This window comes from Lynx rufus, unplaced genomic scaffold (assembly GCF_022079265.1).
Source record: "Lynx rufus isolate CCGP_SWC_20201006 ecotype Redwood Valley unplaced genomic scaffold, mLynRuf1.p SCAF_9, whole genome shotgun sequence".
Lineage (NCBI taxonomy): Eukaryota > Metazoa > Chordata > Mammalia > Carnivora > Felidae > Lynx > Lynx rufus.
Window position 1 is genome coordinate 3011005 of NW_025814897.1, and position 72089 is coordinate 3083093.

Here is a 72089-nt window from a genome sequence, read left to right on the forward strand (position 1 = left end):
AAAGCCAGGTCCTAAAGTATCTAGCATTAAAGCCCAGAGCATATTTAAAATAATAAAATACACATCAAATGGAGTTTCTTCCAAAGAGTCAAAGATGGTTCAAGATTAGAACCCTTTCAGTATCACACAGTGGGAGTTATTGAATGTAAATAGATGAAAATATATACAAAGCCTCATTTCTTAGATAGGAAGACACACTGTGATATGTATTCTGCCCTCAGCTAATTACATCAGCCCCAACAAATTGTCAACCAGTTTTATTTAACTAGATAAAGTAGATGTAAAATTAATGCTACAATGATATCCAAGTAAAAAAGAAGTGTGGACATCTCTGAAAAAGGCCGATGTTGGAGGAGCGACAGGAGAGGAATAGTTCCAGAAAATGTTAAGATGTGCTTACTGTGCAGCTCGAGACGTAACAGGCCACTGCCGCAGATTTACCCAAGCTGGTAGATCAGAACCAAAAGCGTAGAAGTACAAACACATTTCTGCAGAAAACAGAGAAACTAACTTTCTTATGTGTTCCAGATGACATTTCTCATCTGCTGAAGACAGACCTTTCAGCAAATGATGTGTGAAAACAATTTGCTGTCTGGAAAAGATAATGAAGTTTGGTTTATTCCTCATAGTATATACTAGGAAATAGTCAAAACTGGTGAAATATTTACATGAAAACATGAAATCGTAAAAGCTATAGAAAAAAAGGGGAAGCGTATTTAATCTCTGAATTATGCAGGCCTTTCTAGATGTAACAGAAGAAACATAAAGACACAAGTAAACCTGGACAATTTAACAACATAAAAACCAAAACAACAACTCATATACCAACACAATCAAGGCAGCTGAGACGATCGACATGTACATTTACCAGGACAAATGGTGATCTTTTAAGTATATGATTGTAGTAGTTCTGGTACACACCCGGCAGAAAGATGGGCAACGTCCATGAACAGTTTGATCCCAACCCAGGAGTGCTGAGTGCAAAAGCGATCAGCTCTAGTCATGATAAGAAACATGCAAATTAAACTAGTAAGATGCAACTTATCACCTATCAGATGGAAACACGCTGTGCAGCTTAATATTAGATTGTCACTGAGATATGGGAAGGTAGGCACTCACATTGTCATATTACAGTGAGAAAGTAAGTAGATATCATTGCTGCGTAGGGAATTTGGGCTTTATCTTTTCAAATCACAAGGGCACATACTCTTTGCACCAGCAATTCCACGTCTAGGAATTCCCAAAAGTGTACTACCATATTTGGGACGAGGTTGTTGAGTGCGGTTACTGGAACAGGTGCCCAATACCTTATCAAAAACCTTTGGAATAAGTGCGTATGGAATGCAGGTTTAATTTTTTAATGTTTATTTAATTTTGAGAGAGAGAGTGCAAGCTGAGTATGGGCGGACAGGGAAACAGAAAATCTGAAGAAGGCTCGGAACTGTCCGTGCAAAGCCCCACATGGGTCTTGAAACCAGGAACCGTGAGATCATGACCTGAAGTCGGACCCTCAACCCGCTGAGCCCCATAGGGGTCCCCTTTATGGTGGTTTTTTTGAAAGTAGTCTTTTTTTTATAGCTTTTGAATATTCTCAAATGAGAGCTTGCATAAGGATCAACCAAAGATTTATGGAAAGACAGATTGCTGGGTCCCCACTTTAGCTTACATGATTCAGTACATCTGGGGGTAGGACCCTATACTTTACATTTTTATCCAGGTATCAGGGGATACTGATGCCACTGATGGTAGGATTCACCTTTTGAAAACATGGATACAGGCTCTAAACGAGGTGTGCTGAATCTTTCCATGAACATCATCTAACAGATCTTCATTCTGCCTGCGCTTGTACGCATACTGAGTATTTATTTTTTACATCAGCGTGTCTTGGAAAAGTGAACACAGCAACATGACCTTTGTAAGTAGATCCGAGTCAGATGTCTGAGGATGGGCCAGGAGCACAACCCCCCAGGGCTTATCAGACCTCATTATGGATGGCCTGGTGGAAAGCTTCTGATGTCTGCCATCTCATTATCATGGATTTCCATCTAAGAAGTTTTGTTTAATTATGTAAACTACAGTAATGACTTGCTCACTGGTAAGTGAAAATTGTGTAAGTACAGCAGTTAAGTGGTCAACCATTGTCTTTCCATCGTCTAATGAAAAATTTGAACATTTACACAATTTCCCCAACATTCAGGTAATACACAGCAAATGCTTTTTATCTAACTTTTCTTGTTTTAAAAATATAATTTATTGTCAAATTAGCTAACATACAGTGTATACAGTGTGCTCTTGGTTTTGGGGGTAGATTCCCATGATTCATTGCTTATGTACAACACCCAGTGCTCATCCCAACAAGTGCCCTCCCCAGTGCTCATCACCCATTTTCCCCTCTCTCCCACTCCCCGCAATAACCCTCGGTTTGTTCTCTGTATTTAAGAGTCTCTTATGGTTTGCCTCCCTCCCTCTCTGTTTGTAACTATTTTTCCCCCTTGCCTTCCCCCAATGTATGCTGGCATACATTCCCCCATGGTCTTCTGTTAAGTTTCTTTACTATACCAAATGATATAAGTCAGTCAGAGAAAGACAGATATCATATGTTTTCACTCATATGTGGAACTTTAACTTTTCTATACTCTTGGCTGAATTACTTGTATCTCATTGATGAGGTGGATATCATCTATCATTACGTAAAAGGATCATTTAAACTCTATACCAGCAGAGTTTTCCAAATGTCACTGCTAGCCTGTTGGCTGTGCCAAGCATTTGTTCATGTAGGTTTATCGACATAATTCCAAACATTAGCAACAGTACAAACCAAATGCTTTTGAGAAATCTTGGATTCTTCAACTTGTGGTCATTACAGCAGCCTTATACTTTCAAATACAGTTACATTTGCCCATCATAAAATAGAAGGGGCATATGACAGATGTCCTACTCGGGCAAAAATATACTCATCCATGAATAATAACATTGTAGGCTTTTTGTTTGTTTGTTTGTCTGTTTAAGACGGCATTTTTCTTAAGCATTATTTTAAGAAATTTGCCAAGAAGCTTTTTCATTATAGATTCTCAGATTAATTTCACCGTGGTACTTGTGCTTCTTCATACTTGAGAGTCCAACCTCATAATGGTCTGCACTCACTGTCGTCGTTCATGTCATCACAGTCACTTCTAGCTGGCTTCATGAGCAACAAACCAGTTGCTGGCATACATTCACCTGTCACTCTTGCATCCATATGATCAGCACAGGGTCATTTTTTACCCCGAGCAATTCCTTTTTCTGGTTCCTTAGTTCTTGCTCATCATTGTCCCGGAGTAAAAACAAATCATGCTGATTCATGTATCGCTTGTTATTTTCTGATTTTAACTGTCACCAAATGCGTTGTAGACTTAATTCTAAAAGCATTTTCACGGTTTAATTAAAACTAAGGCAAACGTAAGAAAATGTTAAAGAATAACAATTAAACAAATAATATGGCTCAATATGGAAGAGCTAATAATACGTTCTTCACAAATGTCAGCAGACAGAGGCCCATGTGACTCTTGGGAGCACAGAGACACAAATAGTGCCTCTTATTAGGAAAGGTTCAGTTTTGTGACCAAGTGAGTTTTGGCCCAAACATTATTGTAAAAAGTGGCTTTCAGAAATTGGCAGATTTAAAAATACTGAATATGAGACTATGAACCGATATAAACAAACTATGGGGAAAAAAGACTTCAATATCTGTCAGTAGGGGTTTGATTCAGTAAATCATGAAATATGCTGTACAGTGTAGTACATTATTGCTCTCAAGCTAGGGGAATTAAAAGCTAATTAAAGCTTGGAGCTAATGGATTGAGATGCTGTTTATATTTTTATGTAGAAAGAACCCCAGGATTTATTATTAGCAAGCAGAGTGCTGAATAATATTTATAGTCTCTTTCTATCGCTGTAGAAAAAGAGAAGATACCTGCAGAAGTGGGTGCCCTCTACAGGGAAGCAGAAGTTGGTGTATTAGAGGGAGAGGGAGGCTGGGACAGAGGGCCTTCACTGTGTTCGTTTTCCCCTCTTCAGTTATTTTCACTACTTAAATATGGAATTATGGTATGTATTTATATTTATTCTATTCAAAAAATCAAGTACTTGAGGAAGTAAAAGAATTCTGTGGTGAAACCGTGGAGAGGAGGCACGTGGGTCCTCAAATGCCGCTCTACGACACAAAGCCAAAGTGTTGCCACCACGGGCTCTCGCATCACACGATCGCTGTGCCTTCTTTCTGGGGCAGGTGAATTCTGATGCTATATCAAACATCCGTATTATCACTAGCAGTGGAAAGCTAACAGGATATCTGTATGCTCTCAGTGGGAAAACGGTGGAAAGGTGAATCTAGGCAGGGACGAGTCTTCAGGGTAAGTGGGATTTTGTGAGGACGGGCACTGTCACATTCAAGGTGCACAGACTTTAGGCTCTGTTTCCCAAAGGTACGTGCCAGCCCCACATCTGGTTCGGGCATGCTAACGGTCAGCAGCTGAGTTGCAATAAAGACGAACGCCCGGAGATCTTCTCGTGTTAGTTATTAGACTGGTCAGTCAAGGGAACTTCATTGACAGAGAACAGCTGGTGTTTTCCAAAGGATTTGGTAATGTCTTCAGTGGTGTTCTGATGAATGTAATCGAAATACGTGAGCTCTGTAACCGTATATTTAGGAAGATACATAACTGTTTATTACTTTCAAAAAGGAACGGATGAATGGATCCTTGTTTGAAAGAAAAAGGCATCCTTGTGGGATAGACAGAGTTTTGTGGGCTGTGTTCTGTTGAAGTTCTCAAATTTTGATTTCCTTCATCTATTTATTCTATAAAGGATTGTTGAGAACCCACCAAATGTGAGATTCTGCTAGTCTACTAAACATACTTAGGGGCACTGTGTCAACACACAAAATCACAGCCTAGAAGGGTCACTACCTCCAAAGCTAGAATCCCTCTGTGTGTGTGTGTGTGTGTGTGTGTGTGTGTGTGTGTATTTTCCCTCACTGTATTCAAGCAAAGAACATGTCTTCCCTCCCCATTGAGGATCTTGGGTTCTGTTTTCCATTAAGGCCCATCTCTGGGACAAATGATGCACAAACCGTATTAACACATTTTATTAGGATGCCAAAGTTAAATACATACATATCCTGGTAACTTACAATTATAACAATTTAGAATTTGGACACATGTCACATTACTGGCCAAAGCAATTTGTGAAATAGTTGATGGAACGTATGGGATCCATCCATCCTTTCTTCTGTCAAATATGGTGATAATGGAGCTAATGGGATCTTGTTTGATTTCAGACTTTAAGTACACATTGCTCTGATATTTCTATTACGGTCTTATGTCTGCGATCTTGAAAAGGAATTCACTACATAAATCAAGACAGTATTATTATGAAGAAGATGTTCAAGGGACACTTGCATAATAAAAGTTTATTAAATATATCTCTAGATAGGTTTTCAGCATATTTTGAAGCTCTTCCTATTAAAAAACACACAGTATTTTCCAGTAGAAAACCTTAAAGCAGTTATTGCTACCTTCAGAATTATTATAGGTAAAGGTTATATTATTTTGTTTGGAATATTAAACATTTATATATAGCCTATGATTTTAAAGAGATCGTCATGTGCAGAGTATTAACCACCATAACTCCTAGTGACTTAAACATTTATATAGAGAGTGTGATTTTAAAGAAATCATCATGTGCAGAATATTAACCACCGTAACTCCTAGTGACTTAAACCATCTTCAGGAAGAATTCTGAACACTAGTCCAGAAATTCCGCAGCAGGGGTGTAACAGGTTATATATATATATGAAGCTATATATATAGCTTCCTCAAGGCAGGAAGGAGAATGTTCCATCTCACTCTGGGGAACTTGAGAAGAGTTATCATGTTTAATTCAAGTTTCCCTTGATGCTTACCCACTTGGCTCTGAGGAAGCCAAACCAGTTACCCAGAAATGTATACACAGAACTAAATTTCTGAAGCGGACAATACAAAGTTTCAGAATGATGCAATATGTAGAAGCAGGATGTATTTTTGGTACCCACCTCCGATTGATGGCCAACAGGCGATCCTTCCATTTTCACCCGTTCACAAGAAGCTTAGGGGCACACATAGACATACCCTCCCTCTAGGAATACTTTTGCTCTAGCATAAGCCAAAACGTGGGGGGAAAGGTAAGGACAATCTGCAGACACTGCAGCTATGGATGTCAAGTGACCTTGAACTGCAGGTGAATAATAACGGTGGTGTACTGGGCCAGCAGGATGAATCCAGGTAGAGTGGGACCTGAAATTCATAGAGCTCAACATTACACACGCAGAATTAGGGATGAGAGTGAATATTTACTGGGAACAAAAATAAATTACAAGTTATAAATTTTTAAAATTGTAATAAGCTTCTAAATGTAAACAAATCCGGGAAATAGTAATAATATTTTTCTTATTTAAGTGCCTAGGACACCTTTACAATACTTTTAATCCTACACTTTTGGCTACATACGCTTCGATGACTTTTTCCCAGTGTAACAGTTTTGTGATACCACTTTCTCTAGAGAAAATGGAAAGTGAATTCCTCTTCAGTTTTAGCATGGTTGATTGAAATGTGCTTTCATTACTAATTATAGAGATAAGAGGGGCAGAAGCCCTTGTAGAAACTTGGACGGGGTCCTAGCAATATGTTAACATGTTTCTTTTTTAATTCTGCACTATTAAGATATTTTAACCGTAATCCATTCAGACCACCGTCTCTACTCCGTCTTCTCCTGTCTCATTTGACCCCATGTCAGGTGGTATTCTTATGGCTATTGGGGGCTTTAGAATCTAGATGAGGGAAATCGGAGGGTGTGTTTAGTTTGGGGTTAGGAGGATGTATTGTGTGGTGTGCAGTCGCTTCTGCTTTTACTTGGATTACTTCATCACGGCGTGGGAACGGCTTCCAGCAATCACACCTCTGAGTGTGTGTGAGACGAGTTACTGCACAGAAACAACCCAGTGCCCCCATGCTGTACAGCTGATACAGGAAGAAACTATGTGGCAGTTTCCCTAAATTTGACAGTAGTTCTAAAATTTTTATGGTATTATTATTATTATTATTATTATTATTATTTTAAAGCTTATTTATTTTGAGAGGGAGACGGAGTGTGAGCAGGGGAGAGGAGAGAGAATCCCAAGCAGGCTCTGCAGTGTCAGCACAGAGAGCAGAGCTCGGCTCAATCCCGGGAACCATGAGATGATGACCCGAGGTTAGACCAAGAAAGAGTCCCACGCTCAACCACCGAGCCGCCCAGGCGCCCCTTACATGGTATTATTATTAATGAATTGTGAGGCTGTAGCTGAAAGTGTAATGAAGGGAAATCAGAGTTGAAAGAGACAGCGGTCTTGACCAACTTCAGTTAAATTATCTGATTTGTGAAAAGCCATTAGGGTCTATGATTCTGTTGCTCTGGTCCTTCCTGAAGCCCACAGGCTTACTGGCCTCGTGGTAGACCCACCTCTGTGTCCAACGACCGCTGGGCCCTTGGAGAGAGGTTCACAGCCTCAGTCTGTTACTTCGTTTGGGCCGGTGAGGACTACTTACTGGACCTTAGTGTCCTCACTCACTACATACTTGATTTGAAGAGCCTGAGGGATTCATTTATTCCCGTGCTGACTGTCTGTTTCTTCCCAGGAGCAGGTTGGGTCCACACCATGTGCCCGAGAGAAGGTCCACGTGGATGAATGAAGCAGAAAAGGTTAAGAAGGCAGATCTGTGAGAAGGAGCCTCACTCATGGTAAGGATGTTGATACTTGTTTAGATTTCAAGGAGCTGACTTTAGGATTTTAAGCTGGGGAATGATGTGCTATGATGATGTGCTTTGTCCATGTGGAGAACAGACATGTTTTAAATCCACTTGTTTTATGGACCGTGTCCTCTGTGCCAGGCAAGGTGGTGATGACCAGGAACCTGTGCTTTCTTCTGTAGTCCTCCCAGCAGCCTTCCGCAGTGGTGATCGTGGTCCCCAGGTTGCGGTTATGGAAACTAGGGACTTAGAAAAATTAACCCATGGAAGGCCAACCAGTTCCGTCCTAACAAAATGGAATTTACACCCGGGTCTGTTACTCAACAGCCCTTCTGCAAGTGCTGATTCCCAGTGTCCCCGCGTCGGGACTCGGGACTCAGACCCCTGCCCTGTCACTGGCATTAGAAAGGCGCTTCCACACCATTTGGAAGAATATTATTGGAAACTTCTTGTCTGTGCTCCAGATTCTTCTGTGGGGAGAAATAGGCTTGCCTTTTAAATTGAGAACATTTTCAAATGTTTTGGCAGTTGGCTCAGTAAAGAAAAGGTGTTCTTTTGCAGTTAAATTGGAGTGTGGCTTTTTGCAAATGTGATGGTATTTTAAAATGGCTCCTTCAAAAGGAGTATTTTCAGAAAATATCAAAATAGACTTAAACTCCTTGTGTCATGAAGCTGAAACACGGTCTTGATATACTTTCAAAATGTTTCCCTGCATAACAGATGCTTACGTATCACAGTAAGCTCATGATGGGGGAAGAGGAGGGGGAGGACAGAGCCCAGCCCACAGACTCTCCGGCCACAACTCCAGGTCGTGGTTAGCTTTTCCATACCAACAGTCTCCTACAAATCTCCGTGATTCCTTCCTTTTCTCTCCTCCAGCATTCAATCTGTATCAGAAATTCCTGGCATAAATATAAGTGCCAATCAGATAAAATGAATCAGAATATCTGCTAGGAGATTCTGACTCCTCAAAGGCTTTTTCTCTTTAAAGAAAAAATAGGGACTCTTTTACTTTATTGAAGATCATTTTAAACCCAATTCTTTGTTTTGTTTTTCTTTTTGACCACCTTCACCCATTTGCCTACTAGGGTCTGTCTCCTTGGGCTAAACCAACTGGGAACCTTCCTCAAGGTATGAAATATTTGCCTACTCTGCTGTACAGGCTTTACGGTTTCCACGTAGAAATCCTAAGCAAAGAACGAATGGTAGCCCTTGGCAGATCCCCGAAAACACCTTGGGTTGAATACAGGCAAATCGAATACTCCTAGATTCATACAGGAGCAATGTAATAATTTTAAAAGGCAGAGCACGGAGATGGGCCACGGAAAGAGAGCAGATGCAGGCAGGGCTGTTTGAGGTCCCCTCTGGTGGGGGGGAGGCTTGCATCCAGACTTTCCGGGGCACATCACCAGCATCGGAGCCACCTTGATCATGTAGTGACACGGGGAGTCTCTGCGGCTATTTCTACAGTCAGGCACTGCCTCCCTTTCTCCTTTTCCTTCAGTCAGGGAGACCTGGAGATTATTCCCATTTTCTGTGATTTTCAAAACAAAAAAAATGGTTTTCTGATTGATTTCATGGTCATTTCTCATCACTGGGACTTTACTCTCTGAAGATAGAACCCCCCTATTTCTTCACTAAGTGATTCCTTTCTTAACTTTGGCCGTTAAGATTTACCATCCAGTGTTTTCACTTGGCCAGCCAAGTACGAGCAGGTACACAGCAGCACTGAGGCCAGGGCACCATGTGGGAAGTACAACCTCTGCTACTGTTGTGAATTTTCCTATCCTCTGTCAGTCATCCCAGGCCGGTAGTACCACGGCCTGGCTTTTTATTCATTCTTCTTTTGATTAATCAACCTGTAAAATGGAACACTTACACAGAAGTCAATAATACTGAAGTAGGGGAAGGAATCTGTAATCAGTTGGAAAGATTTGAATTTCTGGAAGCACTGTAGATGTCGGGCCTGGTTGGGAACAAACGATTGTCACTTTAAAACATTTTTTTTTTTAAGTTTTTTATTTATTTTGAGACAGAGAGAGACAGAGCATGAACGGGGGAGGGGCAGAGAGAGAGGGAGACACAGAATGGGAAACAGGCTCCAGGCTCTGAGCCATCAGCCCAGAGCCCGACGCGGGGCTCGAACCCACGGACCGCGAGATCGTGACCCGAGCTGAAGTCGGACGCTCAACCGACTGAGCCACCCAGGCACCCCCCGATTGTCACTTTAAATTGCTCAGCATTTCAGACAGAAAACCATCCAGTTATTTTAACGGCCTCAGAAATGGGAATACATTCTGCATGCAAGTTAACTTACAGAAAAATGTAGGTTGCTATGTGACTCTTTTAAGGATAACCTGCCTGTTTTCGGCCCTACTTTAATAGAAGTTAATTTTAAAGAATATTTTAAGTAACGTTTTGACTAAAACCTCTCGCATCTGATGAAACCATATGACAAATGGGTCTGTGAGTTGACGTTACAAAAGGAAAACTATTTTTGAAGACTTGCAGAGGTGTTAATCCCGAAGCTGACAGTTTTATTTATTTTTATTTTTTTAAGTTTTTATTTATATTTGACAAAGAGAACAAGTGTGAGCTGGGGAGGGGCAGAGAGGGAGACACTGGATCGGAAGCCAGCTCCAGGCTCCGAGCTGTCAGCCCAGAGCCCGACACAGGGCTCGAACTCATGAACCCTGAGATCACGACCTGGGCCGAAGTCGGATGCTCAATTGGCTGAGCCACCCAGGCGCCCCAGAAGCTGACAGTTTTAATTGTTGACAGTCACTGCTGGGACACGGTTGAAATCTCATACCAAAGTAACAGCCAGTAAATGGACAATGGCTGTGATTTCTGTGACTGAGTACCAGTTATACTAAGCAATTATATTCTGGAAGGCTGTGCTGCCCAAATGGTATTTGCTAAGCGTGTGTGGCTATTGGGCATTTGAAATGTGAATGGTCTGAATGCAGACAAGTTGTAAATGTAGAATAAACACTGGCTTTAAGGATTTTCTGTGAGGGGCACCTCGGTGGCTCAGTTGGTGAAGTGTGCCTGACTTTTGGTTTCGGCTCAGGTCATGATCTTACGGTTTATGAGTTCGAGCCCTGCGTCGGACTCTGCATTGACAACGTGAAGCCTGCTTGAGATTGTCTCTCTCCCTCTGTCTCTGCCTCCCCGCTGCTTCCTTGCTCTCAAAATAAATAAATAAACTTATAAAACAAAGACTTTCTGTGAAGAAAATGTCAACATAATTTTTGTTAGAATATTGGAGGAAATAGTACTTTGGGTATATTGAGTTACATAAAATACGTATAAGTTTATTTCACTTATTACTGCCTTTTAAATGTCAGTAGTAGAATATTTAAAATTCCATGTGTGGCTTATAATCGTGGCTTTCTTTGCGATTCTGCTGGGCAGCACTGCTCCAAGGAGACTGATAGATGCAAATACATCGTTAAGAGTGAATTCATGGGGCGCCTGCATGGCCCAGTTGGTTAAGCGTCCGACTTCGGCTCAGGTCTTGATTTCACTGTTCGTGGGTTCGAGCCCCATGTTGGGCTCTGTGCTGACAGCTCACAGCCTGGAGCCTGCTTCACATTCTGTCACCTTCTCTCTCTGTCCCTCTCCTACTCACGCTCTGTCTGTTGTTGTCTCTCAAAAATGAATAAATGTTAAAAAAAATTTAAAAAGAGTGAATTCACATTCCTTTGAACAAATGTGGCGGTTTTATTAACCTTCGGGACACGTCTGAGAAACTGTTCTGTACTTTGCCTCGTAATGCTCTCCTTCTGGTAACTGATCCTTATTAACATACATACACATTTCCCCGCCCCACACACGGTATCCTCAAAAGAAGGGGGAAGAAACCAGGTGACTGACCTCCTGGAAGGAGAACTGGAATGAGATGCGGAAGATGTGGCTCGTAGTTAAAATTTCTACCAACAGCTCTCTGTACTGACAGTAGGCGCTTAGTTGACCAGTTCCGGGTTTTCCAGTCCGCAGTGACCCTCTCCTGCCCTAAAGCAAACACTACAGGTGCAGGAGTGACAGGAAAATTGATGAAGAAGCTGAACTTGGGTGGAAAAGTTGGAAAGAAGGCGCCACCGGTACCTAGAGCAAGGCCCCTCTTCAGGTGTATGGAGACAGGCATCCACAGGAAAAGATTTCCTGTTGGTTTCTGCCCTCTGCGCATACATTTTATCTGCACAGGAAGAAATACATCCCTCTCCTCCCAAGGCAGTCCCCTGTGAAAGGAGTTCCTTCTCTGCAAACTACCACAGATCATGGTTGTGGCCTTCCCACGAGCCATCCCTCCGCTTGCGTGGGGTCGTGCGCGCATCCAGCCCAGCGCTATCTGTTGTCCTGCTCACAGGCAGCAAATTCTCCTCCCGGTCATGTTGCGTCTGTCCCCTTCCTGACTGGCCTCCTGGATGTGCACCCCTGCCTTCAGGTCAAGATCCACGGCCATGTGTCTGGGCCTTCCAACCTCTCGTCTCCAAGGCTCTTGAGGCTACGCTGCCCTCGCTGCGAGTGCGCTCGTAGGTTCCGACTCCCTGGCAAGGCAGAGATGGGTCTGTGGGGGGATGCGGGATGAGGCGGTTGCAGGAGGAGAGGTTTGTCACTGGGGGCTGAGAAGGAACAGGGACAGGTGGCAAGGAGAATGATAAGAAGAGGGAAAACCTCCCTGACCCACAGCACGAGTGTCTCCTTTCCTCATTTACTGACTCAACTTATTTAATGGTCTTTACTGAATACCGGACAGACTATGGACCTATGAGTACATATGTGCAGACAGAACGTCTTCTCTGCCCTTAGAAATCTTTAATTTGCAAAATCATCTGAATCTTGTTTCTGGATCAAAATAGGAGGTCCCGTTTTGGTTCTTGATACATGTGATGATTAATACTGCGTTCCTATTGTTCTATACAACCTTGCTCTACTCTAGAACGCACCCCAACTCTATATTTTACTTTCGCAAATCAACTACACTTCAGTTTATCCATAAAATAAATAATGAAAAAAGAAAAAAGAAAAGGAGCTGAAAAACATCTAAAGTCTGAAATTATATTGATTGATCAGAGCCTGTCTTTTGTACTTAAACGTTAGATAGTCTCGGACTTCAGAAAGCATTGGATGTAATCAGGTATAATTTATTTCGTTGTTTTAAGTATGCTTTTTACTTATACATTTATGGTTTCCTCAAACTCACACACATACATACACATCTGAGTTGGTCACTGTTGATGTTCATTACTGTTTCTATTTTTTATTTAATTCTCTATTAAATTACACTCTCTTACGATATCAACTAACAGTTCTTTCTGGGATCCTCATGTGAGCCCACACATTGTGTCTGATTCCCTCTCATGATTCCTCGGGAAGCCTTCAATTGTCACTGCTCTGGGGACTCTCCTGGTGGCCGTATCCCCGTGCTGCCTTCACCGAGTCCCTGGCAATGAATTCATCCTCCCACATTCTCCACTGAGGCCACCTTAACTCCATCTCCCTCTGACAAGTATTTGTAATCAGAATATTCAGAGGAAAATGAAAGGCTTCAAGTAAATAAACCTGGGGTTTTCCCTGCCTTAGTCCAAGAATCAGAGGTTTTTATCTACTTTAATAAAGAAGAATTGTCAATGCTCTTCCAGACACTTTCATTTATAACTTCATAAGACCGTGTGAGTAGACTATATGTAAATACAACAAACATAAGAACCAACCCAGCCTGCCCCACACTTTCAAAGGGATCTTCAAATTGTAAATGCCTTCGAGCCCTCCAGAAAAGCTTCCCCACACTGTTGCACTTAGTAGGTATGAACACCAGTAAGAAGAAATTCCCTAGCGTGCAACCAGGGACAAGTGGCAGCCAGGCTCTGTTACAAAACCTGCAAGCTGGGTCCTCTTGTGGACCATCTTAGCTGAGAAGAAAGTATGAGGCCTGGTCCTGGTGTGGAGATTACAGGAGAGGTCTAGGGAAGGAGCCATTTGACTGCCAAGGAGCCATGGAGAAGGAGAATCAGGGGTACGGGAGACTCTGTGGTGTCTGCAACCAAGTGGCGAAGTTGGAAATGATTAAGGGGGGAGAGCCATCAGTTGTAGGAACTGAAGTTTTGTTGCAAGGAGACAAAACAGAAGTGCCCTTGATTCCCAAGGCGCGTGGCTGTGCTGTGAGTGCAAGGGCACATAAAGGGGGGAGGGGAGCACCTGGAGAAGCCCAGCCTGGGGTCCCTGGGTCATCATCCTACCCCAGGAAACGAAAAGCAAACCCACCTGCAAGCTCTGGGCAGCACAGATGATTTCCATGTGTAGTTTAGTAGCTGGTGTGTGGAGTTTACATAAGGACTGAGCATGACATTTATTGCCCAAAGAATTTCTGGCTGATATGTGCTACATGTATACGGATGCTTGACCTCAAAATAAACAGAAGGGAGGAGAGGAAAGGGTTTTGGTGATGATGTCTTTGGAAGTACTTCCAGAAGGAGAGTTGCTCAGCGTTAGTGGTTACGTCCCTCCCTCCCCCATAGCAGTCTCTTGAGCCAGCAGGTTACAAATCTGCGTTTCTCCCATCCCCCACCATGCCGTCCCTGCAGAGACCACTGAGGACAGGAAGGCGCAGAATTTGGATGAGCCACTTGAGTACAGATGACTGAATGCCAAACATCATCATTCTCATTTCTTCATATAATAGAAACTGTGACCTTAAGGGAACGTATCCTAGGTAACAATGTGACTAGTGACATAAATGTTACAATACTGTATAACAATTAATCACTCTATACTTGGACATTATTGTTGTGGCATTTATAACAAAACTTCTCTGCTCGCTCCTTTGTATTAAGGGACAGTGGTATTACATTCACATACTTAGTTGTGTCTGTTTGTCTTAGACGAAGCTGGATCTTGGATAAATGTGTTTTAGTAAAACTATTGCAGATTCCACTTTCACTCTGCAGAAGCAGTCGGCCTACTGCTGAGTGATTTATTTAAGTCTTAGATAAAATAATCATTGCTTTCTCACACGCAATAAAATTACTTTGCTTACATGGGGAGACAGAGAAAAACAAAACTAACAAAAAATGCTTAGTGGAGATTAAAAGACTGTTTAAACCAAAAACCATGTGCATATCAATTTTTACAGTGAGCGAGGTGGAAAGAATTATTTCTAGGAGGAAAAAAAACCACACCTGAATATGGGGTACACTTGGGCGGGGGGGTGGGTTGTGCCATGTCCTGTGCGTAAGCGTGAGCATGAAACCATGAAACCGTGGGGTTAGGTTGGAGCTGGTCAAAAGCAGCTTGCAGATTTTGCAAGGAGTGATTTGCTCATTCGTCAGTGATTCTCAGCCGTTCACACAACTGAAGGAACCTGTACTGTTTACAAAGTCATATGATTTTAATTTTAAAAAGCCTTGAGATTCTCAGAGATGTAAAGAGATGACAGATTAATAGGCTTCTCATGCAGCCTAATACTGGAGCAAATCCTTAAAGCTGCCTCCTGCTAAATTAATACGAAGAAGAAGCGTGGCTCGCCATCGTCCTGCCAGCTTACGTTATCCATCTGATTGGCTTGTGACTTGTTGCTGGATTATGATTAAAGCAGGGGGGAACAGATGGGTGATATAGGTTGCTTCTCCTAGAAATCCAGAGAACACATCCTGAGTCAATTAGACCTAAACAATAACGTTTCCCCATCTAAATTTCCTTCTCTTTGTATGGTACCTTTGAAATGAAAATTAAAACTGTAGTAAGATATCACCTCACACCTGTTAGCATGGCCATCTTCTATTTTTGATAGAGAGAGAGAGAGAGAGAACAATCAGGGTAGGGGCAGAGAGAGAGGGAGACATAGGATCTGAAGCAGGCTCCAGGTTCTGAGCTGTCAGCACAGAGCCCAGCATGGGGCTCGAACCCACAAACAACGAGATCATGACCTGAACTGAAGTCAGATGCCTAACTGACTGAGCCACCCAGGTGCCCTAGTATGGCCGTCTTCTAAAAGACAAGAGATAACGAAAGCTGGCAAGGATATGGAGAAAAAGGAACTCATGTGCATGGTTGCTGGGAATGCAGACTGGTGTAGGTGCTTTGGAAAACCTGGGGGATCCTCAAAAAATTAAAAATAGAATTAACCCTATGCGCCAGCAATTCCACTTCTGGGAATGTATCCAAAGGAAACAAAACACTAATGTGAAAAGGTATCTGAACCCCCATGTCCATAGTAGCATTATGCATAAAAAGTAAAATGTGAAAACAATCTAAGTGTCCATCAGTGGATGAATAGACAAGGAAGTTGTGTGTGTGTGTGTGTGTGTGTGTTATGCAATATAACAGTCATTGTGGGGGAGGGACAAGGAAATCCTGCCATTAGGAACAACATGGATGGACTTTAAAAGTATTATGCTAAATGAAATAAGCCAGACAGAGAAAAACAAATACCGTATGATATCACTTATATATAGAATATAAAAAAAATTTCTAACCATATGTGATCTACAAGAGACTCACTTTAGATCCAAAAACACAAATAGGTTGAAAGTGAAAGGCTGGAAAAAGATTTTCCATGAATATAATAACCAGAAGAGAGCAAAGGGGGTACATTTTTATCAGGCAAAGAGTCTATAAATTGAAAAAAAACTTTATAAAAGACAAAGAAGGCCATCATCAATTAGTAAAAATTTCAATATAGGAAGAAGCTAAAACAATTAAAGCATTTACACACCTAGTAACAGGGCACCAAAATGTATGAAGCAAAAATCTACAAAATTGAAGACAGAAATAGTGCTACAAAATTAGTTGGAGACTTCAATATCCCACTCTCAATATGGATAGAACAGTTAATCAGAAGATAAGGAAGCAAATAGAGGACTTGGACAACACAACAAACCAATTCGATCCATCAGACATAGACAGAACACTTTACCCAACAACAAGTCTTCTGAAGTATGTATTGATACCTCTCCCAGGTTAGAGTTCATGTTAGGTCCACAAAATAATTCTCCATAAAATGTAAAGGATACTATCATATAAAGGATCTTCTCTGATCATTATGGGATAAAGTTAGACATCAGTAACAGAACACGAACAAAAATTATAAGTATGTAGAAATAGAAAAAATATATATATTCTTAAACAATTAGTGGATCAAAGAAGAAATAACAAGGGGGATTATAAAATATTTAGGGATGAATGAAAATAAAAACATAGCATACCAAGATCTATGGGATGCAGCAAAAGCAGCACTAATGGGACATTTCATAGCTGTAAATGCTTACATTAAAAAATGAGAAACATCTCAAATCAGCAGCCTAGCTTTAAAATATAAGTAACAAAAAAGAACAATCTAAACTGGAAGCATGCAGTAGAAAGAAAACAATACAGATTAAAGCAGAGGTAAATGAAATAGAAAAATTTAAATAGAGAAAATTAATTAAACCAAAAGTTGATTCTTTGAAAAAAATCAAAATACTTGTCAAACCTTTAACTAGGTAGACTAAGGAAACAGAGGACTCAAATTACTAAAGTTAGAAATGAAATTGGGGGCATTACTACTGATTCTACAGAAATAAAAAGGATTATAAGAAAGTACTAAGATGAACTGCACACCAACAAATTGGGTAATAAAGATGAAATAACCAGATACCTAATAACAAAAAAACATTCTAAAATTAAGTCAATAAGGAATAGAAAATCTGAATAGACCTGTAAGTAGAAAAGGAGATCAAAACAGTAAATAATAATACAAATAAAATCAAAATGGATTCAGTGATGAGTTCTAACATTTGAAGAATAACACCAGCCTTCTTAAACTTTTCAAAAAAAAATTGGAGAGAAAAGAACTCTTCAATACTTACTCATTTTTTGAGGACGTTTTCTTGATACCAAAGATAGACAGAGACACCAGAAGGAAAGAATACTACAAACCATTGAAGATTGATGTAAAATCCTCAACAAAATTCTACCAAACTTAATTCAGCATATTAAAAGGATTACATATCTTGAGCAAGTGGGATTTATTTCTGGAATTCATGGATGGTTCACCATATGAGAATCCATCAAATGTAATATGCCACATAATACAAAACAAAGGGGCAAAAAACACATGTCATCTTGATGCGTAAAAAGCATTTGACAAAACCCAACACCCTTTAAAAAATCAACAAACTAGGAATAAAAGGAAAATATATCTCCACCTAGTGAAATCAGTTTTTGGAAAACTGACAGTGAACGTCATACTCAATGATGAAATGCTGAAAGCTTGTTTTCTAAGATCAGGCACAAGGCAAGAGTGACTGCTTTCACGACTTCTAGTTAATATGGTACTGGAAGTTCTTTCCAGAGCACTTAGGCAGGAGAAAAAAAGGTGGCATCCACATAAGAAAGGAAGAAATAAAATAATGTTTGCTGGTGATATATGTAGAAAGGTATAAAAATTCCGCAAAAAGTTATTAGAAGTAATAAATAAATTTGGCAGTTTAACGATAAAAAGTCAACACATGGAAATTAGTTGCATTTTGGAGAGTGACATCAGATGGCAACACAGTTCTTTCTTGACTTCAGCCTCCTTTACAGGAAGGCAAACTAGCAACTCCCCATAGTCAAGACACCACTGTAATTATTCCAGAGCCCAGTGGTGAGGTTGAAGCATCCCCCAGACAACAGACTAAGAAGGATCGCATTAGAAGTGTAAGAGCAGTTTCACTTAAACAGCACCACCCATTCTTCAGGCTGGCACACCACCAAACCACGAGCACCCTGTTGGGCCTATAAAGTTAATCCAGTGGGAAAAACAGAACCCAAGGTGGACACCCAGCTTTCCCAGCATTTCATGATAATTCCTGGGAGGTTCACTTGGGTCTCACTTCACAGGGCTTACTGGGGGAACCTCATGGAGTGATTCATTGGCATATTCTATAAGTTCTGCAGTCCAGTATCCCAAGCTGAGCTGACTGATGAAGGTGCTTCTCTGCCAACACTTGTAAAATCTGTTAGAGACTAATGAATTCAGAAAATTTGAGGAGAGAAAGTTAACATGCAAAAAATAGTGATGTTTCTGTACAGTAACAACAAACTGTCTGAAAAAGGAATAAAGAAAACAGTTATACTCACAGTGGTTACAAAAAAAAGAGAGAAAGAAAGAGAAAGAAAGAAAGAAGGGAAGGAAGGAAGGAAGGAAGGAAGGAAGAAAAAGAAAAGAAAAGAAAAGAAAAGAGAAAACAAACCAACAAAAAATGTAGGAATAAACTTAACCAAGGAGGTGAAAGATCCATACACTGAAAACCATAAAACATTGATTAAAGAAATTGAAGAAGACACAAATAAATGGAAATATATCCCATATTCATGAAATAAAAGAATTGACTTTTTTTAAGTGTTTGTACTAACTACAGACATATGTAAGTTCAGTGTAATCCCTACCAAAATTACAATGACATTTTTTTTATAGAAGTAGAAATAACAGTCCTAAAATTCTTGTGAGACCACCAAAGACCTTAAATAGCCAAAACAATTCTGAGAAAGTAGAACAAAACTAGAGGAATTACACTTCTTGACTTCTAACGATACTACAAAACTCTAGTAATCAAAACAGTGTGGTACTGGCATAAAAACACATAGACCAATGGTAAAGAATCAAGAACCCACAAATGAACCCATGCATGTATGGTCAACTGATTTAGGACAGGGAGCCAATAATACTCAATGGGGAGAAGATGGTCTCCAGTAAATGATGTGGAAAACTTTGATAACCAAATGCAAAACTTTGAAAAGAGGCTCCAAACTTAACACCACTAAGAAAAATTAACTTAAAATGGATCCAGTAATAATTAATATCTGAAGCTATAGAACTAGAAGAAAACCGGGACAAGCTTTTTGATATTTAACTGGGCAATGATTTTTTTTTGAAATTATACCAAAATCACAAGCAACAAAAGAAAAAATCATTCATTGGGACTACACTAAAAGCTTCTGCACAGCAAAAGAAATGATCAGCAAACACAAAGGTAACCTATAGAATGAGAGAAAATATTTGGAAACCATATATATCTGATAAGGGGTTAATATCCAAACTATATAAAGAACTCCTGTAACTCAACAACAACAAAAACAACAACAACAAAAACAAGTAATCCAGTTATAAATGGGCAAGGGACCTGCATAGAGAAAATATACAAGAAAATATAAGAAAATATACAAATGGCCAACAGGGACAGGAATGGCGCTCAGCATCACTGATTATCAGGAAAAGGCAAATTAAAACCACAATGAGATATCACTTCAAACTGTTAAATTGGCTATTATCCCAGAGACTGGAGATTTTAAGTGCTGGTGAGGATGTAAAAAGAAAAAGGAATGCTTGTGTGCTGTTGGTAGGAATGTACGTTGGTACAGACATTATGGAAAACCGTATGGAGGTTCCTCAGAAAACTTAAAATATAATTACCATGTGATTCATCAGTCTCACTTCTGGGTATAAATTGAAGGAAATGTAATCACTATTTAGAAGTAATATTGGCATTACTATGTTCATTACAGCATTACTTATAATAGCTAAGATATGGAAACAATCTAAGTATTTATTGATACATAAATCAACAAAGAATATGTGATATATATCTATATGTCATAAAATGAAAGAAATCAGAGAATGACAAACTCTGTATGATTTCACTTATATTTGGCATCTAAAAAACTACTCATAAAAACAGAGTAAATTAGTGATTACCTGGAGCAGGGCATGGGGTAAATGGGTGAAGGTGGTCAAAAGATATAAACTTACAGTTCTAAAATTAATAAGTTTTGGAGAACTCATGTACAAGGTGGTCAGTATACTTATCGATACTGTATTGCATAATTGAAAGTTGCTAAGTGAGTAGATCTTTAAAGATCTCACACACATACACACACACAAATGGTGACTTGTAAGGTATTGAATGTGCTAACTAACCTTATCATGGTAAACATTTTACAATGTGTACGACTGTCAAATAACATTGTACACCTTAATCATTTCAAAATGTTTTGTGTCAATTATATCTCAATAAAAATCAGAAAATAATTAGTTGCATTTATATATGCCAATAGTGAATAATCCAAAAATGAAATTATGAAAAACAAGTCCATTTATAATAGCATCAAAAAATAAAATAATTAGCAATTAACCAATGAAGTGAAAGGTTTATACAATGCAAAAACATTGACTAAAAAAAAATTAAAGAAGACATAAATAAATGGAAACTCATCCCATGTTCATGGATTGGAAGGCGTAATATTGTTGACAATATTGCCCAAAGCAATCTACAGATTCAGTGTAATCCCTATCACAATCCCACAAATTTGTTTATAGAATTAAGAAAAGTCCTAAAATTCAATTTCAAGGAACCTCCTAGAGCCAAAGATTGATTGACTGATTTAGAGAGCATGAGTCAGGGATAGAGGCAGAGGGAAAGAATGTTAAACAGGCTCTATGATCAGCACAGAGCCCAGCAGGGGACTCGATCCAAAGACCCTGGGATCATGACCTGAGCTGAAATCAACCTAGGTGGTTCAGCCGGTTGCTCAACCAGCTGAACCATCTAGGTGACCCTCTGAAGTGATCTTTAAAAAGAACCATGCTCTTCAGACTCATACTGTCTCATTTCAAAACATAACTACAAAGCTAGGGATCAAAAGAATATAGTACTGGCATAAAGACAGACATAGTGATCAGTGGAATACAATAGAGAGTAGAAATAAATCCTTGAATAGAGTTTGAAGTGCTTTTTGACCATTCAACAGGGAAGGGTAGTATTTTCAATAAATGGTTCTGGAAAAACTGGGTATCCACATGCAAAGAATGAATTTAAACACTTCACACCACATACAAAAATAATAAACTAGAAATCAATCTAAGACTTAAATGTAAGACCTAACACTCTACAACTGTCAGAACAGAGCAAAATGTTCACAACGTGGGATTTGGAAATGATTTCTTGAATATGACACCCAAAGCATAGACAACAGCAACAAAAAACAGATAAATTGGGTTTAATGAAATTAAAAATTTTGTAAATTAAAAGACACTGTCAACTGAGTAAAAAGGCAGCGTGCACAATGGGAGAAAATATTTGGACACAATACCTCTGCTGTGGGAGTTATATCTGGGATATATAGAGAACTACTAAATTCAACACTAGCACCACAAAACAACAACAACAAAACAATTCAAAAATGGGCAAAAGATTTCAATAGACATTTCTCAAAAAATGGTATTCTGATGACCAACAAGCACATAAAAAGATGTTCAACGTCAGTAATGACTAAGGAAATGCAAATTGAAACTATTTGAGATATGATCTCACACCCACTAAGATGACTATTATAAGATTAACAAAAAAACCATAAAATGACAAGGATTGGCAGAGATGTGGAATAATGTGCTTGCTTTCACATTGCTGGGAATGCAAAATGGTTTAACTGTTGTGGGAAACAGTTGATATTTTCTCAAAAAGTTGAGAATAGAATTACCATATGATCCAGCAATTTGACTTCTGGGTAATTGAAGAATCTAGCATTATTCACAATAGTTAAATTGTGCAAGTAACCCAAATGTCCATCAGTAGACGAATGGATAAGCACAATGTGATACACACACACACACACACACACACACACACACACACACACACAATGCAATATTATTCAGCCTTAAAAAGGAAGGAAATTGTGGCGAATATGCTAAAACATGGATGGACTTTGAAGTCATTATGCTAATTAAAATAAGCCAGTCACAAATAAGCAAAGGACGTTTAATTCCAGTTATATTACACTTACGTAGAATAGCCAAAATCATAGAGACAGAAAATATAATAGAGGCTCCTGGGGGTTAGCAGAAGAGGGGAATGAAGAGTTATTATGTAATGGGTAGAGAGTCCCAGTATTACAAGATAAAAAGAGTTACGGAAATGGATGATGGAAATGGTAGCACAACACTATGAATACTCTTGATATGGTTTAACTGTTAACTGTAAAAATGGTTAAGATGATAAATTTTATGCATTTTATTGTGTATTTTACCATAATAATAATTTTAAAAAAATGTAAACAGGACAGGTGGAACATGCTTACAGTATTAATACAGGTAGAATCCCAGAAGGAGAAAATAGAGATAATGGGTCAAAAATATTATTTGAAGAGATGGAATCTAACAATTTTTAAACTAAAAAAATCAACATAGGGATTCCAGAAGCAGTTTGTTAGTAAACTTCTAACAAAACACATACAAAGGAAAGTATACGAAGTTACCTCAGATCAAAACTGCTTGAAAAGCAAAAGCAAATGTCTCTCTAGGGCTGGAAAAATAACAGCTACCAAGCAAAAATATACACAATGAAAATATTCCTTAAAAATAATGTGAAATAATTTTCAGACAAAGACTGAAGAACATTGTCCCTAGCAGATTTCTCAGTAGAATTAAAAAAAAAAAAAAAAAAAAAAGAATGAACAATGTATTCAGTCAGAGTCAGGAAGAAAATCACTCAAATAAAAACATGGAAACACAACTAGAAAAGGGTAGGGTCAAATGGAAGACAACAAGCTGAGAAAAGGGAAACATACAGATGAAAGTTTGTTTTGCAGCAATATCACAAAATGGTTAACTACAAAAGTATATTAAACTATAATGAGATAAAGATGCTTATTATAATCTCTAGTGGGACAATTAAAGAATAGTTAAAATGTTTTGCTAACAAATTACTTACAGGACAGAAGTGAATCACAGAAATTGTTTGATTCACCCAAAAGAAAGCAGCAATGACATAAAATGGAACAGAGCACAGATGGACCAAATGCAAAAAAATCTATAATAATAATAATATGATCGCAAATGTTATCTATTGATATCTATATCAGTATTTAGTAATTATACTAAGTATGAATGGACTAAACCCTCCAAATAAAAGGCTAAACTTGTCAGATTTGACTTAAAAATTGTATGGTACTTAAAAGTGATACATTAAAATAAGGCTGTACAATGTGAATTTAAGACACAACCAGATACTTAAGGATAAGTTACCCACCTCAAAATCTTTAGGTTAAATGCATTTCCACATATCCACTGTTTTTGCCAAATAAGGTAACATTCACAGCTCTAGGCTGTGGATATCTTTGAGAGGCCATTTTCCAACCTCCCCCAGATACACATCCAGATGTCCTTTCCTATCGGAACCTGACTTTACTCTTGGAGACTCTTAATCGTATCTTGAGCCTGGTCTTCTGCATGGCTAGCCCTTCACCTGTAGGAAATGAGTTTCTCTTTAAACACTGTCAAGGAGTTGTGTCTTGATTTGATATTTGGCTGACAAAAGGCTTTCATTTTCCGTGTTCAATACGTCATTTACAGCCAGATCTGATAATACTTTTAATTGCAACTCCCCCCCCCCCCCACCGCATCTCTCCTCTGTATAGGAGATATTGCATGTACTACTTGGACCCATCGCAGTTCACAGTGGGTGACAATCTTGGTGATATCCGTGCTACAGCATGGCACAGGGCATATACACTTCACTTAGCACCAGTGCCATGCTCATTAATAACATCTGACCATTGAGGAGTCTAACTCCAGCTTTCAGTCTTAGAGGATTATAAACTGGTTCCTAAAATGAACCGGTTTAGGTTACTGAATTTCACTTGTCTTAGAGTGAGTTCCTAAAAGACACACCCTGAAATTAGGATTCATGTGTAAGCCTTTTATTAAGAAAATGCTCTTGGGGAAAAACAGTACAGAGGCAAAGAAAGCAGGGAGGTGAAGGGAAAGAAAACAAGCAAGAGGGCACTTCCAGACGAAGTTCTGAGGGAGGCAGTTCTAAAGCCATCCTACCCAAAAGCTCTGGAATGTAAATTATGCTTGGTTCTGGCTCAAGGCTTAGGAGTTGGTTTTTATTGTGCTGCACCCATCAGTTACTGGCTGCCCTGGGGAGACTTAACTCCCCATCACTGTAGTTCTGGGTATATGGAAAAAGGACGAAGAGGACCCAGGGACTTGAGAACAGTTTTCCAGAGACATGTTCCCAGAGCCAGCACACCAAAACCTGCAAGGGTCGTGTAGACATGGTAAAGGCTCTGAGGGTGTCTGAGCGTGTCATTGACAGGGGCTGCAGTGACAATGAACATGGTTAGTTGTGTGCCACCAGCACCTCCCTACTGCCCCCCTACTCGCTCTTACCACCTTCTCATTGCTTCCCGAACATACCTGTCTTCAGCTGTGTTCACCTTTCCTGTTCCCTCTCTTTAGAATGCTTATCTCTTGGATTTAAGAATGACTCCCTCTTGGCTCATAATAACCCTCCCAAGAAAGGCTTTCCATAACCACCATTTTCAGAATTATACTCTGCTCCCCACCATGAGCAACTTTGATAGGCTCCCTTCTCCTGCTATGTTTCCTTCATGACTCGTTACTTACAACATCCGAAGTTTATATAGCTTGGCTTCAGATTCTCAGAATTATTACTTCCTGGCTTTGTAAATTACCTTCTTTTTTCTTCAGTATCTTTATGTTTCCCATGTCAGGGCTTTTGTTAATATTAGATGGGGTAATGTGGGTAATGCATGTAAACTTCTGAGAAAAAACGTGCAGGCACACATCAGATGTCCAATATGTGCAAGTGGGGGTGTGATTACTGCCTTTTCCACTCAGGATCTGAGCTCCAGTAGGCACAAGGCTTTCATCTACTTTAACTGCTTGCTCTCAGTAAATAGAACCTTTCCTGGCACATAGTAGGTATTCCAAAACACTGGTGAATCAATTCGTTTAATTAATTACACACGTTTATCTTTTTAACAAATTGATCCTTTCACTCTGTGGTTTCTCCCAGCTTTTCTTCATAATCAGTAGTGATGTCGGTGGCTGAATTGATTGTGAAAGCAACTAAAATCAACACATCAGCCATGCCTCAGAAACTCAATTTTCTGAGAGACTGCACTGCCCCTGCCCTTTGCCACCTCTGTGGAAGACGGTGAAGAAGTGAAATCAAACGCAACAGATGGCATTTGAGTGTCTGCACATGGCAATTACCCATTCTTTTGGAAAATTGGACACTGATTATTTTGGCAACAGTTTTTATACTGCCACACTTCTACACTGGTTATTATTATTTTTTTACTGGCAGCTTGTTTCATTGTCCGTGTTTCATAAATCGACATCAGGAACAGTGGAGCAAATGACTCAGTGATGCCAACATGTCCCTTCCCTCTGCCACCATCTCATACCCCCTATGTTAGTAATTTGACTTAGGAGGAGTTAATTCTTCCCAGTTTGATAAAAAAATTATAGTGATGACTGAAGCTACACTCATAAGTATCGCTTAACATCCATGAAGCACAAGTCCTTTGAAGGGATATCTTCCAGTCCCCAGTATTTCTAAATCATCCTTAGAAATCTTTGTCACAGTTAAATTTGATCCCCATTAATGTATTGGCCCCAGTGTAGACCAAGTTATTTTCTATTTCCTTCCTAACTAGTTTTATTTTATTTTGTTTTATTATTATTTTCACCATTTATTTCTTTTTGGGAGACAGAGAACAAGCTGGGGAGGGGCAGACAGAGAGGGAGACACAGAATCCAAAGCAGGCTCCAGGCTCCGAGCTGTTAGCACAGAACCCGATGTGGGGCTGGAATCCACGAACCATGAGATCATGACCTGAGCCAAAGTCGGACGCTTAACCAAGTGTGCCACCCAGGTGCCCCCTTTTAAAAATTATTTTATTTTTTATTTTTATATTTTATTAGTTTTAAATCTTCTTTTTCTTCTTATCACCACAAGAATCCACAGCTCCATGCAAACATGCATGTCTATTAAAAGCAAACAATCAATTAAAGAATCTAGTCCTGAAATCATTGCTGCGCTGTATGCTAACTAACTTGGATGTATATTAAAAAAAATTTTTTTAAAAAGCAAAGCAATCGCACAAACAACAAGAACAATAACAGAACAAAGAGGATAATTGCAAAAAAAAAAAAAATCCCAGAGGTCATCAGCCTTAGTTGTGAGGTTAAGTGAGCGCTCTAAGTGTTTGGACCTGTGCACTTAGAGCTTAAGGTTATGGAAGTCAGGGCACAGAATGGCCTTCTCTGACCATTACTGTAGTTCGTATTTATGGTGGTTTGCAATTTATTATTTGTTCTTGCTGTTGTTTGGTGAGGCCAAGGGAAAAAAGACCGAATTGAAAGCAAAAAAGTTTTGAAAATATATTAAAAAGACGCTGTAGAAGGATTTCCTTCTGCTCTCAGAGAAGGCATTAAAAATTCCAGAATCAGAGGGGCGCCTGGGTGGCGCAGTCGGTAAGCGGCCGACTTCAGCCAGGTCACGATCTCGCGGTCCGTGAGTTCGAGCCCCGCGTCAGGCTCTGGGCTGATGGCTCGGAGCCTGGAGCCTGTTTCCGATTCTGTGTCTCCCTCTCTCTCTGCCCCTCCCCCGTTCATGCTCTGTCTCTCTCTGTCCCAAAAATAAATAAACGTTGAAAAAAAAAAAAATTAAAAAAAAAAAAATTCCAGAATCAGAATTTTGCTTGTTCTTCCTACAAACCCCCTCTAAAAAGTGAGGATCTATTAAAAAGTTCCTGAGGGAACGTGTTACTGTTTTTGTAAAATGTCCTTCTAGTTTTTGGTTAGAACATGTCGTTTTTGGTTAGAACATGGGAAGCTACCACGTGACACAAAATAGGAAAGCTTATATGCCTGAGGCTTCATGTTGTCAATTTAGCCCTTTATTTTCTGATGAAAATAATTAATACATTTAACTTCTACTTATCTTCATCAATTTTAGATATGATTTTCTGCACTCCTGCTATGAAAATCATCTGTGTCCTTACTACTTTGATAGTCTTTATTGTTCAGTCCAAATTGTCATTCTTTAACATTATTTTCCAGATTGTCGTAAAGAATCTTGATTATATGCACTAGACAAAGTTTGGTGGCTCCTTTTCTACTTTGTGACAAGCATGAAACTCAGGTTATGCGAAATGACTGAATCACATGGCATTAATTCATCCCTTTCTCTCCATTAAAGAAACCACAAGTGAACAAGAAAAGGAGCTAGGACAGCTCATGTATAAAGATACTAGCTTAATCCATTTAATAAATGTAACGTGCATCTAACACGAACACCAACAACCTTTTTTTTATTTTTATTTTTTGAAAACAGAGTGTTACGAAAATTCATATGAAAAATTAACATGAAAGAATGGTAAGAATTCCTGAAAAAAAACCCTAAAGAACTATGTGAGCAAACTGTAGCAACCAGGCATTTAAACATGCATATAATTCCTCGAAATGTTCCTGGCACCTACTGGGCAGAAAGACCAGTGCAGTAGAGTCAAAAATCTAGGAAGAGACTCAAGTGCAAATGAAATTTCAGTGCATGATAAAAATGGCATCGCCAATCATTGCTCCAGAGGTAGACTTTTTCAGCAAACCGTGGCAGAATGATTTAATAACCATTTAGAAAAAGAGAAATTTAGGTCCCGCTCACAGCACATACAAGAAGAAACTTCATACAAGTCATTAATGTAAGCAAAAATGAAATCACACACACTAACTGGAACATTGAATGAATTCCTCCACGCAAGAAAAGGCTTCTGAGCCATGACCAAACTTCAGATGCAGTAAAGGAAGTATTAATAAATACATAACGCTTAGAAACATACTTTTGCCTGAACATTTATCTAACTTAGAATACACATGATGTACGTAAATGGAAAGAGAATGAAAAGTGGCTGCTGATGAGGTCTGAGTTTCTGAGATGAAAATGAGCATCGTCTAGAATGTGAAAATGTTGTAGAATTAGTTGTGATGGGGCTTGTATAGCTGTATGAATACATTGAAACTGTTGGGTTATACATGTTGAATTGAGGGAGTGAATTGTACGTGAATTTTTTCTCAATAAAACCATTACCTTTAGAATGGGAGACATTACCTTTCCATGGGAGAAAACTGGTGTGTTCTTATCTAGCCAAGTGATCAAAATTGATACTTAACTGACAACAAGTCAAAATGACACCTGTGATTTCAGATATACGCCTCTAAGAAGGACGTTATCACTTATGTAGTATCCCTGCCAAAAATACAAAAGTTATGAATCTGGTTATATGAGAACAAAACCAAATCGGGGGATAGTTTAAAAAACAACTGACCTGTACCATTGACAATCCTTAACGTCATAAAAGACCAAGGCTGATCAGGAACATTTGTGGTAAGGAGGCTACTGCGATGATGATGAAATATATTTCACCGTCTTGGAATGGATCACATATCAGAGAGGATACAAATCTATAAAGGGCCTTGAGATAACTGGTAAAATTAGAATTAAAATGTATCAGATAATAATTAGTGGACCAATATTAAATTACCTGAAATTGAAAGTTGTATTGTGATCTTCTAAGGAAATCTCCTTATTAAGAGATATTCATTAAAGCATTTCTGTGTAAAGCATCGAGTCAAGATATTTGCAACTTAGTCTCAGTTGGTTCATCGAAAATTCCATTAAAAATATACATATTCCATATAATGTAATGTATATAATACACACACTCATATATAAATATCTATTATAAAATATAAATTAAGAGACAGATGGAAACAGAGAAAGGAAGAAAGGGAAAAAGCCAATATGATAATAGGTAAATGAATCAGGAATCCATGTGGAGCTCGTAACTGTACTATTTTTGTTAAGTTGAAATTTAGTTTATTTTTTAATTAAAGATTCAAAAATGTATATATTTTTTATTTTTTTAATGTGTATTTATTTTTGAGAGAAAGACAGTTTATTTATTTTTGAGCAGGGGGGGGCACAGATAGAGGGCGACAGAGAGTCCGAAGGAGGCTCCAGGCTCTGAGCTGTCAGCACAGAGCCTGACACAGAGCTCGAACCTCTGAACCGTGAGATCATGACCTGAGCCAAAGTCAGATACTTAACTGACTGAGCCACCCTGGCGTCCCTTGTTTCTTAAGTGAGAGTGCAATTATTAAGGAAAATATTAAATTTACTGTTTCACTCATAGATGAAAAAATTATTTGGAAGCTGGTTTTCCAGGGCTGTTCTTACGTTACTTGTGCGCATGCCTCTGTGATGAGGGCGCAGAAGAAGGGCAGGGAGCACTGTGTTGGGGACCCTCTGGGGTGGGAAAAGGAAATTGGTGAACAGTCACCATTTCCTCTTGGGGGGCTTTTCACGATTTGGTAAAGTAGCAACAAGTATTGCTTCTGAAATGTTTTCAATATTTGAAGATCCTGGAAATTAGGTTTTTACGTATCGATTAATGAGTACAAGTTATTTAGGGTGAGAGGAAAAAGCGGTATGACAAATTTAATGCATTTAGTGGAATATTCGTTATCCATTCTGAAGAAAAGGAAAATGTTTTGCTTCTTTTTTTGCTTTTCTAGGCGACCTTGCATTTATTTGTTAAGTTCTAGGCAGCAGTTTCCCAAATTTCAAACTTAAGTTGGCCGACAAAATGGTTCTATAAAGCTATTTCTTGGAACAAATCCATTTCTCTGTTCAGTGAGGTGACATCCAGCCAAAGCATTAATTAGTCACTAATCAAAACACCCAAGTGGTTTGTCTGAGTTCACACTTACCCCTCCACACTTAGCTGGGTTCTCACCTCGTGTGCATGTGTGTGTGGTGACGAAAGGAAAGGCCGGACAGAATATTTACGACACAGCCTGTAGCTGTTAGCAAGAGCCAGTGTGATAGGATTCCCTTTCTAGTAATTGAAGGTGGGATTGGTTCCAGCAGAGTAGGGAGAATAGTTACATTTGGAAGCAGGCAGACAGTTTTACTCATTTTTGCCTTGGTACAGGCGATACTGGGTAATCACGCGTAGGCCGAGGACTGCATGCGTCATTCTGGGTAATGGAATCAATTATCAATGACTGGAAATCTTTACAGCTATTTCTGTGTGACAAGGTTAACACTTACACCCCAAACCTCCAAGTGTAATACAAAATAAGGAAAATGTCCTCTAATCTCAGTGACCAGTGATTAGAGTCCTGAAGGAGACCCATGCATGAGTATGCATCTATTATATGATTAAAGGTGGCATTTTCAAATCCGCAGTTGAGGGGCGGGGGAGGATTAAAAAATTGACTTGGAATTAAATGGCTGTGCATTGTGAAAAAGGCAATGCAAAACAAAACAAAACACATGCATACCTCACATCATATAATAAGATGTAATACAAAACCAGTGAGCAGTTAATATGAAAAAATATATATAAAGTATAATACACTATTGGAGAATACTTTTATAATTTTTGTGACATGGGCCTTTAAAAAAAATTTTTTTTAACATTTATCCATTTTTGAGAGAGACAGAGCATGAGTAGGGGAGGGGCAGAGAGAGAGGGAGACGCAGAATCCAAAGCTGGCTCCAGGCTCTAAGTTGTCAGCACAGAGCCCGACACAGGGCTCGAACTCACAGACTGTGAGATCATGACCTGGGCTGAAGTCGGACGCTTAACTGACTGAGCTGCCCAGGCGCCCCAATGACATGGGCCTTTTTAAGCATGACACGTTTATCACAAGTCCTAAGGAAACAACTGAGTAATTTGTGTTCTTAAAAATGAAAAAAAAAAATAAATAAAAGATTATATATAGTTAAAAGAATCTCAAATTGGTGAAAATATTAACAAAGTACATAATAAATGATACTTTTTTATATAAAGAGTTCTTTGGATCAATATTAAATGATTATTAAAAGTAGAGAAGATATAAAAGTATATTAATAACATATATTGAGCACTTATCATCTTAGATGGTATGTTAGGTGCTATACATAGACCGTGTGTGTGTGTGTATGTGTTATGTAACACTTATTATTTATTGAGTCGCTGTGTGCCAGCAACTATGGTAAGTCATTGTTACTTATATTACTCAATCCTCACAGCATTCCTATGCTGGAGGTACTCATTATCTCTTGTCTACAGAGTAAGAAAATGTGCCTCAGAGAGTTAAGTACGTTCCTGAGGAGTTCTTACTACTTACGTAGTAATCAGACCGTCCCAGAGCCCAAGATGTTAACCGCTATATTATTTGATATTATAAACCCTTGTATCATTATTTATAACAGTGAATATTTTGGAAATGGGAGTCAACTATATTATGGGGTACATCCATAATTTGGAAGAATAGTGGATAAACAGTACAATGTAGATCTGTGTTTGTGAGCATGGAAAACACTTCCAGAACATACTAGTAAGTGGGGGAAAGTGTTAGAGAACACACCGATCGATCGTGTGTTCAAAATCTAGCTATGTTCACATGTCCCTCAAAAGCATAGGGAAGGCATTGAGTTGGTACAAGTCGGTTGTGAATGTGGTTTTTTCCGGAGTGTGGAGAGGAATACAAGGGAGAGGAGGTCAAGGACTTTCCATTAGTTTTTCTATGAGTCTAACATTTAAATCTTCTACAAAGAATAGACATTTATAGGGCGCCTGGGTGGCTCAGTCGGTTAAGCATCCAACTTCGGCTCAGGTCATGATCTCACAGTTCGTGGGTTCGAGCTACGAGTCAGGCTCTGTGCTGACAGTTCTCAGCCTGGAGCCTGCTTCGGATTCTGTGTCTCCCTCTCTCTCTGCCCCTCCCCTGCTTGCACTCTCTCTCTCTCTTTCAAAAAATAAATCAACATTAAAAATTTTTTTAAAAAGAATAGATATTTATATTACCATTTGAAAAAATCACAAGCCACATCCACAGTGAGAGTTAAGAACACATTGTTCTGTGTTTTTTTAGGAATTGTAGGTCTGTGTGCGCATGCATAGTGTTTGAAATAGGTAATAGGTTACTGTTACAGGAACAAATTCAACCAGACCCGTTGTCACAGCGTTCTGTGAAACAGAGCCTACTGTAACAGTGTTAGTCTTGATTAAGTATATACTTCTCTTTGGTCACAAATTAACTGATGGAGCTATTTGGGAATTTTTATGACTGATTAATAACAAATATTCCCTATATTCAAAATATTGTGTTAATTTTCTTTCAAAACATAGATCCGTTTTTTTTTTTTATGGATCAGCATGTTACTCTTGATATGTTTAATAATGTTTCATCAAAATATGCTTTTTAGATTCGGCATGTGTTTAACCTCTGTGGCTCTAAAATGGGTAAAAATGTGTCAAATAGAGCAAGCCCTAATTCCTTTCCCATGTACACTTTGTACTCTTAATTTTCCCTCCAAGTAGAAATCTTCCTGAGATTTCCCCCCAGTCCACTCTCTGACCCTCAGGTCAGAAAATGAGGCTCATTTTTCTCTCCCTATAATTCTTTCATGTGCCACGTTTATGGCTTCCACCTTGAGTGCCATTACCGCTGAAGCTGAGTTATTATATACCAAATTGAAATGAACCAGGAAATGTGTTTCTCACAATATTTCACAATTCCTAACACAGGTACAGGCTCTGATAGAATCCCCAAAATTGCCATCAGAGTTCAAATTGAATGTGAACCATGGAATGCTTCAATTTACATTAGAAAGATCTATCACTGCCCCGCATTTGGCATGGGGTCAATCTAAAGCCGAGATCTTAATCAGTGGGGTTGCCATTTGGATACCCATAAATAATGCAGATGTGAATTTATCTTTGATCACCCTTTGTTGTCTTTCAGCATCACAGCGTAGACTGATGTTCCTTGTTTAATAGAAGCACATGTCGAAAGGCGGGCAGATGCCTTTCAGCACATCCTCAGTATTCTTGTTTCCAGTGTAATATCTTACTGAGGTACAGTAGCTCATACACAGAAAAGTACGCTATGGTATACAGCTTAATGACTCCCACACATTAACGCTCAAGTGACCCAGAGTCAGATGAGGAAATTGATCATTACCACTGTCCCAGTTTGCTGTCACCCCTGCCCTACAAATTGCCTGAAATTTGTAGGCAAAATCTGGTGCTGCTGTCTGCCAGTGACCACACGAATGCTTGTATGTGCTTTTGCCGCTGCTGCAAGGAAGTCACGGTTTTGCCTTCCTTCCCCCCAGTCCATCGCATTCCACCCAAGTACCTCCAATTGCAGAATTAGAGCAGAGAGCTGTTAGCAAGGGCATGTGGTAAATGGCCTTGTGGGACCTTACACCTCTCACTCAGAACAACAGGCTCAGAAGAGCAGGTGTGGTGTTACCAACAAACACAAACAGCACACCTTCTACGGGTCTTTGAAAACCTAAAGGAACCGTGTTGTGCACACAAGGAAGATCTCATGTTGCCTGGACCCTCCTTGGGAAGCAGACATTTGAGAGAAGAATTGAGGTGCTTGAAAATTAATTGTAGGGAGTCAAAAAAGACTCGTGGGTTCTTTGTGTTGCAGGTTTTAAAAAAAAAGGTCCCCGGGGCGCCTGGGTGGCGCAGTCGGTTAAGCGTCCGACTTCAGCCAGGTCACGATCTCGCGGTCCGTGAGTTCGAGCCCCGCGTCAGGCTCTGGGCTGATGGCTCAGAGCCTGGAGCCTGTTTCCGATTCTGTGTCTCCCTCTCTCTCTGCCCCTCCCCCGTTCATGCTCTGTCTCTCTCTGTCCCAAAAATAAATAAACGTTGAAAAAAAAATTAAAAAAAAAAAAAAGGTCCCCTTATTTTATTTGACTTTACTGTAGAAATTCAGTATTCCCAGATGTCGGAAGAATGATGTGATGATTGTCACCTCCCAGTTTCCATCTTCCTTTGTCTCTGCCCCACCTCCACATCCCCTTCCTTATGGATTGTTGACATACATCCAAAATATGACCTTGTTTCATGTGTGAATATTTATCACTATACCTAAGAGGTAACACTTTCAAAATATAACTGCAGTATTACTTACCATGCCTAAAATATGCATAAAAATTGATTCCTTAACAGAATAAAATATTTAGACACTGCTCAGATATCTCTGTATCATAACTGTTAAAGGATTTTTACACTTAAGGACCCAATGAGGCCTACACATTGCAATTGGTTGATAAGCTGCTTCAGTTTCTTTTAATCTATAGATTTTCTCTCTCTTGCTCTCGTTCTTCCCCTTTTCTATCTCTTGCAGTTCATTTAGTGAGGACTCAAGTGGTTTTCCACAATATGGTTTTAACTGATTGCATCTGTGGGGTGTTATGTAACGTGCTTTTCATTTTCAGTCCCTTGGTTACTGTGAGAGGCTTGATCGGATTCTGGAATGTGCCACTGTGTACTTCGTCAGAACACACACATAGTCTAGTTTTCGCTCCTCCGGTGGTTTTGGCTGTTACTGATAATCATTTCCTGTTATTTATCTTGGATTCTCAAAATTGTGATGTTCGGACTGTACTGTTTTCCTTTGTAGTTCTCAGGGTATCCATAAAAAATCCGTAAAGAGAAATCTCAACACTAGATTATCAAGTTACCCATTAGTTCATATTAGAAAAGCTGGATAGACACTCAGTTCTTTCCTTACGGTTTCAGATAGTTTCCTTAGAAGCTCAAGTGTGGCCAAAGTGTGCCCAGTCCCCGCCCTGCCACTTGAAAGGTGTGTAACATTGGGAAAATTATTTTTCCTCTCTGCAGATAATTGGTAAAGATTTTGGACAGTTAGATAAATTGTGCATACAACTCATACCTACCTTCTTGCATATAGTAAGAACTCAGTCCATCATCATCATCATCATCAGTTTGCTTAAATCTCGCAGATCCAGTCTTCACAGGTGGATAACCGAGTTAGGAACTTTGTTAGAAGCCATATGGCCTGAGGACAGAGGAGAAAACAGGGAATCGTAGTTTTAAAAGTAAATATAGTCATGAAACTGCAGTCTTACTGAGTTAATGATTACTTAGGTCCCAAGCGGATGAAAATAAGCTGCAGCCATTCTGGATTCATGGATGTCCCGTACGGAAAAGCAGAAGTACATGCATTGCTGACTCATCCCCTAAACAGAAATGAGAACGTTTGTTTTTCCTGTTGTTTGGTTACTATACAGCTATGGAAACATAGAGAAAAAATGTTGGGAGTCACAACATTAAACAAATTGATCTAAGAGCTGAATGAAATATATATATATATATATGTGTATATGTATATATATATATATATATATGTGTATATGTATATGTATATATACATATGCATCACAAGCAAGGGAGGGGTAGAGAGAGGGGAAGGAGAGAAAATCCTAAGCAGGCTTTGTGCTGTCAACATGCAGCCCAGTGTGGGGCTCGGACTCACAAACTGCATGATCGTGACCCAAGTGGAAAACAAGAATCAGATGCTCAACTGACTGAGCCATGCAGGCGCCCCTGAATTGTTTTCATGGTACTTGGAAAGAATATCCAGACTTCAAGCTTCTCTGCCTTTCTTATATGCCCTCTCCTGGGTGAATGGGTCTCAAAATGCTATGGAGTAATATGGGACCACAGCTCGGTAATAAGGGATTTGAGATAGCAAAATAGAGCTAAAAAAAAAAAACAGCAACAAGGGGCGCCTGGGTGGCGCAGTCGGTTAAGCGTCCGACTTCAGCCAGGTCACGATCTCTCGGTCCGGGAGTTCGAGCCCCGCGTCAGGCTCTGGGCTGATGGCTCAGAGCCTGGAGCCTGTTTCCGATTCTGTGTCTCCCTCTCTCTCTGCCCCTCCCCCGTTCATGCTCTGTCTCTCTCTGTCCCAAAAATAAATAAACGTTGAAAAAAAATTTTTAACAAACAAACAAAAAAAAACAGCAACAAAAAAAAACCCAAATAATTGGGGCGGTTGGGGGGGACTGTAAGAGGAGACAGGGAATCAAACCACAAGAGACTCTTAATGATGGAGAACAAACTGGGGATTGATGGAAGGAGGAGAGTGGGGGGGCAGTAGACTAGATGGGGGATGGGCACTAAGGAGGGCACCTGTTGGGATGAGCACTGGGTGTCGTATGTGAGTGATGAATCACTGAATTCCACTGCTGAAACCAACACTGTAGTCCTGTATGTTCACTAACTAGAATTTAAATTAAGATTTGAAAAGAGAAAAAAAAAACAGTGTTGAGTGCATGCATGTAAACTTGAGATATGCTGCAACATGTATACAACTGTCATATGATATGAAAATACCTGTAACTTGTAATTCACGGGAACTGCTACTGTTGCCTACATTCAAAACTGAATGAAGCAAATGCTCAATTTCAGTTGGGGGTTAGTAAAAATAAAGATGTAGTTTATCCCCCCCCCCACAACAAAAGAACAAACATACATACATACATACATATGTACATAAAGTTATTTGCAGTTATAACATTATATAACTTTACTGACACTTCCCAAGCAGAAGTGAATACAAATAATAATTTTAAAATAAAGCCACATCCATTATATTATGTCCATCATGTTAACTAATGTGGTCCCTAAGTGACTGTACTGCTGAATGCCATTTAAAAAGAGGAGAATTGTAACGAAATCATTGGAGAGCAGAGTTTAAATCTGTCTTCCCTCTGTTTCTTATTAATGGATTAGTATTTTCTTTAAATGTATTAAAAGGAGTAAAAGCCCTCTGAGATAGTCACCTGCTCCCTTCTGTCTTCCAAGAATGTAACCTGTAACCATGAAAACGGAGAGGACCCTAGAATTTGTCTGTCGGATCGCAGCACATCCTCCGACTCCCGCTCCGGCTCATTGGGGATGGGAATGCTGTCTGCGTTCTGTTTGCGTATCCGGAGCAGGATGGCAGCTCCGTTTGCAAAGCTCCTGGTCTAGTGTTGAGATCTGACCGACTTTAATCCACATGCCGATGCAGGTCTGAGACTGTGCATTTTTAAGTCTCACCTTCTGACCTGCTTTTACTCTAAATAGATGCAGTTCGTGGGAAATAACAGGACTGTCACCTTCTGCTGCGAAGTAGGATTTTTGTGCCTGCAAGATCTAACTCCCCACCATGACTTCCTCCCTGAATCCATCTTGGCTGATTCTCTCAGTATCTCCGCCTTCTGATCAAAGTAAAGAAAAAAATATTGATGAAAGACTAAAAGAGGATTAGGAAAACAAGTATCTGGGAGGCAGGACAGTTGCTGTTTGAAGGGTGACACAGAATTACTTTTCAACCCAGAGTTCGATGATTGAGAAATGAAGGGTATGTCTACCTATTTGGGGAAGGTGTGGGTGTGGTCAGCCACCTCTGCTGTTCTCAGCTTGGCTCAGCATGTGTGTGTTTGTTTTTAAACATAGTTTCTTTCCCATTTCAGTTATTGTATATTGCTCCTTAATTTTGACAACTGGTTGGCCGTCAGTCTGGCTTTCATGTATTTCTGTCTTCCCAGGTATTTTTGTTAGAGGTTGCTGGACCAGTGCCATTTTTTAAAAACAGTTTTATTGAAATATAATTTAAATGCCATACGATTCATCCACTTAAGTATACAATTCACTGTTTTACAGTATGTTCACGGAAATGTGCAACCGCCACCATAACCAATTTAAGACATTTTAAAAGACATTAAAAATAAATCCCACATTCACGCTTCATTTTTCCTCCACCGCCCCCCTTCCACTCAGTCCCAGACAACTTATAATACATGTTCTGTCTCTATAGATTTGCTTTTTCTGGACATTTCATACAATGGGGCCATACAATATGTGGTCTTTTGCGACTAACTTATTTCACCTAGGAAAACGTTTTTAAGTTTCATCTGTGTTTTAGCATGTATCAGCACTTCATTCCTTTTTATGGCCAAATGATCTTCCTTTGTATCTATCCCGTTTTGTTTATCCATAAGTCAGTTAATAGACATTTTCTTTGGCTCTACCTTTTGGCTATTATTAATAATGCTGCTGTAAACATTTGCGTACAAATTTTTGTGTGATGTATTTGCCTTTTACTTTCATTTATCTTGGGAATACATCTGGCAGTAGGATTTCTCAGTCGTATGGTAGCTTTATCTTTGTGTTTAACTTCTTGAGGCAGTGTGTTTTCCGATATGGTTATGCTATTTTATACTACTACCCGTGACGCATGGGAGGCCCACGTTTTGCACATCCTCATCAATACTTTTGATTATCTGTTAAATTATAGCTATCCCTGTAGGCATGAAGTGATGTCTGATTGTGGTTTTGATTTTAATTTTCTAGTGGCTAATGATGTTGAACATCTATTCATGAGCTTATTGGTCACTTACAAGTCTTCTTTGGAGAAAAATCTAATCAGATCCTTTAATTCTATTTTTTAATTGGGTCTTCGATTTTTTTTTATTGAGGGATAAGAGTTCTTTATATAGTTTAGATATAACTCCCTTATCAGATATATGATTTTTAAATACTTTATCCCATCCTTTGAGTTGTCTTTTCACTTTTTTGGTGATATCCTTTGCAGCACAAAGGTTTTAAAGTTTAATGTAGTACAACTCTTTTTTTTTTTTTTCCTTTTGTCACTTGTGCTTAGTGAGTTAGTGCCTTACCCAAGGTCACAAAGGTTTACTCCCGTGTTTTATTCTCTAAGGGTTTTATAGTGTTACTTCCTACACTTAAGTCACTAATCCAGGGTGAGTTAATTTTAGGGTGTGATATGAGGTAGAGGTCCACCTTGATTCTTTTGCATGTAGATACCTGACTTCATGCTACCCTGTATTGAAAAGACTACTTTTTCCCATTGAATTGTCTGGTGTCCTTGTTGAAAAATAACTATCATAAATGTAGAGGCTTATTTCTAGACTCATAATTCTATCCCATCAGTCTGTAAGTCTATCCTTGGGCCATTACAATGCAGTCTGGATTATTGTAGCTTTATCATAAGTCCTAAAATCAGGAGATGTGTTCTCTCCAACTTGGTTCCTCTCAAGATTGTTTTCACTCTTCTGAAACCCTTACATGTTTACATTAAATTAAGATCAGCTTGTCATTAGTTTCTGAATCAATGCTAGTTGAGTTTTTGATAGGGATTATATTGAACCTGTAGATCAACTTGGAAAGTACTGACATATTAGCAATATCAAATCTTTTCATCAATAATCATAGGTTGTCTTTTAATTTATTTAGATCTTTTTCTTTTCATTTCTTTCTTGCTATGTAGTTTTCAGTGCTTAAATCTTATACTTTTTCCTTTAATTTTAACCTGATTATTTTGTTAATTGCTATGCTATTGTAAACTGTTAGTTTATTTTTCAGAATGGTCATTGCTACTCTACAGAAATATAATTGAATTTCTGTATATAGATCATGAATCCTGCAACCCAGCTGAATTTATTATTTCTAATGGATTTTTTGTGGGTTCCTCCAGTTTTTCTAAAGATAGGTTCGTCATCGAGAGAAAAGCTTTATTTTTTTCTTCTTTCAAAGTGGATGACTTTCATTTCTTTCTTTCCTTTCCTTTTCTTTTCTCTCCTCTTTTTTCTTTTCTTTCTTGCCTATTTGTCCTGAGTAAAACCTTTTGTATAATGTTGAATAGAAGTGGAGAGAGAAAAGACCCTTCTCTCTTTCTCAGTCTTATGGAGAAAACATTCAGTATTTCAGCATTCAGAAAGATATCAGCTGTAGGTTTTTCATAAATATCGCTTATCAGATTGAAAAAAGTATCTTTCTATTTCTAACTTATTGAGTAATTTTTGTTACAAAAGTGTTATATTTAACAAATAGGTTTTCTGAATCTACTGACATAACTGTGTGGTTTTTGCACTTTAACCTGTATTACTGTTGTGCATTACATTAATTGAATTTCATACGTTAAAACAATCATATTCCTAGGAAAATAGAACCATTTATATGCGTTGCCAGGTATGCATTGCTAATATTTTGTTAAGCGTTTTAATGTCTTTATTTTTTTCAAAAAAAAGATACTGGTTTATAATTTTGTTGTGGTATTTTTGCATGGTTTTGATACCAGTGTAATATTAGCCTCGTAAAACTAACAGTATCACATTTAATTTAATTCTTGGAAGACTTTGTGAAGAGCTGGTATTAATTCTGCTTTTAACATTTGGTAGAATTTACCAGTAGAACCATCTCTGCCTAAGGTTTTCTTTTTAGTAAGTGCTTACATTACTGATTCAACCTCTTAAGCTCTGGTTCTAGAGGTCAGAAGTCTGAGACGTGTATCACAGTCTGTGCTCCTGCTGAGGGCTCTATGGGAGAATCAGTTTCCCGTGTCCCGGGTTCTAGGTGCCGTTCTATTCCATGGCCCGTGGCCCCTGAACAATATCTTTAAAATGCATCACTCCCACTTTTGCTCCTGGAGACAGGTGTCCTGTCTTACCCTGATGCTCCTGCCTTCCTCTTACAAAGACCCTTCAGATTACACTTGGCACACCCAGATAATTCAGGATAATCTTTCCATCTCCAGATCTCTACCTTAGTCGCATCTTCAAAGCTTATCATTCAAGGTAACATATTTGCATATTCTGGGGACTTAGGACAGAGACATATGATTGGAGTTTCCTCCTATGTGACAAGTGTCTCCCCTCACCCCCTGAAATTTTTAAGGTTTGCTTGTCTTTTACCTTTTTTACTGAGATATGCCTGTTTGTGGATCCCTTTGTGTTTATTCTGTTTGTAGTTACTTGAGTTTCTTGGATGTGTAGTTTAATATTTTTTCAACAAATGTGGGAGGCTTTTAGTCATTATTTCTTCAAGTATTTTTGTCACTCGTATGTTTCTCCTGTCTTTCTGGTTTCCATTAAGTGCATGTTGGTGTACTTAGTGCTATCTCACATTTCTTCCAGGCTCTGTTCGTTTTTATTTAGTTTTTTTCTCTTTGCTCTTCATATTTAGATTTAGATACTTATCTGTCTTCAAGTTTGCTAATGCTTTCTCTGCCAACACAAATTTACTGTTGAGCCACCATCTTGAACTTTGTGTTTACTCTCCAGTATGTTACAACTCCGGTATTTCCATTTTTAAAAATAATTTCTACTTTAATGATATTTTTTGAATTTAATGTGATGTGGCCATCATACTTCTCCTTATTTCTTTATTCATCTTTCCTTTTCATTCTTTGTATATATTTTTGATAGTTGCCTTGAATTTGTTTCTCTTTAAGTCTTCATCTGGCCCCGCTCAAAGGCCGTTCTGTTGCTGGCTTTTATTGTTGTATATGGTCACCCTTCTATGTTTCTATGTGTGTATCATAATTTTGTTGTTGATGACCAGATTTTTTAGATCCTGTTTTGTAGCAACTGTGGATATTGACAGCCCTCTCTGACCACTGTATCCAACTCACAGCAGTTATTGTTGTGGTTTGTAGTTTGCTTATTTCCTTATTTGCTACCTTACTTGGTTGGACTACTTTACTGAACTGCATTTCCCCAAGAGTGTTCAGTCTTTGATGTTTCTTAGAAGCTGTAGCCTTTCCCTTTTCTTTTCCAGGGATTAGAGTAATTTTAGCGGGACTCGCTTGAAAGTCTCCTTCTCTGATCTCTCTAATACATTGCTAACTAATCTGCCTTTTTTCCACTTTATTTAAATATAACTGACACATAATATAGTGTAAGTTTAAGGTGTAGAATGTATTGATTTGATACACTTATATGTTGCAAAGTGATTACCACCATAAATAGAAATTTGGTAAATAGAAATTTATACTCTTGGACCAATATCGTCTCATTTCCTCTGTCCTCAGCCCCTGGTAATCACCATTCTGCTGTATGTGGGTATGAGTCTGACTCTTTCAGATTCTACATACAAGTGATATCCAAAATATTGATCTTTGCCTTCCTTATTCGTGTACCATAATGCCTTATGGGTCATCCATGTTTTCCCAAATGGCAGGATTTCCTTTCCTTCTTTCTTGTGGCTGAATAATATTTTACTGCATCTTACATAAATGTATCGCATCATTGTTCATTCATCCATTGACAGACTTTCAGGTTGCTTCCACATCTTGTCTGTTGTAAATAATGTAGAGAGAGTGCAGGTACTTCTCCAAGATCCTGTTTTCATGTCTTTTAGATAAATGCACAAAAATGAGATTGCTGGATCGTGTGGTCGTTCTGTTTTTAACGTTTTGGGGAACCTCCATACTGTTTTCCAGAGTGGCTGCACCAGTTAGCAATTCCCACCAGCAGTGCACACGGGTCCGTTTTCTCCACATGCTCACCATCACTTGTTGTCTCTTGACTTTCTGATGACAGTCACTCTAACAGGTGTGAGGTGGTTATCTCATTGTGCTTTTGATTTGCTTTTCCCTGATGATGACTGATGGTGAGCACCTTTTCATGTTGGCCATGTGTGTGTCTTCCTTAGAAAACTGTCTGTCCAGTTACTCTGCCCATTTTTTAAAGTGGTTTATTTGTCTTTTTGCTATTGAGTTATAGTTCTTAATATATTTTGGATATTGACCCCTCATCAGATATATTATGTGCAAATATTTTCTCCTATTCTGTTGGTAGTCTTGTGATGTTGTTGATCATTTCTGTTGCTGTTCAGAAGCTTTGTAGTTGACATATTCCCAGTTGTTTATTTTTCTTTTGTTTTCTTATGTTTCTTCTGTTTGTTTGTTTTCTTTTGTTTGTGCTTTGGGTGTGATATTAAAAAAATCATTGCCAAGATCAGTGTCAGGGAGATTTTCTCCCCATGTTTTCTTCCAGGAGTTTTGCGTTTTCAGTTTCTGAGTTTAAGTCTCAGGCATTTTGAGTGAATTCTTGTGTGTGGCATAAGATGGGGTTCCAACGAGGAGCCTGCTGCAGCCGCCACAGAACTCAGGCACCCTGGACCCCGTGCCTCCCTGGGATGCTGAACTTGGACGTGGCTCTTGGCTGCCTGTAGGCCTCAAGGGTTTGCCTCTCCTACTGGAGCTGCACGCTGCCATGATGGGTTCTTCGTCCTCGTCTCTCAATGCCAAGCCCGAGGCCGGTGAGTTCCATGGACCAAAACAGTATTTCATGCTCTGAGTAAACCAGCAGCTGGTGTTTTCAGCTTGCGTGGTGGGAGGCGGGCTCTGTGTCTGTTACGACTCACCGGGTGAGGCGCTGCCCACCCATAAAAGGGAGACTGGATGCTTGTCAGGGAGAACAGGATAAACGTCCACTACTGTGTACCTGTTGGTCCGACAGGTTTGTTATTTCTGGCTGTACAGCACAGAGAATTTTCCTCACATAGTTAAACTTCAAAGGCAAAAACAAAACAAAGCAACTTCAGCCTAATGGAATACACCATCTTTCGTGACTTTAAAATGCATTCTCGCCTTCCCCCAAGGAAGGGCAACTGAACGTCTCGCCTGTTACCCATCCAGCAGGATACCTGCGGAAGTGAACGCTGCTACTTTTCTTCTGGCTTCAACATGCCTTCATATTTTTTTTAATGTTTTTATTTATTTTTGAAGGAGAGAGACACAGCATGAGTGGGGGAGGAGCAGAGAGAGAGGGAGACAGAATCAGAAGCAGGCTCCAGGCTCCGAGCTGTCAGCACAGAGCCCGATGCGGGGCTCAAACTTACAAACTGTGAGATCAGGACCTGAGCCGAAGTCGGACGCTCAACCGACTGAGCTACCCAGGCGCCCCATATTTTTTAACTACAGAATTATCACCACAAATATGCCCTATAGAAAATTCTAGGAGGAATGAAACTGAAAGAAAATGAAGGAGGAAATAAAACACAGGACTTTGGGACTCCACGTACTCAAGTGGCTGGAGTGGTTGAAACCTTCCTTCAAACATAAAAAAGAGAATGTGTTCCACGTGCCTGTTCCCCAAGTTGGTGCACTTCTCCCTGTACCCTAAATGGAGACGCTTCTGTCATTTCAGTATCCGTTAGTGCAAGGTACCACCCGATCTAGCTTCAGTTAGCTAATCAAAGGGAAAAAAATCACAAAGGCCTCAGGCTGAGTTAGCGTAATAATCTACAATCTCTGATAAAGTCTGTGACAGAGACAGATTGACTTTCTGAGAGTGTGCTAGGCAAGGAGATGCCGAAGTGGCCTGAAGTGCACACCAGGTCGAATCGAGGCTGTTGGGGAACACGCTTCTTATTTGGCATTGGAAGTTACAAGAAAGAGAGGGGGTGGCTGGAATAAAAAAAAATGAGCAAACTAAAAATGATCATCAGCTTGCATTGTCTTTGCTTGAGATCGATTACTCAGCTACCGAAACTCATAATTGCCTTTTGGAAAGTGAATTTTTTTTTTTCCAGTGCTCATATTATCACCCAGATCACTGTCAACACCAATTAACTGGTCTGCGTAACGTAAAGATTCTTTCAAAGACACAGCCATATGGTATCCGCGAGTTTCTTTTTCTTTTGTCTCATGCCAGCAATGAGCATCGAGTAAAATGACTTTCTCCATAGTAATTTGCTTTGTGTTGGTAATAGCTTCTCAGCTGACCCCTGCTCCTTTCGCTACATTTGAGCTCCTTCTGAAGATGTTTTTGCTTGGTGTCAATCATTTCCCCAGAGGCTTGAAGTAAAAGCAAACAGCCAGATTATCAACAGAAGCTCCTTAACTCGTGCTCTGTCTTGAATTCGCTGATTCTCAGTTCCCTCACTAGATCATCTTATTCCTCCACTGTGGCCTTATTCACATCTTCAAATATATCACACTTTCTGCAGGGTCAACGTGGTGCTTGGTCTCATCCTATGCTGACTGACTGTCCATGCACTGGGCAAGTTAATTCTGATTTTTTTCAATATTATATAACACGTTGAAATTTTCCAGAACGAGCAAGACTTTCCTAGTTTGTTTTTATTTTCTCATGCAGAGAAGCAACTCTTATGCACAGTAGATAGGAATACATGCACAGGCACGGTTATGTCTCATAAGTGGTCACCTCTCACCACACACTTTCCTACTTCTAACTTTTTTTCCAATGCAAGACTTGTTGGTGTCTCGTAGGCTCACCTATTTTCTTCACAGATATTTCTCCTTTCTTCAAAAACCATTTAAACTTACTTAGGAGGGGAAGATCATAGCAAAAATACTGAACATGTTTATTTATTTATTTATTTTTAATTTTTTTTTCAACGTTTATTTATTTTTGGGACAGAGCGAGACAGAGCATGAACGGGGGAGGGGCAGAGAGAGAGGGAGACACAGAATCGGAAACAGGCTCCAGGCTCCGAGCCATCAGCCCAGAGCGCGACGCGGGGCTCGAACTCACGGACCGCGAGATCGTGACCTGGCTGAAGTCGGACGCTCAACCGACTGTGCCACCCAGGAGCCCCTGAACATGTTTTTTTAAAAGCAGGCTCAAGACAAGAGCCTATTGAGAGAAGTGCTGAGCTACGATCGTGGTATATATTACACCCTCTCACGTCCATACTGGGGCATCTGAGTGTGTCCAGTGATACCTGCGTGGAAGTGTGTTAGGTCAAGTTTTAAATTTAGATAGTGACCACTGTTCAGATTTATTTGAAAGGTGTTACAACATCTGAGCAGATGATTAGAGTGCAGATAGCAAGAGATACTATTGTTTTCCTTTTCATGGTACAGATGGACACAGAATTCATTCATTCCCCCAAACACTAGTTGAGGTGTCCATTTCAGCCCTGTCCAGAAAAGCAATCTCAGATTATCTGCATTTCCCCAAGGGTCTGTGATAACAACCCCTACCTATTAAGGTTCTTTGTTTCATACAGAAGAACTGAAGTCACTGATAAGAGGGGTGAGGTCACATGCAGTCAGTCTACCTGCAAGGGAGACTGAATCTTTCATGATTATTTCAGGGAAAATGGGCTTTTTGTCTATGGATACTCCAAGGGAACTCCAGTAGCAACCCGGGAAGGGTGATCCGATTCTGGAAAGATTCACATCAAGTCATATTGACCGCAAGACTTGTGAATTTTCCACTCTTTCACTGACTGAACGGGATTGGCCTGAGAGTAAAGAAAAAAAATTCAACAGCCCCAGATACAAAGTAACAGATCAATGGGACTCGTCTATAAAGAAACTGGGAAATAATGTTCATAATAACATTAACCTTGGCTTTGATTTGAGATTGAATCTACCAACCCAGCATTTTATGGGTGTACTTAAAATTCTTTTAGTTATACAGTTAGAAATTCAAGAATTCACTCCTTATAACAGTATGGGCATTTATGAAATGACTGACCTGGGTTAAACATGTACTCCCTGGACATGAAAACATGTGAAAATAATGAGCCCATATGAGACCTGAGGTCTTGACCTTAGAACGATCAAGTTATTACCTGCTGAGTTAGCCATCTATATAAGCACTCTTACCCTTCTTTTCTTGTAAGCTCATATAAAATTCCAATTGAAAAAATAATGATTTCCTTTCAGACAGAAGCTAGATTTTATCAAAAGATTCAAAGATTATGTTTCTTTCTTTCTTTCTTTCTTTTTTTTTAGTCTTAAGTTTTACAATTATAGTTAAAATGTAGTGTAATATTAGTTTCAGGAGTAAAATTTAGTGATTCATCACTTACGTGTAACATCCAGTGCTCATCCCAACAGGTGCCCTCCTTAATGCCCATCACCCATCTAGCCCATTCCTTGCCCACCTCCCCTCCAGCAACCCTCAGTTTGTTCTCTGTCATTAAGAGTATTTTATGGTTTGGTGCCCTCTCTGTTTTTATTTTATTTTTCCTTCCCTTCTCCTACATTCATCTGTTCTGCCTCTTAAATTCCACATACGAGTGAAATGATAGGAGATTTGTCTTTCTGACTTATTTCACTTAGCATAAAACACTATAGTTCCATTCACATTGTTGCAAGTGGAAAGATTTCATTATTTTGGTGCCTGAGTAATATCCCATTGTATATTTATAGCACATCTCCTTTATCCATTCATCGGTTGAATAATATTTGGGCTCTGTCCACAGTTTGGCTATTGTTGTAATGCTGCTATAAACATTGGGGTAAATGTACTCCTTCGGATCTGTATCTTTGTATCCTTTGGGTAAATACCTAGTAGTGCAATTGCTGGAGCATAGGGTTGTTCTATTTTAACTTTTGGAAGAACCTCTATACTGTTTTCCAGAGTGGCTACACCAGTTTGCATTTCACCAACAGTGCAAAAGGGTTCCCCTTTCTCTGCATCCTCGTCAATACGTGTTCTTTCTTGTGTTGTTAATTTTAGCTCTTTTATCAGGTGCGAGGTGGTATTTCATTGTGGTTTTGATTTGTATTTCCTGGATGATGAGGGTCATTTGTTGGTTGGCCATCTGGATGTCTTCTTTGGAAAAGTGTCTGTTCATGTCTTCTGCCCATTTCTTCACCGGATTATTTGTTTTTTGGGGTGCTAAATTTGATAAGTTCTTTATAGATTTTGGATACTAACCCTTTATCTGTTAATGTCATTTGCAAATCTCCTCTCCCATTCAGCAGGCCGCCTTTTAGTTTTGTTGATGGTTTCCTTCACTGTACAGAAACTTTTTATCTTGATGAGGTCCCAGTAGTTCATTTTTGCTTTTGTTTCCCCTGCCTTTGGAGACATGTCAAGTAAGAAGTTGCTCAAGCCGAGGGCAGAGAGGTTGCTGCCTGCGTTCTCTTCTCAGATTTTGATGGTTTCCTGTCTCCCATTTAGGTCTTTTATCCATTTTCACTTTACTTTTGTGTATGGTGTAAGAAAGTGGTCCAGATTCATTCTTCTGCATGTCACTGTCCAGTTTTCCCAAAACCATTTGTTGAAGAGACTGTCTTTTTTTTTTTTTTCCATTGGATATTCTCTCCTGCTCTGTCGATGATTAGTAGACCTAACTAGAAGTAATTTTAGTATTTTGAGGTTCAAAGATCCTTTAAGAGAAAATTAGCTGTGTAAATTGTTTGTATAATGTTAAATAACAATGGCTAACACTGTTCCCTTAAATAAAGTGGTCTGAATTTCAATATGATGTTTTTTTCCTGCATCTAGTATCTCTTAACTAATAGTAAGATTGGTTAGATTGACACTTGGCCCATTGTAGTGATCAGTAAATGTTTTTGAATATTGAAAACATTTGGAATGTACTAGGATATGTGGCTTATTTTAAGAAATCTTTGGTGAATATCTTTACATAAAAATTAATGGTAACACTCTAATGTTTTTACCTTCATAAACCAACATTCTCATTGAATTTTCTTACCCTGTGGTGCAAACTGTAGTACATGTTGCTTATACTCTGGATATTGAATTTAAACACAAAATCAAACAAAATAAATCTGTATATACTATCCTTCCCTCGTGTTTGAGAATCGCTTATTGGAGACTGGTTCTTTCTCTAACATAACTAATCATATAGACAGTAAGAGTACAGAAAGCCATTTTCTAGGACTTATGCAGCCCATTAGTCCGGTTCAAGATCTGTTCCCGTACAGAAAGCCTAATCTGGTGTCTGCGTGTTTCTGGGGGAAAAAAAAAATGCTCAAGTGTGTGGCCAGTTAACTGCTCCAGAAGCAGAAGAGATTAGATCCAGCTCTAGGCTCAGAATCCATTCTAAAAATCAGATAAGCAGTGACTATATCTTGCCTGTCCTTTCAGTTCCTTTACTGGATCCTTCAGGACAGAAGTAATATTTCTGAAACACATTTTATTGACCTTCAGGGTCAGCTCACTCTGCATCACCAAGGAACACCATGCCTTCACTTGGGCTAAAGCAAAACGTATGATATTATAGCTAAAACTTCCCCACCATTTCTTATATTTTGGGTTTTGTTCTAAGCAATTTTCAAGCAGTAGCTCAGCTACTTGTCCTTATACTGTGGGCGAGGTCTTTCTTACTGCTCTCATTTTACAGCTGAGAACAAAGAAAAAAAGTGAAGCATGCAGAGGCTGGGTAACATGTGGCATTTGAGTCCAGGTCCTCAGGGCGGTGGCCTTCTGCTTCTACACCATCGCATCACATTCTCCTGCCTCCCTGCTGTGGCCTTTCCCCTCCCCCTGTCTTGCATGTAGAGTGGTGGCGGGTGTGCTCCGAGGTGCCCGTAGATGGTGAGTCAGACTGAAATTCAGCAAGTACCCTCCTGCAAGGATTTGTCTTGGCACACTGGGAACAGATTGTTGAGGGTGTGCATTCTAGCAGTTATTTTTGAGTTCCCGTAATTGCAGAAAGAAAAGACAATATCACTTGTGTTTTGTTTGTTTATTTTTCCTGGAAGATGAGAAAACAAGGGGAACACCCATATTTTATGTCTTATTTGGCAAGCTTCCTTCCGTCGTTTTTCTATTTACTTGAAAATTAATGCAACGTAAAAATGTAGGAATGATTTGTCAGGTGATTCTTGTGACACAGTTTTTATTTTTATTCTTTTGTTCATGTTTATTTATTTTGAGAGAGAGAGTGTGCATACAAGAGTGTGAGCTGGGGATGGGCAGAGAGAGACGGAGGGAGGGAGGGAGGGAGGGAGGGAGGGAGAGAGAGAGAGAGAGAGAGAGAGAGAGAATCCCAAGCAGGCACCTCTCTCAGTGCAGAGCCTGACATGGGGCTGGATCCCATGAACCTGGGATCATGACCTGAGCCAAACTCAAGAGTTGGACGCTTAACACTCAACCTGCTGAGCCACCCAGTCGCCCCTGTTTTTATTCTTTTCTCAATTTTCTCCAAAATCTTTTTTTTTCTATCATATTGACCCCCCACAATTCTCTTTTTCCAAAATGAAGATTTTTCAGCACTTTAAAGTGTATTTTTTTTGTATAAGATCTTTAAAACCTTTTTCAAAATAATACTTAGAGTTATAAATATATTTTAAAAGAGTCCTGAACTCAATGAAAAAAAGTCTTTAAAGCTTATGTTTGCAGCCAGGACAGTTTTTGTGTGAGAGAAATACATAAACATAGTTAGTACACAAGTCTAATTCTGTGAGTAATTCTGACACATTCTTTTGGGTACCTGGGATGAATAATGCTAAAGTCCTAATACAAATAAGAAAAAAAGAAACTCAGAAAATGTGGGTAAAATATGTTTATGCCATCAGATTTATTTCCTTCAGCTGGTATATCTTCCTTCATGTAACTAGAATATGTGTTAAAATATTTTGGTAGTTTTAATTGAAGTGAGTCCTAATTAGTCTTGCATTTGACCTATCTTGTTATTTAGGACATAATGGTAACCTTTATTCCAAGAAGTGGCCAAAGTATGAGAATTTGTGGAATGCTTCGTAGTTTTTTCTAATATGCAACTCATTAACCAGTGACCTCAAGCATCACCATCTCCATAGATATGTAAGAATCCTAGACTTAGTGTCACTTGGCGCTATCATTTAGTGATATCCATCCCAGATGGCATTCCCAAACTCAGAATCTGAAGAGTAGAGGAGCAACCCCAAAGTACTAACAAGTTACTTTCTCACTTCAAGGACGAGGCAAGTAATGCTTTCTCTAGAGTGTTGAAGAGTTCATTGTAAACATGCCTGATACTGCAGAGATGCTTCGGGTATTCTAGAAACCTGCCAGTGAAGACAAAGGGAATCCCATAGCTCTTCACACTCATTTGACGTTTGCAGAGCCCCTCTCCCCACCATGTTTATGGGGACAAGAAGCAGAAGGCTTGGCTCGTTCTTCTGGAAGGCAGTGCCATTTCAGGTTTCAGTGCTATTGTTTGCAAAATGCCTGGAGACAACTAAAAATCTTTCTGTAAGTAATTTGAATAGACATTGCCTATGGTTGTTGGTAGTTTTTTGCCTCTGACCAGAAACCAATGAGTAGAGACTAATGAAGAGCATGTAAACATTTTTCAATATTATATAGCAAGTAATGAAGTTTAGCATAAGTCAAATTTAAGGTGATTACCATCTGATTATTTAGAAGCACAATGTTAAAAAACAAGAAAACAAAACACAATCTACTGACCAGAGTGGAGCGTACGTTGTAGTGATGCTGTGAAAACAGTAACAAAAGGAACTTCAGTGACCGACGGAACTATTGTAAGGTTGGCTTCTTGAGACTCAAAGCAGGTCAGAACAAGTCAGAGTGGTCCAAGTACTAGATGTTTTTTACCGCATGTGCTTAAATTTTCCAAGATGGTATCTCAGAGTATCACATGTGTCTCATATTTTACCACACATGACAAGGCAGTATTGTCAGTGATGAGGACAGTCACTTTATTAATGCCAAAATAGTACTATGTGCACCACTGTTTTTGACTGTTGAATGCCTGGTGAGGTACACATAGTTGCTGAAATAGTTAACAATGTCTAAGAAGGCTGGCATTCTTACCCTAAGGTGACCGAGATTTAGAATTCACCTCATATATAAAGAAAGCTTTGCTCTGTCTCTTGACCTCAATCCTCAGGATACTTTAAATTCTCATCAGTGGTCCAGCAAATTTGTGTCCTTGGAGATTAGTTTAAGTTGTTACTGATAATTAAAAAAAAAAATTCCCCTTTGTGGAGAAAATGCTATCTCCTGTTCTGTTTAGTTGGGTCAGGAGCATTTACTTAGCCCTCAAAAAAGTTGTGTTAGTAAGCCGAAGAGTGACTGTGGTACATTTGATTAAATTGAAAAAAAAATGTTGATCTTAAGAGAAAATAATGGAAACAGTGGTTGCAACCTTAAAAAATCTCACTAAATATTGGTTCTTAAATGCGTGTTAGAAGATTTCATTACAAAGCATGAGCAAGTTTGATTTTTATCTAATGAACTTGAGCTTGTTGCCAGTATAAGTCATTTTAGCAGTACACCTGAATGCACCAAGTGCGGCCACATTGGTCTCTGATAGATTAGTAGGCAGTGGGAATACGCAGGCTTGATTAAGCTGGGTGATTGCACATTCCTATTCCTGATAGCTTAAATTCTGTTCCATGTAGGAAAATCATTCTACTGAAGAAGGCAATGAAATGGTATTTTAATTAAGTGCTCAAAACAGCTAATTTAGACCTAACGCTTAATATATGTCATGGATATTTCTTGTGTGTACATTTTCTTCTCAAAAATACCCCCAAAGCAATGGTTTTCAAAGTGGTCTACTGAGTGCGCATGGAACACAGCAGTTCATATTTAAAAAGTAAAAAACCAGTACCTGTCAAGGTATTGACGTTAGGTATTCCCCCAGGCTAAAAGCATGGGGAATCTGTAGATAGGTACCTGCGTCTGGACACCGATTTTGGCATTTCATTATAACATTTGTTGAGATTTTTCAGTTGCGTAACCAAAGAAGAGTTATATCTGTTTGAAACGTGAATCCACACACCTTCATCTCTACAGCTCCTGAGAGCAAAGATTGAGAGAGTCAAAAAGAAGGTCATGGGACTTTTGGGGCGCCCGGGTAGCACAGTCACTTAAGCGTCTGACTCTTGGTTTCAGGTCATGATCTCACAGTTTGTGAGTTTGAACCCAGCATCGGGCTCTGCGCTGGCAGTGCGGAGCCTGCTTGGGATTCTCTCTCTCCCTCTCTCTCTGCCCCTCCCCCCACCCTCTCTTTTCTTTTTTTCTCTTTTCTTTTCTTTTCTTTTCTTATCTTTCTTTCTTTTTCTTTTCTTTTTTTTTTTGGACTTTGAATGTCTACCAGAAGACCATCATCTAGAAGTTTAAGAGCTTATCTAAGAAGTTCTTCATTCTGGTTTTATATGACATTAGGAGTTTGGAGTTGTTCTTAATCTTGGGTTCATAGATGCCCGGGGCTCACGCCCAAAGACTGATTCAGGCTGGGTAAAGCCTGGGTGTCACGGATAGGGGATTCTCCTATGCAGCAGGCTGGAAAACCATTGCTCCTGTCCAAGAGCAATGCTTCTCAAGTTGTAAAGTGCACACAAGTCATCTGGGGATCTCATTAAAATGTATATACAGACATAGGACGTCTGGAGGAGTGCCTGCCATTCTTTATTTATAACGAGCGCCCAGGTGATGCTGCTGCTGGCAAGGACGAATTGTCCTGGTTTGTCTGGTATATGGGACTTTAAATGCCAAACGGAGAATGTGCTATGTAAACAGGGATAGCTCTAAACCTAGTTGTGGGTCCCTGGACTACATTTTATATGCTAAGGCCCTAGAGCACCTGGGAGTTTTATGTGCTGCAGAATCACCCGGAAGGCTTATTGTAATGCAGATTACTGCCTGCCTTCACAACTTCTCTTTCTGCAAGGTCAGGGGAGTTTTGGAGACCTTACGTTTATTAAAAGTACCTCCTTGATGCTGATGCTGCTAGTTGAGGACCATGTGAAATAATTATGATCTTAGTTTGCCTGCAGTTTGGAAATGCCTGGAGAGCTTTTAAACCACTGAGATGCCCGTCCTCGTCCCCAGAGATTATATTTTGAGGTCCAGCCTGGGATTTCCCAAAGCACCCCAAGTGATTTTAATCTTCAGTCTAGGCTCAAATTCATAGTACATGCATATGTTACAATTATCTACAGTTCAAATATAAACTAATTTTTGTGTATTTGATGTTCATGTTTATTCATGCCTCTCTCTGTTCTGTCAACACAGACTATCATGAATGACTGAGCAAAGACATTAAAAGTCTGAATCCACACTGAGCTATCTCTTTTTCCTGGATGTTCTCATCACTCTAGGCCTGAAGAAGGAAGGATGTGATAGGATTTGTAATTCTCCCACTTGAGAGCAGGCTGGGCTTCCGTCTCGGTCTCTTGGTGTTTTTAGTCCTCCCACATTATTTGAGCAGAGTTGGGGCAGGACAGACCTCTTGGAACAAAATGCAATTATGCATTTTCCTTGAAAAAAAAAATTACAAAAGAAAAAAAAAACTTCACCCTAGAATCCTATTTTCTCTAAACTGGTAAACCTAAACTTTGACTCACTTTTTCTCGCTGCTCCCTCCCTTTCCCCTTTCCTTCTGTATGTCTTCCTCCCTGTCTCTCTCTCTCTCTCTCTCTCTCTCTCTTAAACTGGACTTATAACAACGACCACCACCACCACTGCTACATCAGAAGAACAGATGGCTGATATCTATTTTGCTAGTCTGGTTTCTCGTTCGTTGAAAGAAACCATATTAACATTCTTTAACTGCCTTTGCTGATGTTCAACCTCTCATGTCTCAGTAATAACTCATACTACTATTTGAGAATTTTACAGGTTTTGACTCTATGTGTTGAATTTTTATAAGGAATATAAGTGTTTAACTTTTTACATGCATCACTGTCCACAAAAAAATCATAACCTGTCCTTATCATTCTCTCAGTACGTTTGTATCAACCTTTTTTTGATTCAACCAATATTAATATATGTGGTTACGAGTATGTAAATGTTATTCACAACTGAACCACAGATGACACTTAATCACATTACTGCTCTTGTAGAAGTTTTGTTTTCTCGGGGCGCCTGGGTGGCGCAGTCGGTTAAGCGTCCGACTTCAGCCAGGTCACGATCTCGCGGTCTGTGAGTTCGAGCCCCGTGTCGGGCTCTGGGCTGATGGCTCAGAGCCTGGAGCCTGTTTCCGATTCTGTGTCTCCCTCTCTCTCTGCCCTTCCCCCGTTCATGCTCTGTCTCTCTCTGTCCCAAAAATAAATAAACGTTGAAAAAAAAAATTTAAAAAAATTAAAAAAAAAAAAAAAGAAGTTTTGTTTTCTCTGGTATTCATAATTGCCTCTTCCTGTTTGTGTTTATTTATTTGTGTTTTTCTTTTTTTTTTTTAATTTTTTTTTCAACGTTTATTTATTTTTGCGACAGAGAGAGACAGAGCATGAACGGGGGAGGGGCAGAGAGAAAGGGAGACACAGAATCGGAAACAGGCTCCAGGCTCTGAGCCATCAGCCCAGAGCCCGACGCGGGGCTCGAACTCACGGACCGCGAGATCGTGACCTGGCTGAAGTCGGACGCCTAACCGACTGCGCCACCCAGGCGCCCCTATTTGTGTTTTTCTATGAACCCATCAACACATCCTCCCCAAACTCTATTAGTTAGTAAATATGTGCACTCATATTTGTACAGAGCACGTATTTTCCAAGTTTTGCTTTTCTTGTTTTGCTCATTTGTTTTTAGTAAATTCATCTTTTAATAATATAATATAATCTCTTAGTAATATAATATAATCTTTATTCTTTGTTTCAATCTCAACTGAAGGTTCCATCAGCCTGTAGCCTTGTTATGTTGAAGCATGCACGTCTGTATCTTTCTGAGAATCCGTGTGTGGGAGATAAATTTCTTGTGGGTATTGCCTGCGTGAAAAAGTTTAGGTTTACCAGTTTAGAGAAAATAGGATTCTAGGGTGAAGTTTTTTTTTTCTTTTGTAATTTTTTTTTTCAAGGAAAATGCTTAATTGCATTAAATTATAGCAAGCATTGCTTATGAGGACTGTATTGCCATTCTTTGTCTTAAGTTTTTTTTGTTTTCTACGTTTATTTGTTTTGAGAGAGAGAGAGCTTGAGTGCAGGAGGGGAGAGAGAGAGAGAGAGAGAGAAAGATAGAGAGAGGATCTCAAAGAGGTTCCACGCTGTCAATGCAGAGCCCAACACAGGACTTGAACTCATTAACTGTGAGATTATGACCTAAGCCGAAATCAGGAGTCAGACACTTAACTGGTTGAGTCACCCAGGTGCCCCTTAAATTTTGTATTATAACAATTTTTTTTTTCTTTTGGCTTTAAAATGTACTTTTAATCTGATGTTTTAAAATCCCTTTACGAGGGATTAAATCATTGTCCTCTGGGTATATAATTTTTCTGGAATATTAAGAAATAAGTAAATTAATAGATAAAATAATTATTGACAGCTGTGGGCATTCTATATATATATATATATATAATATACTTATTAACATATATGAATGCATATGAGTATGTTTCCTTTTTTGTATTTGTATATACAATGTATACATAAAATTTTTAAAAATACAACTTTCAACAAGGCTGCACTGCTAAGTATTACTAATGCATAAACAAATTAATTGTAGAAATTTGCATGTGTTCTTGGTTTATATTTTCCAAGATACCTGCTATAGAATATGCACTGCATGTTTAATAAAGAAAAAAGTTACAAAGACATTATAACTCAGGATTTCCAGCTTTAGAATTGTAACTGTGTGTTATTTCTTGAAAAATTAAGGAAAATTAGAAGAGGATCATGAGAGAAGTGTGAATTGGGAGTAACGTTCCCACCATATTTCAAGTTCAGTTACTAATTTCCGTACTGGTGGCTGGGAGAACCTAGTTAAAATCACCTTTTTGAGAAGTGTTATCCCGAATTTCTCTTTTCTTCATGAAAACTTGAAGAGGCCTTAGGGATGGAAAACACTGTGGCAACATTGATTTCTCGTGTGGATGGTCCCAGTGCTCTGATCTCATGCCATCACTAGACCTCAATTTGCCTTGGTGTTTTAACGCACAGGACACATCTTCTGGTGAGGGCCTTTTAGATTTTCCCTCTGTGTCTCATCAACCTGCACAAGAAAATGAGGGCTAGAGGGGGTTGTCCTGCACATCATTCAGGATACTTTGTCTGCCAAATTATATTTTAATATTCCACTCAGCCCAGAAATGAGCTTTACAATTTACTGTAGCACAGTAATTTCCAAAATGCCTGTGTGAGGTCACTGAGCCGTTGTGTTCCTCATCAGAGTTAAAGGAATTGTATTAATCTTTTCATTGTCTTCCCTCACATAGAACAAAATGACTGATTGTTTGGCATATGCCTGAGTACCGAATGGTGCCCAGCAGATGGAAGCAGTTCAAGCAGAAGCTGAGTCGGGCAGAGATACACTCCAAGATTTTGTGTTTGTAAGGAGAAACAATTGAACGGGCCTCTTTTCTTCCCCCTTTGATATTTGGATACTGAACCGCAGGGGGGAAAAATCCTGAGTTAATTGCTGTCTCTTATATCGATCTGGATTCTATTGAATGAGAACACATTTGCAATTATTCCAGCCCTCCAAATGAAATAGAAATTTCAGAAATAGAAAATTATTAATGTCACTGAAACCCCACTAGCAGGATTTGATGATATATTAATTGTGGAAGAAACAAAGCTTAAAAGAATACTCTTTATAATTACAGTGGAGGCTGTCATTTCTGGAATGATGGCATGCAGACCTCTGAAAAATTCTCTCTTCCAGATAAGCAGTGAAAAGACTGGCAAAAGTTGTCAGAATAAAATGTTTCACAACTCTGGAAATTAACCAACCATCACAAGATGGAAGGAACATTTTTTTAATGGTTGAATCTTGGTAAAACCTGTAAGCTTTGACGTGTTTTAACTTATTTTTCCCTTTCCTTTCCAATTTCATGGTAGACTTGAAAACCAATACCAGCCTGCTATCACAATCATAACCAGTATGCTGGTAGCCATCTGAGGATATAAGAACAGAAGTGAAAGCTGTGTTCTTAAGACAGTTGTCGTGAATTGACTTTTTGGGTGATTCCTTGAGAGACCTCAATTGCAAGGCAGTATATATATGACCTGATTCCGGTTTGTCCATGGCTGTTGGAGGGTGGGGGACTTTTCCTTAGGGACATTGTGTAAAACAACAAGAGACAATTGCCTGACAGTAGGGGTTAGCCGAATAACTTAAAAATCTAAGAAGTGAGATGCCCCTAGGATTGTTGAATACTTTTGACAGTTTCCTGGAAAAAAGAGGATTTGCATATGCTCAGGAAAGGCATGAGAAAGTTTTAAGCTCTTATCTTCAGTTGACTTTGAGGCTTTATGCAAGCAGAAAGTGAGGTGGAGGAAGAGTTGTCAACTGCTTCCCTGATGTTGAATGACTATCTCAACATAAACCAGCAAACAAAGACCTGGAGAATTAATTGTTGTAGCCATTTAACAAATTCAGTTATAAACTGGCCACTAGGTTACATGCAGAAAAATCTTCAATGGCCACAAATGAAAAGGAATATAGATTTTGTAGAATTAGTTCAACAAATCACTAAAACAAAAACAGCAACCAGGGAGGGGGAAAAAACCCTCAACTTTGAGGAGAGACAAGACTGATTTTTAGAGTTTTTACATTGTATTATCTAAAATGTCCTATTTAAATAAAATTGTATATAATTTTTCAACAAGAAATTAGAAGCAAAAATAAAATAAAGATAAAATAAAATAAAACAAACCAAAACCTATACAGAAAGAGAAAGAAAACCAGTCTATAGAAACTGCCCTGGAAGGAGCCCGGACATTGGGTTTACTGGACAAACACTTAAAATCAGCTATTATAAATACATTCAAAGAATTAAAAGTTACTGCATCTAAAAAAACAAGAGCATGAAAATGATATTCCACCAGAAAAGAATATCAATAAAGTGTAGAAATCATGAAGAAGGACCAAATTGAAATTCTAGAGTATGAAAGTACAATAGCTTAAATAATACATTCAGTAGAGAGGCTCAACAGTGATGGGTGGCGTAAAAATAAAACCAACAAATCTTAAAATAGGTCAGTTGAGATTCTTTAGTCTGAGGACCATAAAGAGAAAAGGATGAAGAAAAATAAACCAAGCCTCAGGGACATAAGGGACATTATCAATATACTCATAATAGGATCCCAAAAGTAGAGAAGAGAAATAAGCAGAAAGAATGTTTGAAGAAACCATGGTCAAAAAACTTTCTAAATTTGATGGAAAAAAACAAAACAAAACATTAAACTGCAAATCCATGATCCTCAGCGAACTTCAAGCAGGATGAACTAAAGACATCCACACAAAGATGTTATAGGCTAACTGTTGAAGTGTTGAAAGCAGCAATAGAATATATTATAATAGCACTGTATGGCGGCAGGTGATAGCTACATTTGTGGTGGGCATAGCGTAACATATAGAGTTGCCAAATCACTATGTCATACACCTGCAACTAATGTGACATTGTCTATCTGTTACACTTCAATTAAAAAAATATCCCTACAGCTTAGGAGCTAATAAGAAAGAAAGGGAAGGAAGGAAGGAAAAGAAAAGAAGAGAAAAGAAGAGAAAAGAAAAGAAAAGAAAAGAAAAGAAAAGAAAAGAAAAGAAAGGAAAAAAGAAAGGAAAGGAAAAAATATATATAAAAAGGACAAGGAGATGGGCTCAGATGGTTAAGCGTCTGACTTTGGCTCAGGTCATGATCTTGTGGTTCATGAGTTTGAGCCCTGTGTCAGGATCTGTGCTGACAGTACAGAGCTTGGAGCCTGTAGCCTGTTTTGGATGCTGTGTCTCCCTGTCGCTCTGCCCCTCCCTTCCTTGTGCTCTGTCTCTCTCAAAAATAAATAAACATTAAAAAAATAAATTAAAAAAACTAAAAGAACAAGGAGATTATAATGGTAAAATAGAAAATATCTACTTAATACAGAAGGCAATTGAAACAGAGAGAGATAAACCACCAACAACAAAAGAAACCCAAATACCACACATAGGAAACAATCACAAAATGGCAGACATGAATCTTACCTTGTCAGCAATTACATTAAATATAAGTGGCTTAAACATTCATATTAAAAGGCTAAGACTAGAAGAATGGAATAAACTAAAACAAATGGATTAAATTAATAATTGAGATAATTGAAAACAAATTAATAATTGAAACAATAATAAAGACAATTATTATTGAAAACAATAATTGAAAACAAACTAAACCAAAATTTCACCCAAAAAGGCCCAAACAGTATCAATGGTGAAGTCTATCAAAACTTTAAAGAAGAGCTAACACCAACTTCACAAACACTTCCAAAGAATAGAAAAGAGTGACACATCCCAACTCACTCTATGAGTTCAGAATTATTCTGTTACAAAGGCATCCAAAGATATCACGGTAAAGAAATTAACACTATTTCTTATGAACATAGACACAAAAATCCTCCATAGAATACTAGCTAGCCCAATGCAGCAACATATAGATAGAATTATATACTATAACCATGTGGGATTTGTTCCGGAAGGCAAGATTTATTGAACATATGAAAATCAACCCATGCGGAATTCCATATTAGTAGAATAAAGGACAAAAAACACATTATCTACTTCAGTAGATTCATTTAAAGCCTTTGAAAAGTTCCAACATCCTTTCATAATAACATGCAACAAAAAATAGAAGGGAACTTTGTCAACTCAATAAAGGTCATTTAAAAAAAACCACATCTAACATCATATTTAATGGTTCAAAACTAAATGCTTCCCCTCTAAGATCATGAACAAGACAAGGATATCAGCTCATACCACTTCTATTCAACACAATACTGGAGGTTCTGTCCAGAAAAAGAAGGAATCTAGATTGGGCAGAAAGTAAGTAAAATTCTCTTTTGGTAGATTATATAATTTAGCATGTAGAAAATTGTAAGAACTGTGCGTGCACACACACACACACACACACACACACACATACTACAACTAATAAATGGATTCAGCAAGTTGTAGGATTCAGAATCACCATGCAAAAATAAATTGTATTCTGCGCACTTGCAATGAATGATGTGAAATGAATTTTAAAAACGAGTCCATTTAAAATAGCACAAGTATAAAATATTTATGATTAAATTTAACAAAAGAAGTGCAAAACTTCTATATTGAAAACCATAACAATGTCATTGAAAATAATTAAGAGATTGAGTGGAATGATGTATCATTTTCATTGGAAGACTTAATATTGAAAAAATAGCAGTACTCCCCAAATTGTACAGATTTCATACAGTTTTTGTCAAAATACCAGCTGATGTTTTTACAGAAATTGATAAATTTACCTTAAGTATTATATGTAAATCCACTGGATTCAGAAAGAAATATGATGTTGAAAAAAAAAAGTTGGATGACTCACAGTGTGTGATTTCAGAACTTAAAAGGTATAGTAATTAAGACTGTGGTACTGGCTTAGGGATAGACATATAGTTCACTGTAATAGAATTAAGAGTCCAGAAATAACTTCATATCTACTGTCAACAGATTTTTAACAAAGTTGTCATGATAATTTAATTGAGAAACAATAGTTTTGGTTTGTTTTTTGGTTTTTGTTTTGTTTTTTCAAAAAAATGGTGGTGGCACAACTGGATGTCCACATGCAAGGAATACATTTGGACCCTTTCCTCACATCATACACAACCATTGACTAAAAATGGGTCAAAGACCTAAATACAGAGCTGACTCTAGAAAACTTTCAGAAGAAAATAAGCGTAAACCTTGTGACTTTGGATTGGGTAATGGTATCATAAACGTGACATCAAAAGCACCAGGAACATAAGAAAAATTAGGTAAATTGGGCTTCATTAAAATTAAAAACTTTGTCCTTTACGTAATGGTGATGTAATGTGAAAAGGCAAGTCAAGGAGTGGGAGAAAACATTTGCAAATTATACATCTGTTAGTAGTCTAAGTTTCTGAATATATGAAGTATTATAACTCAAAAACAATAGTACACACAAAAAATGGGAAAATGATTTGAGTATATATTTCTCCAAGTAGCCAGTAATCACATGAAGTATGCTCACCATCTTTAGTCCTTATGGAAAAGCAGAGTGCACAATGAGAGTGGCTTGCACAAGTGTAGGTGCTCTGCAGGATGGTGTACCGGATCAAGAGTCAGCAGATCAAGGTCGCATATCTGTTACCTTCTGACAGATGCTGGACAGGGTAGGAGAAGGAGTGTTGAGTCTGCTCCGGGGGGCCAGGTGTTTTGGGATGTGGTCTTTGCAGACCGGGAATAGCAGTGCACTCTGGGCCAAGTTTATGCGGGTGAAGGCTATGGGAAAAATTAATTTGTAGGTTGTCAGAAAGAGGTCCACGAAAGCTTCATGGTTGATTTGATAGCCAAGCAATCTGGAAGTGAATTGGAGAGTCCAGTGATAGCATGTGATAGGCGGGGGAGGTCTCTTAGCTACCTGAAAGTGTAATAAACTTGGGCAAAGAAACAAAAATGGGATGGGCAGTTGTTGTGGACTCCAGTTATGACAACACTGTCACTAGACCAAATTGTGCACCTTTTGGTCTTAGGAAGTGGTACATGTGAGCATTTCAGGTACATGTGAACATCTTCAAATGTGTGATGATCCTAGTGCTGTCCATAAGGTATTACCAGAACTGAATCAAGGGTACAGTTGTCAAGGGGGAAAAAAAGCACAATAAGATGCCAGTTTATTCCCACTTGGTTAGCTATACTGTTTAAAAAAGTGCGGAAGGGGCACCTGGGTGGCTCAGTTGGTTAAGGATCTGACTTTGGCTCAGGTCATGATCTCACTGCTCGTGGATTCGAGACCCATGTCAGGCTCTGTGCGGAAAGCTCAGAGCCTGGAGCCTGCTTCAGATTCTGTGTCTCCCTCTCTGTCTCTGCCCCTCCCTGACTTGTGCTCTGTCTCTCTCAAAACTAAATAATTAAACATTAAAAAAAAAACTAAAGAGTGAGGGGAATAAAAAATTAGTAAAGATGTTGATAAATTAGAGCACTCTTACATGGTTGGTGGGGAGGTATAATGGTGCTTTGGAAAATAGTAGTTCCTCAAAGAGTTAAATATAATGTAATATTTATTACCCAGCACTTACACTGGTAAGTACATACCCAAGAGAAATGAAAATCCGTGTCCACACAACAACTCGTGCACGAATATTTATAGAAGCATTATTTATAGTAGTCAAAAGAGTGGAAACAACCTAAATGAACATAAACTGATGAAAGGATAATCCAAATGTAGTATAGCCATACAATGGGATATTATTCAGTCATAATAAGGACCGAAGTACTGATGGGTACAAGAAGCATGAACCTTGAAAACGTGCTAAGAGAAAGAAGCCAGATACAAAATACCGCATAGTATATAATTCCATTCATATGAAATATACCTCCTCAGATCCCTTTCGAGGATCAGCTCTAGGCACTGTCCTGTGGTAAAGTGTGACCACTGAACTCCTAGCCCCATCCAACTGGACCAGAGTTGGAGGCCTTACCTAAGGACAATTAATTGAAGGCTGGTCAGGAATTTATGTGGTGACTGTTGAGTTGGATTGTTGGTAAGTCATGTTCACAGACATTTAAAGTAGGAGTATTGAGATAATAAGGCATTTAGTCAGGGTCTCAGCAGGGGATAGATGGCACCCCTGAATTAGGATAATTCAAGGAAGACCTAATAGAGTCAGAGAGATGTGGGAAAGGGAAATCAGGGTTGGGTGGGTTAAAGGGAGGGCGTGTCTGACAGAGGAGGTGACAGCTGGCTGGCCCCAGAAGATTTAGGGCAGTGGAAATAGTACCGAATGATGAGCATAATAAGGCACTGGTGAGAAAATTTAAGGAGAGGAGACTTAAAAAGTTGAAAAGAAACAAAAAACAAAAGGTCTTATTTACATGTGGCAACGTGAGATGTACATGGGTTGAAAACTCCATTAAAGGACGCTAAAAATGTGCGGAATCCAGAGTTGTGTGTAATCTCTACAAAGGTTATATTTCCATTGTTCTGTGGGGTCAGAAACTTATGACTGGGTCCTTGAGTTGAGTGAATACCCACATATTCCTCTAAAATAAGCTAGACCTTCCTTCCTTTCTGAGAAGGGAAATGCTAGTGAGATCAGCTTTCCTCTTGTGACCAGCTCTTCTTTTCCTTGTACCTCTTCTTTTGAATCTCTTCTGGGCTAAATTCTCCTGTTGAATATGTCTGGGGAGCCTGTGATGCCTCCAGGATAGAGCACTAGTTCCGAATAGGAGAGTCAAATCTATCCACACTCACCTACAAAATGACTAAGCAGAGCAATTCCCATTAGAATGGACTCCTGAAGAAAATTCTTAGTGTCTTAGTGTTGTTGAGAGAACTGTCATGTAGTGGAAATAAACTTTTCTTTTATTTAAAAAAATTTAAATGTTTATTTATTTTGAGAGACAGAGAGAGAGCGGGGGAAGGTCAGGGAAAGGGCAAGAGAGAGAATCAGAATCCACTGACAGCATGGAGCTCAGCACAGGGTTTGATCCCATGACCATGAGATCATGACCTGAGCCAGAATCAAGAGTTGGAACCTTAACTGATGGAGCCACCCAGGCGCCCTTAAACTTTTCTTTTAAAAATCCACTTTTATGGACACACAAAGCAGACACAACTGGGAAAATGGAGCAAATGTGAACTTCCCTCTTTCTCCAGCTAAGTACTGGAAGAGGGTCAGCCTAGCAAGACAAACTTCTAGACAATAGCTACCCTACTCCAGCCAAACACTCCAGAAAAAAAACTGTGGCTTCAGCCCCACCCATTACAGTAAAGACTAAGCATAGACTTTACCTTCATCAGGCTGTAATGAGTTAGCCCCGTCAGGTGTGAGAAATTGGACAGGGAATTGGAACTTCCATCCTAGAAGGATGGTAATGACCCCAGGCCATGGTCCAAGGGAGATAACATAAGAAGCTTGGATTTTCATCCCCATTGAGTACTAATGAGATGCTGCTGTTCCTTCCTGATGAGGTGGTTACAGGGGACATTTAGTGGCTAGTGAGGACTTTGATCACCACCAAGGTGCTAATGAGACCACCTGTCTGAGTGTCAGTGAAAGCCAGGTGGGGAGCAGTAGTGAGGCCCTCTGACCCCTCCAAGCAGGGATGTATCAGTGAAGGGCTGCTGGGGAGGTAGGACTCCCAGCCCTGTCTAGCAGTAATGAGGAGCCCACTCCTTGGGTGAGACGGAGTGAGGAATGTGAACTTTTACTGCAGACTTTGCCTGTGTGGCCACCGTAGGTGAACTCAGTGAGCAGTGTACTCATCCAAGTGGTAAGTGTTTTTAAAATCCAGGATCATCTCAGTCTAAAAATATGTATATATATAGGTGACTGGATCAGAATTATGTCTGAATTCCTTAAGGCTCCTTTTATTCATTCATATGGCTACTTAGAAGCAAAATCACTGGGGCGCCTGGGTGGCGCAGTCGGTTAAGCGTCCGACTTCAGCCAGGTCACGATCTCGCGGTCCGTGAGTTCGAGCCCCGCGTCGGGCTCTGGGCTGATGGCTCAGAGCCTGGAGCCTGTTTCCGATTCTGTGTCTCCCTCTCTCTCTGCCCCTCCCCCGTTCATGCTCTGTCTCTCTCTGTCCCAAAAATAAATAAACGTTGAAAAAAAAAATTAAAAAAAAAAAAAAAAGAAGCAAAATCACTTGGGCTTCATCAGAGTAGGAGTCAAGGGAAAGAAAGAAGCATTGTATTTAGGACTGTCCATCACAGAATTTCCAGTGTTCAAATTAGGCATATGTAACCCCTTACCTCCTTCATTAACCTGGAAATGACCAAAAGGAGCTAAAGCTTAGTTGAAAACAGCCATTTTCAATGACCACATGGCCAGGTGTATAGTCAGGTGTGTAGAACAGAAGGTGTTGAGAGTGGTGGACTCAGAAATGTTTTCAATTGAGTTTTAGAAGTCCATTCCACTTTGTGTCAACTCCCGCAACCTACAGACAATACGGGATGCAAAGCATTCACTAAGCTGTATAATTGATTTATTGTGAAGTGGTCTTTGGGACAAAATGCACACCAATGTCAGAATGTAGATGAAAAGCTGAAAACATGGCACAGTTTTGTTTCAAGGGCAAATATGATACCGGAGTCAACTGGTCAGACAGGAAGCAGGGAAGAACCAACAGCGGCCCTGAGATAGGGCCAAATATTTCACATGGGCAGTTTACCAGAAGCACGCAGGCACATCACCCCATGCAATGTTGGCCTCTGTTGGCATGAGACAAATGGAATCGTCATGGGCAGAAGTCACAAGTGTGGCGTGCATTGGTAGGTTTTGCATTAGAATCATATAGTCTTTGGCTGCAAGCCCAGTTACGATGGCGGATGTGTTAACAAGTCTCTTTGATGATGGGGTTTAGGTAGAGGTGGCAGTGCCTGGGTGGTGCTGGCTTGCTCACTAGTCACTAGTCAGTTTCTTCAGAGCACAAGTCCTTCCTGTGGAAATCCACCTGAGTCCGGTCGGCAGAAGAGATTTATTTCTTCATTTCATGGCCCTAAAGATGGGAATCTTTGATATGCCAGAATGTAGTCTTCCAAGTGGTGGCCCAGATGGCTAGGTCATTGGCCGTAATCCAGGAGTTAATAAAAAGTGTCCTAGCTGGCTGTTAAGAGTATGGTCTGAGGCAGGGGTGATGACTTCAAGTTTAGCCTGTTGTGCTGACTGGCGTTTCCACAGTGATTCATCCAAAGACGCCATTGCTCCAGGTCAGCTCCTTAGATGACCTGTTTTTGTTTGTTTTCGTGATGGTTCTTTCTGTGGATCTGGTTGGTTTCTCACATGTATACTCAACTGACGGCACAGGGTGACCATCTGCCTATGTCCAGACTTCTATCTTCCTTTGACCTCAGACCGTTTTCCTGCAGCCAGCGGGACTGCTGAGCTCTGCTGAGATTCCCAGCTCCTCTGTACTCGCCCCAGGCCGTCAGCTGGAGTATTGTTGGGCACGTCCAGTCCACTCCTGTGTTCTCAGTGCTCACTGACCCGTGCTGCTGGTTACTCAGTGTATGAAACCATCAATTCTGACATTTTGTTCACTTTTATAGTTTTTCTGGATGGAAGGATAAGTCCGGCCCCTTTTACTCCACCATGGCCCCAAGTGGAAGCTCCCTCTTCTCTTACAGAGTTAGAACAGTAACAAGAAGGTTTTCCTTAGAAGATCCTTCCTAGTGGAGAAGAATAAGGGCCAGGGTGGTTGGAGGTTGAAAAAGAAAGAAAAAAAAGTAAAATATATCCACAAATGAAATTTTTCCAAGGGCTTGGGGTAGTTTTTTGTCCTACTTTTAGGGAGATCCTAATCACCCCACAAGAATTTAGGCCTGCAGATTGCCAGCCTTAATTCTTAAAATGATAAACCAACCCAAGTGTCCACACTTCTTCAGGGAGTGTGGAGCATCACCAATGACACTAGAGGACGCTCCCGTGATTATGAGTTTACTGACCCCCTCCCCATCCTGCTGTGCACACTCTTTTCCTGGCAAGCACACTCTTTTCCTTGACGCTGATGGATTACAGTCTGCGCAGGAAGCACTGTCAGCATCACAGCCCCAGTGGGACGGACCACGGGCTGAAGATAAATGACTGGGGAAGATAGCCAATTTATTCATTGGATATTCTCATGTAACTTCCAGCCAAACTCCTTTACAGAGCGAAGGCAAAGCCAAAGTAGACACCAGTAACTCACTAGCTTTTTTCCTCCCAACTATGGGCTCTTCTGTCTTGACACATATGTGTTTTTGCATAGCCACATACCTCAACGCAGATCCCATCTCTGCCTGCATTTTCAAGTTCTTCTGTTTTCTTCTTCCTTTTTGGAGCTGTTCCCAATGACTAGTCCTGAAACAAATATTTTGCTAGACTTTTAAATAGTGAGAGCTTAGGCCAGTTGTTGTGATTTTCTTGTGTGGTCCCTAGGTTTCACTCATCTTTTGGCCAGTTTTCAGAACTGTGGTGGAGATCTGTAAGGGAGCGTTCTCTTCTTTAAGTTCTACATGTGTGAGCTGGTAAGAGAGAAGGGAAAGCTAAGTAGTAGCCATTGAGGGCTTTTTTTTCCCCCTCTCTGGCGGGCTCTCTATTTGGGATTGTGTGTAGACCGTCTCATTCAACAGCCTTGTGATGTAACAGTTACTGTTCTGAATCAACTGATGAAGAAACACAGACTCACATAGCACCAAGATCTGTGCCTACGCTTTTTTCAGTTCTCCACATTCACAAGTCTTTCCCTTTTATGCTTTTCTTCACACATTTATTTTGTAAAATCAGGAAGACATTGGACTCTTTATACATTTTTATTTAAAAAGTAATCTTGATTCTCATTGGTCTCTTGCTAGATATAGAGAATATGTATACTTTTTGGTATTCTAAGTAACACTTCAGCCCTCATCTCTATAGTCACACACACACACACACACACCCCAACGTGTTATTCATTTTCCTCCTCTGTTTGGCTCTATTCCCCTTTCCATTTAAGAGACTGTAGTTTAATTAGCAAATGCACCACCCAGTAGCTCTTCCAGGTTTACCTCAATCTTGCTAGGGGGTTTAAATGATCCCTCCTCATTCTGGCAGTTTCGTGCTGACTGATGTTGCCAGCAAGTCATCAAATTCCTGATCCATTGTCCTACAGCTCCTGACACTATTGGTCATTCCAGTGCTCATATTGTCAAAGCAGGTTCATAGAATTCTAGAAATTGGGTCAACTCTTCTATACACCTGCTAGCACAGGATTATTCCTTACAATATACATTATTAATGGGATGAACTGGAATATATATTTTAGAATCAGTCCTTCCTCTCAAACAGAGAAAGGAAGAGGTCTTCAATGAGAACAGGGATCCATCCTAATTAATGATCTCAGAGTCACGTAAAGGATGGGGATACTGTCTTATTACAGTCCTAACAGAATCATGTCAAGCAATGTCATTTTTGTCTAATTTAAAATGTCCCAAAATCTATAGAATTTCTACAGTTCTTACAGGATAGTAATTCATTCTCTAAGACTTATTACCAATAGGGGAAGTTCCATCTCCAAGGTAAATTTCTTAATATTCTTCAGTTTTGATTGTAGAAGGTTTGGTAGCTGAGGGAATGGGCCATATTCTGATTTCAAAGATAATGATCTAAGTTAAGAATTCTGTAGAGATCAAGAAAGACTTTGTAGAAATTAAATGGGGCAAAAAAGATCAGTTTTAAGCACAGTGCCTATCACATATTCAACAAATGTTTTCTTTCTCATCTTATTTACCCTTCTTACCACCTAAATTCAAGTCCTGGTCCCTCCCTTTATAATTCTTTTACTGTTAGCTATTCATTCATCGAGAATGTAGTGAGTTCCAAGTCTATTCCAACCATTGTGGGAGATAAAACAGGTACAGTGAATGAAAAAAGTGATGGCCCTTCCCTTTTGGAGATTATAACCTAGTTAATAAATCAATTACTGATCAAGGAATCACACAAATGAATGAAAAAAAAAATCAAACAGGTCCAACTGTGGTAGGAGAAGGAAACAAGTAACATGATGGTTCAGGGCGATCAGATCTAATCTTCCTAGAGAAAAACTCCTGAATGATGAATCTAAGATTTTGCAAGATGGGAAGGAGAGGGCAGAGTCTCCCATGCAGAAAGAGGGAAGAATTATGAGCAAATGTTTGCTGGGCTGGGAAGCATGGGACATGTGCTCATTGACCGAAAGGTGTCTTGGCCAGTGAGGAGAAAGGAGGAAGGGCAAGATGAGGCTGGCAAGAGGATAGAGCAAGCCATGGAAAGGAAGCACGTTGGACAGGAGCAAAGAGGCAGCTGGATACTAGCTAGGTGCAGTGCTCTGGGTAAGATAACACAATTGCTTGGATTAAAAGAGAGGAGTAGTAAGTATTTCTACAGAAACTAGAATCTGACACTTTTCAATTCAGAGAGCATAATGTTCAAAGATAAAGTAGATCTTTTTATCTTACCCCACGCATCCTCAACCTTCAAGACTAACTTGAAGATTATATCAGAAAAAAAAAAACACTACAAATCTAATTTTAGAAGGACTGTATCAGCTTACAATAAACTATTATTTACCAGTTTACTAAAAGAGAGTGTAATAGGAAAAGTGACATTTTAAGATCTCTCTTTTCCCACTTCCACTGAAGTCTTTTAAGTCAACTCTTAACTAGAGTTAACAGTAGACGCTGATGATTGAAGATGAAAAAGACATTGCTGATATAGCGAATCCTTCATCTTTTTTTTTTTCAATGTTTATTTATTTTTGACAGAGAGAGACAGAACATGAACGGGGGAGGGGCAGAGAGAGAGGGAGACACAGAATCGGAAACAGGCTCCAGGCTCTGAGCCATCAGCCCAGAGCCTGACGCGGGGCTCGAACTCACGGACCGCGAGATCGTGACCTGGCTGAAGTCGGACGCTTAACCGACTGCGCCACCCAGGCGCCCCATCTTTAAGATGTAGGAAGACAGCATTCACTTTTCTGGAAAGTACCCTGCTTCTACCTACCCTGTCTCGTCTATTCATTAAATAATACCTGTGAATTGAAATAATTTTTAACTCTTGATATATGAAAACAGAAGAAGTCTGTTTTTTGCATGAAAAAGAAGATTGTGTCAAGCAGGTTTCCTTCTTGGCTGTATTCTAGATTCAGAAAACTATACCTTGTGTAATTATTTACATGAATGTATTTTTTTACAGTCCTTTAGCCTCTTTGAGGGCAAGACCTTTATCTTACTTATATTTGTAATTTCAGGACTTACTACAATAGCTAGCAAGCCAGAAACAACAAATAAATACTTGATGAATACCTGGAATAATGAACCACAATTTCTTGCTTCTGTAAGTTGAATCAATACTCTCGAATCACCATCACTAACCTGTGGCATTTTATAAATCTAAAATGTGCTTAATAGATCAACGACTATAACACACCTCTCATTTTAAAGATAAGGGAATAGAGACCTGGGAAGATAATTTATAAATTACACCTGGTTCTTAGTCAAACAATGTCTTTATTAGGTTAAGCGTCAGGATGAAATGCGGAAAGTAAACGTAAAAGTATTATGATGATATACCCATTTAATAATTTACTAATTTCAACAGAGCATGCATGGCCATTATTGTATTATTGAAATGCATTCCACTGATACTCGTATTAATCGGATGTTGGGATTTTATATACCTAGAAATGGACGGCCAATTCCATGGAGTTCCTTTCTCTTTCTCTTTCATGTTCTGAGATGTTCTATTATTTTGACCCTTAGTTTTATTCTCTGGTTTCATCACAAGATGGCGCCAGTGTGTCTCTGTCACTGCAGAATAAAAAAAATGAACATCTGCAAGTACTTGCTTTGGAGGTTGGATATAGATCTAGTAAAGTCCAGCCATTTTTGCATTTTCTGCTTTCTTTCAACTTTCCAGTATGCCCGCTCAAGCAACTGGTGAATATTTCTGTAGGAGTTGTTCTTCAGAGATCAGATATTTCTGTATCTAAGAGATACCCATGTTCGTAAATGACTATGACCTCTTCTTATTTCAATGAGTTTCACTTACCTATAGGAGCACACACAGCATGCATACAAATTCAGATCATTTTTCTTATTTTGGCCGATGTACTGAAATGTTCTGGTGACTTCTACATATTGTATATCAATCTCGATTCATAAACCCATCTCTTAATTTCCTCAGACTAGTGGAAAATTTAACTTCAATCATGTTTGTGGTTGTCAGTCAAACTTCTGGAATCTTAAACCATATTAAACATCTTGAAGAACTAATCGGTCACTGGTTACCTGTATCCTTTGAAAATTCCATTCTTTCAGTTGACAAGACCAATTATCCTTAGCTTCTGTGCCTTCCTTGGATGTGGGGATCACCATAGTGGTTGGAAGTGCTGGGTTTTTGCAGTCTTCTCAGCATGACGTGTGGCCATTTGTTCTGAGGTTCTGTCACATCTTCAGGGACACTGCCAAATCCCTCTTCTTGAAGGGCTCCCCTTACACCCGCGTGTGCACACACACACACAAACACACACATACACACCCTCAGTTCTAGACTTCTCTCAACCTTTAGGTATCTCCTTTTAGTCTAGAGATAAACCGTCTCCTCAAGTCCTGTTCTTTTCATTGGCTTTAGACACTTGGAAACAAAAGCCCGAAAGCCCAGACCTCATCTGAACAAAGAAAGTATGGGGTGGCAACCTACTTAAAGA